Source organism: Phoenix dactylifera, chromosome 1 (genome assembly GCF_051530095.1).
Source record: "Phoenix dactylifera cultivar Ajwa chromosome 1, Ajwa_hap1_PhDact_Kaust_v1.1, whole genome shotgun sequence".
In the NCBI taxonomy this organism is placed as follows: domain Eukaryota; kingdom Viridiplantae; phylum Streptophyta; class Magnoliopsida; order Arecales; family Arecaceae; genus Phoenix; species Phoenix dactylifera.
This window is the reverse complement of record NC_143190.1, coordinates 11,156,595-11,225,731: the sequence shown is the minus strand read 5'-3', so window position 1 is coordinate 11,225,731 and position 69,137 is coordinate 11,156,595. Positions and strand designations below refer to the sequence as shown.

Below are 69,137 nucleotides of genomic sequence, written 5' to 3'. Positions count from 1 at the left end.
ATCGGATAAAGTCTGTAAATAGGCTCTCAGTCTAGTATTTAGGATAACTTAATCAATATTACTACTTGCTTCTTGAGGCAGAATTCTTTTTTTTCTTTTTTTTTTCTCTCTTCTTACAAACTTTTTTCAAGTTTTTCTTTTCATCTGGATATCTGAAGGAGTCGGTCAGGTCAACCCTCTCCAGTGATCGTGCTCGTTAGAGGAGAATCGAGCTGTGCCAGATTGTTGTACCTTTGGGATGAAACCGTTGCAAACCTATACGTAGGGGATGAATCACGTTCTTAGGGCAGTGTATATCACATGTCTCGATTCAGACAAGTTTTTTTTTCAATATTCTGATTTTATTTTAGTAAATTATTTATTTATAATACTTCTATAAAATAAAGACATAGTAGTTTCTAGTCAAAATTTTTTCAGCACCTTTTTCATTCTAATTTTTAATTTTATGGAGAGAGAATTTTGTAGAAAACTACAAAGATATAAACTGTGAGTGACCTCTCCCAAGCAATAGAGTTGGAGACCTATGAGTTGAGGGATGGGGTTGTATACTTCATGCGAAAAATGATTCACCTCCTCGCACTGATCCACCACTGGATCACCCACAACACATTTCTCAAAGCGCTCCAAACTCAATCATTCATCTACATGCATGAATCTCAAAGTAATTAGCGGTTGATCCAACAGTGGCTTCATATGAAGGTTATTCTTTTACAAGGAAGATGCAACCCCACCCCATGAGTTGAGGTCATGCGGTGGTGAGTGAAAAACAACTTGTTCTCGTTCGTGTGAAAAAATGCTTTATTTTTCGCAATGTCGACCATTAGAGCATTTCCTGCATGAATCTAAAAGCACACTGAACTCTTCCATGCTTAACAATGATTCGCCTGATGGGAAATGAATCCCTTTTTGGCGCAAAAGATATAACTTCTGTACCTATTCTCTCATTGCATGTATGCAAGAATATTACAGCATAAGTATTTGTTGTACCTTTTTCTTTGTTTCCCCTGCCCATCAAATAATCTTGTTTGCCAAGATAAAAGGACCCACCCTGCTATTTATAAAATAATATATTATTATTTAATATTTTCTCTATTCATCGTTGCAAAATAATTTTTTGATTCAATTTTTATATAAAACAATTTTTTTATTTATAAATAGTGATTTGAGCAAATGAGCCTTCTTCCAAGTACTTTTAACCTGCAAATTCTGAAGGAGGCGGGGTTTGATTCAAGATTTTACCTGTTATTTATGCAAGTCAAAGATTTTTCCGACCGGATAAGCACACAACATCAACTTCTTTTACTTTTTTTTTTTTTAACTAATGCGGATGGATCATGCCCAACGGGTACGGATACACCCAATAAAGTCAAAAAATAGAATACCTCGGAGTGCCAAAGGCAGCTCCCCATCTACAGTCCACAAAGTGCCTTCGAAATGACTAGCTACATACGCATCCACCCAATCTGCCGCACTATTGGCTTCACGGTAAATATGCTTGACCTGAAAGGCCCCTCCATCTCTCACCATAGCCCAAATGTCCCGGAGCAAGGGATGGTCGCTACCGCCACCCCTAGGTCTCCCCTGGATCCAACTAATAACGGTAGCAGAATCACCCTCCAGGATGATAGACCTAGCCTGTAACACACACCGGGCGTGGCAAAGGCCCGCCCAGACAGCTCTCAGCTCCGCACTCGGTACCGAGGTGTCAAATAACTGACTACCCCCGGCAGCCACAACCCTAGCAGACGGGTCCCGAATAATGAAACCTGCGCCTCCCCTAGTGCCACCGTCCAAGACTGACCCATCATAGTTGACCTTGAGGAAACTCGAGGATGAGGGCTCCCAGGTGAAAAACACCGTGCGGGAAGCTGCCGAAGCAGAGTGGGAGCTCCAGACCCGAGCTATCAAGGTCCCTCCAACGGGGGTGATGTGATACAGCTCTGCCGCCTGACAGCGGGCACTCTCGACCACAAATCTCGGCGACATATGTCGCTCGCCGAATGTACAAGCGTTCCTAGCCAACCAGATCTGGTAGGCAGTACAGCTCGCTCGAACCACCACCTGACTAAGCGTCGGGGACTCCGAGCCCTGACGCATGGACTGTAAGAACTGGTCCCTATAGCTCCAAACCAACTGTGGGACCCCTGCCAGGCGCCAAGTATCCCTCACCCATGTGCATCGAAACAGGACATGGTCTACCGTCTCGACCGCACCGCATACCCCACACTCCAATGGGATCCTCACTCCTCGTCCACCAAGTACAGCTCTCGTAGGGAGTCGGTCCCAAACCACCTTCCAGAGGAACAACGCGACCCTCGAGAGGAGGCCCAATCACCAAATCCAGGCGCAATCAAGACCAGGCTCATACTCCTGCCTAAGAATGCGAGAAAGATCACTAATCCGGACTCTAGGACTGGTCGAGGAACCCCACACTCATACATCTGGTCCACCACTCCGAGGTAGGGAGAGAGAACGGACCCTCTCCGCCAGATGCTCCCCGAAGAAGCGGGCCAATCGAATCTCATCCCAGCCGACCTCCCCGGGGGACATGAGATCACAGACATGTAGACCCTCCTCAGCATCGACACTAACTGTAGTTGGCCAAAGGCGCGGGGGAAGGCCATCAACCCATGGGTCACCGGTCACATCGATACTGCGCCCATCGCCTATCAACCATCAGGTATGATCCGATACCATGGGCACATACCTCGCTATCTCACGCCATAGAAAGGAACAACTCCGCCCTCCTCGGGCCCAGCCCTCCGGGCCTGCCCTTCCATAACGGGCAATCATGATCCGGCTCCAAAACCCCTGCGGCTCCAGGATGAAGCGGGGGGCATGCCGGGCGAGGAGCAGTTCTCGTCTCTCCAGGAGAGACAACACCCCTAAACCAGCTTCCCTAAGAGAGAGGCAGATACTCTCCCATGCCACCAGATGCACCCCACGGCCCCCGCCAAGCGAGCCCCATAGGAAGCCCCGAAGAAGTCACTCGATCTTCAGAAGGACTGATCTTGGCACCACCGTGTTTGCCATGAGATAAATGGGCATAGAGCCCAGTACAGATCTAATCAGCGTTACTCTACCCATCATAGATAGGGACGCTGCCCTCCAACCCTCTAGCCTACTCTGGACCCGTTGCACCATCCCGGTGCACTCGGATACACGCAGTCTCCTACCTGTGATCGGAACACCCAGATAGGTCCAGGTCCCATCCTACTCGGGCATCTCCAGAATCCTCCGAACCCCCCGTCGAATCTCGGGTGGCGTACTCGGGCTGAAGGAGATGGTGGATTTCTGGGCGTTCACTCTCTGACCAGATGCATGGCAGTAGGTGGCCAAAACCTACCTGATAGCCTGAGCATCCGCTATGCAAGCACGCGTCAGGAGGAGGCAGTCATCGGCAAAGAGTAAATGTGATATCGGCTGGGCCCCTGGAGCTGGGACGTAAGCCTCCAGCTCTCTGGCGGAGCACGCAGCCTGCAATGACCGAGATAGGACATCAGAACAGATGATGAACAGGTACGGGGATAACGGGCATCCCTGCCGAAGCCCCATAGTAGATCTAAAGAAAGGGGACGGTGAGCCGTTGACCAAGATAGAAAACCTCGGACCCCGGACACACCCCATAACCCAACCAATCCAGGTGTCATGGAAATCCAGACTCGCCAAGGCTAGCCTAAGAAAACTCCACCTGATTCTATCATACGCTCGCTCCATATCCAGTTTGATAGCCATCAGGCTCCGTCGCTTCGAGGCCCGTCGAAGATCCCACATCATCTCTTGGGCCACCATAACATTATCGGAAATACTCCTGCCTCCCACAAAAGCACCTTGCTCTTGACAGATAATGCCAGAGAGAAAGGGCATCATGCGATCCATCAGGATTTTTGCCACAACTTTATATAAAGTAGTGCACAAACTGATTCTAAAGTGACTCGGCTCGGACGTGTCCGGGCGCTTTGGTATCAGCGTGACAAATGTGGCCTTCCAATCGTCAGGCATCCCTGCCTGACTGAAGAAACATAAAACTGCTTCCACCACTGCAATCCGGACAATGCCCCAGTATCTCCAAAAAAAGGAAGGGAATCCATCTGGACCCGGGGCCCTATCCTCGCCCAGAGCCCAGATCGCCACTCGCACCTCCCCCTCCGTCACTGGTCAAACCAACAGGGCATTCTCAGCCGCACCGATTTGGAAATCAGCTCTCGGGAGCTGGCCAACGGTGGCGGGCCCACTATCCTCCGTCCAACGAGAGCAAAAGAAGTCGAGTAGGATATGGCTGATCGCCGAATCATCCTCAATCCTGTGGCCCAGCTCATCCCGCAAGGAACGAATCATGTTCCTCTGTCTTCTGATAACCGTGGATCGGTGAAAGAAACTAGTGTTCCGATCGCCCTCTCTGATCCACTGAATTCTAGATTTTTGTCTCCAGAATATCTCATGTTGCCGCAGGATCGAGTGGTGGGTGGCGAGAAGACCTCGGAGGCTCACCATATCAGCCTCAGGGAGTGCGCCCACCTGATCTTCTCGTCTTTGGAGGTCAACAATCGCGACCTCCACTTACTCCAGCTTCCTGAAAATGTTGCCCACTACCTCACGGTTCCAACGGCGTAGCCGTCGCTTAGTCAACTCCAATTTACGTGAAACCCTCTGCATGGCGTCACCGCGAACCGGCAGACCCCAAGCTCCCCGGACAATGTCCCAGGATTGAGGGAAAGACAGCCAAACCTTCTCGAAACGGAATGGGCTCTGGTGACTCGAACCCGATACCGTCGAAATCAGCAAGGGACAATGATCCGAAGCAATCCGGGGTAGATGACTAACCCTATAGGAGGGAAATCTGATGAGCCAGTCAGTGGAAGCAACAGCCCTATCCAGTCGCTCCCACACCCTAGCTTGGCCGGACTGGTTGTTATACCAAGTGAACTGCGGACCGGAAAAGCCCAGATCAACTAGGCTATTACGCGAGAGGAAATTGCGGAACTCCCTCCTATCTGCAGTATCTGTGAAGGCCCTACTTCTTTTACTTTAGAATATTGAAATTGCTCACCTACTAACATTTAAAAAAAAAAGAAATTGGCAGCCTGCAAGCAACTTGTTTTGAAGGAATAAAATTGTATAAGAAATGCCCATTATACTCTCCGGTGACCGCTGCATGAGCATGCTATTGTTTTTTCTTTTTTTTTGGTACATAATAGGAAGGGGGGACCTCACCTATGTAGCAACCCTCACTAGGCCTCCTTTTCATCAGAAAATGTTTGATGCGGGTAGAAATTTTGCACTCTACGTATGAGTACGTCATCCAAGCGCTACCTCAGTACCAGTTGAATCAGATAGCATTTCCACCGAGCATGTCCGGATGAGGGATATCTGGTTTTCAATATTTAATCGACGTCCGTGCGCTTCGAATATGAACCATATGGGTAGAAATAAAGTTCCATCTTAACTATGCTACCACCTTGCTATTGTTCCATTAATATATCAGCCAGCTGGTTAATCAATTCAATCACCAGCCCGCCGCTGGCCATTTAGTTTTTATTTAGCTTTTCTTGTTGCAGAAAAATCTGCCCACAAAGCTTCCGTGACCCTAAAGTGGTCGTATGGAAGGATTGATAGTTGACAAGGGTGCAGGCGTCCTTTTCTTCCTTTCTTTTTCAGGTGGACGAGGGTGGTTCTATATACACCCCCCCTATTGCTCAGGACACCCCCCAAAAATTAAAAAAAAATTAAATACTCTCTACACCCCCCCATTTGCTAAGGACACCCCTAAAAAATTAAAAATTCCTAAATTACCCCCACCCTCCCCACCCCCTCACCTAAATTGCTCTCTACACCCCCCAAACCCCCCCCACCCCGCTCTTCCCCTCCAAAACACCTCGCCAACGCCCAAAACCCCTCCGTTCCCCCTTCTCCCTCTCGTCGCCGGCATTCTCCCGATCTCCGACCACCTCGCCGGCTTCTCCCGGAACCACCTCGCCGGCTTCTCCCGAAATTTTTTTTTTTCACGGTTCGTGCTCCGTTCGGCACTGGATCGCCGAACAAAAGGCTTCTGTTCGGCTGAACAGTGCCGGACAGAAGCCTTCTGTTCGGCACTGTGCAGCCGAACAGATCTGTTCGGTTGAGGGTTGCCGAACAGAAGGCTTCTGTTCGGCACTGTTCAGCCGAACAGAAGCCTTTTGTTCGGCGATCCAGTGCCGAACGGAGCACGAACCGTGAAAAAAAAAAATTTCGGGAGAAGCCGGCGAGGTGGTTCCGGGAGAAGCCGGCGAGGTGGTCGGAGATCGGGAGAATGCCGGCGACGAGAGGGAGAAGGGGGAACGGGGGAGGAGGGGTTTAAGGGGGGTTTGAGGGGTGTTTTTTTTTTTCTTTTCAAAACGAAACGGAGGAGGAGGAAGGGGGGGTGTATGAGAAAATTTCAAGGGCAATATGGTAATTACACTAAAGGTTAGTTTGGGTAATTTTTTTTTGGTTTTTGGGGGGTGTCCTGAGCAATAGGGGGGGTGTATATAGAACTACCCGGTGGACGAGGGGGAAAAAACAAAAACAAACAGAAAAATAAAAACAAAAGAAAAATACAACTTAGAACTAAGAAGTAATAAGAAGAGAGCCCTAGGGATGCCATCAATTTTTAATATTTATTTATATAAATTAGCTAATTTTTGAAAATTAAATATAAATATAACATTGATGATGAAGATAATATCGACGGCGGTGGTTGACAACAATTGAAGATCATTCGTTGATGGTGGTTGTGGCGGTGGTAGATGATGGATGACGAGATAGTGATAGATGATTATTAATCTTCAAAAAAATAAAAAATAAAAATAATTATTAATTTTTAAATATTGAAAATATAAACTTAATTACCAAGTAAGATATTAATCTCAATTTTTTATATTTTAAAAATAAAAAAATGAAATTGGAAACTAGTAACTATGAGAAAGAGGATGTTAGACCCTATTAGGCAAAATTTTTAGAGAACTAGAATTGTTTTCTAGCTCTCCAAAAGTACTTTTGGATGGTACAGTGGTATTTGGTAAAAAATTTGGAAACAATTTTGGTTTTACTAAGAAAATGAAAAGATCTACTTAGAAGAAGCTCTAAAATAAAGGTTTTTTCTAAAACTCCTTGTTGGTTAAAAATTTTCATGATGACCAAAATATCCATAAACAAATATATACTTGATATGATGTTCCATTATATTATATTTGTCGGCGCTCTTTCTGTCTTGTCCGGACAAGCAAAGTTCCATCTAAATATGGCAGAGGAGAGTGGAGACAAGTTCAAAGACATAGGTCGGTGCACGCGAGCGTGCCACCGACATTGAATTGGTTGGAAAGTAATTCAAGGGAGGATATAGAGTGGCATGAATCCAGTTGCCTTAAGCTTCATTAATTTTTGCCACCATCACAACACTATTTGATAGATAAAGGGTGTAACGCTGGGTTATGATGAAAATATAAGTTATACCTACTCTCAGGATAAAAAATAGAGTAATATTAGATAAGATGAAGATGCATTAGATTGATTGTTCAATGGTCTTTCATAAAGTATAATTTTCACTTATTTATGCTAATAGATAATAACTGCGGACTCTGATGGTTGCTGTCATATCTGGGCTCCACTCCTGGTAGTTCTAGTAGCTAATACCAGTTATCCTTTACTGTATATTTTCATCAGCTCGATTGCTTGACAACTAATAGGCTTCAAATTATATTTTTTCGACTTAAGATACAATCTATATTTGAGACTATCCTTAAGATTGCTTCAGTCATCTCTGTTTATTTTTATGTATTGCAATTGACCATAGTCAAGTTCTAAACTTTCTATTTATTTTTGATCGAACTCTTTTTCTTTAGTCTATACCTCCACATCTGGTAAAATTTATCATCGTCGAACTCTCCCATTCTTGCGAGAGTCACATGATTATTATCTACTCTCTTTTTATCAAACCTGATCCATGTAGTGCATGCTCTCGACTGTCAGCTAGATGGTTGAGATAGGATATAAACAATACCCCTATATATTGTTGGCCAATGACCAAGAGGTCGATGAGATATCTGTCATCCTCCTTCGATACCTACAGAGTAGAAATCATGCAATATGATTTCGATTTGCTGATTGCGGATTGGCTTTTTATCAAAGCATTATCTCTATTTTCAATAATCTGCACGTATCTCTTCTGATTTCTTCGAGCTTTCTGCTCCTACCATATATCTTCCTTCACGGATACTCTTGCATACCAGAATGACCCACATATCATTCAAAGAATCTCTTGTACCCATCAAGATCTAATGCTAAATTTCATATTAATGAGGATGTTAGTAAGGCACGCCACTCTTCTATAAATAGGTCATGCATCTCTCTCTTTGGTGCTTATTTCTCTTCTCCTTCCTAACCAACCTCATGCCTCCTAATCTTCTTTCACTCATCATGGTGAGCAAGATTGAGTATTGGCCGATACAATCTGTTTATTTTGATTAACCGATTTTTGACTGATTTATCGAATTGAAATATTGTCACCAATCAAGCATCATTACAAATAAATTGCATTGTCAAACCAGAATACCTTTATCATAGGCTTAATGCTTAATTATAGTTTTTCTCATCTAATTCTACATCTTCATCATCTACGGGCTTATTACAACAGACCTCTTGTGTTTTTATCTCTATCAATTATATTAATTTCCTAAGTCCAAAGTTTTCTGCACTCAGTCTACAATTTGTGGCGATGAGATTATTGGTTAAAGAGAATCAATCTAATCGACCGTATATTCATACTTGTATAATTTTTTGCACGCCTCGTCCAATGACAGCTTTTCGTTATTTTAGCTTAGCCATGACATTCTTCAACGTGGAAAATCCTAGGCCACAGCTGGCTCTATTCAAAGGAGGCCTCAGCCACTCAGAACCTACCGGGCCTCCACTATTAGCAGCGCCACGAGGTCGGCGCGTTGGCTTCCAAGAAAGCGTAATACCTAAAAATAAACCCTGGGATAGAATTAGGATGGCCCTCCGGTAGGCGGCGGCGTGCTCCTATTCCATAAAGGACCGGGATATCCCGGGAGAGGCGCTATAAATTGGGCGACCCCCCCCCCATTCCTCTTCCCCCCCAATCCAAAGATCTCTCGTCCATGGCCTCCGTTTGGGAGGTTTTCTGAGAGAGATTTTCCCCTCTCTCTTCTGCACTTCTCCTTCTCTCTCCGTTTCTAACTTTTATTTTAGTTTTACCATTTTAGAGAGAGGGGGGGAGGATGGGGAAGTACGTGGAGATGTTGGACCTGGGGGTGAGGATAGCGGCGCGGTTCCACTCGCACTGCCCGCAGACGGCGCGGATGTACTACAAGCCGCCGTCGAAGGAGGAAGGCGACGGGAGCAACTCTACCCCGGGCGGTGACGGGAGCCATCGTGGGCTGATGACGGGCTGGATGGCGTTTTCTTCTTCGTCGTCGTCGGCGGGAGGGGCATGCCGTGGCAACGCCGTCCGGCCGGCCTTCGACACCACCGACATCATTCTTTATACTGTTTGAGTCCCAAAAAAAAAGTGGAAAAATATTTTTCCAGTTATTTCATGGATCTGTGAGGGATTGTTGTAAATGTCATACTGTTTGTTTTCTCTCTTGACATCAAATGAAATGGCGGAATTCTAAGAAATATATGATTTATTTACTTATTCGTTCCGTGTTGCCATTGGGATTTCGTTGCATTGGAATTGGACTCTCCTAAAGAGAAAAGGAGGTAAGCTTCAAGGTAGGTGAGGGGATCACAGCTCCTCGGGGGTAGGAGATGTCTCGTCAGATGTCTCCTCGAAATGTCGGATCGTAGGCTCGTAGCTCGATTCGCACGTTGACCGGGATTCTCCGAGTCTACCGGTGACCTTACCTCGCGGCTTGGAGTCGCATTTGGCTCGATGAAAGGGGCAAAAGTAAACAGAGATGCGGCTGTTTGGGGATGTAAAGGATTTATTCCAAGAACAGGAGATGGGTGTGCTTTATGTCGAGAACAACTTAACGCCAGCTTTCTATTGGAACGAATCCTGGTGCAGGAAAGTTTGATTAGCAAACTATTTCTTCTTCTTATTATTATTATTTTGATACCTCGGCAGCTCTTATACAATAAATATGAGTATTGACCAAAAATCAAAAAATAAAAAAAATTATAAAAAAATAAAATAGAAGTTTGGTCCATGCAAATGAAATCGTCTGAATGATGAGCTGCATAAGAAACCATCCAAAAAAAAAAAAAAAAAAGTGTGAGGCTGAGAATTAGCTGTGGGCCGATCCTTCCAAGCAACACAGGGTGGAGGAGGTCGTCGGGTCGCGAACGCGGAACACACACCTGTTTTGACCGCATATGCTCTAGAATATTATATTATTATATTATGACCCCCAAGTTTTTGCCTTGGTTGTTGGGATCTTAATTTTGGCCAGGAAAACATGCTACACGAGGAGGATTTTCTGGACCTAGCTTTCCGCGTGCCAACAACTTGTTTGAAATATGATGTTTCTATGAAATGGACTCGGCCACGGGTGTCATATTTTCCACACTTTTTGGGCACACCACATCAATTCACATGTTTCTTGTCTACAGTGCTTGGTTTTAACTTTTCCATCTACATGTTTCCTGGAACAAAGAGTCTTAACCTTAGAAGCACATGAACGTGTATTTGATAGTATGCGTCAGAAAAGATCGCCTTAAGTTGTGGAGTTTTGCGCAGGAAAACAGTGCATTGAACCGGTTATGTTTCAGCCATTTTTCAAAGTTGAGTGGCTTACTTTCTACGCAATTTCAAAGGCCAGAAACAAACACACGGTCTTGACCAACTTCTTTTGCTGCCGTTTCTAAAGTCGAGAAGTGGGGGTATGAGGCGTCGACAGTGTTTCCTTTCCAAAAAGATGTGAAAAAGAAAAAGCAAAGGCAGGTGGAAAATAAAGAATAATGATCTATTTGTCAACTAGCAACAACATGGTGATGGCTTAAAGATATTGAGCACCTAAAAGATACTAGAGCTCAAGACTAAAAAGAATGGCTGGGAAGAACTGAGGCATATGAATTAGGGTATATGTGCACGACATCCAGAATTAGATATGTCTCGGTGGTCAGACCCCTGCCTCTAAATTAGGGCCTGGGTAAGTTTGTGCAAGCAAATCTAGATCAACACAACATCTAAGCTGTTGGTATGGTTCTTCCTCATGTGGAACCCACCTCATTTAATTTTTTTAAAAAAAATAAGATGACAGTTTAAAACTGCTTGGCTTGGGGTAAGGTAATCGTGGAAATCAGAGAGTTTGGCAGTCTGCAAAAAATGGTGAAAAAAAAGAAAATAAAGAAAAAAAATGTGCTACTTTATCGGATTATTAGATGGTTGATTGTATATCGATTTGGCTAAAATTTCAGTATGTTGTTTTCGTCGTTGAGAGCTATAGATTAAATGGTTTGAATTATTGAAAAGTCTTCTCTATAATTATTTCAAACATGAACACCTAGTGAGATTCATCCTTTTTTTTGTTGTTTATTGTTAAAATCCGTCTTATTGATGAAGAATGTTCTTATTGTGGAAGCCAAGATTAAATCTTGTTGATGTTTGTGCAGGCTCTAATTGAATTAGAGAGGATCATTTGTAATCTTATTATTCTAAATAGTAGAATTTTTTCGCTCGACTAGGTTCCGTAGTTTTTTCCTTCACATTGAAGGATTTTTCATATTCAAAAAAATTGTATTGCCTCTCGTGTGTGGATTGCTTGATTATTTTGCTTGTTAATTGCTTGAGTAGATTGTAGAGATTTTTGTTGCCTGGTAAGTGATATTCCATTTAATTACACAAAGAGGAAAAAGAGGTTTGTGACATCATTATTTCTTGATTGTATTTTCTCAACAAAGTAATATCAGAGGCAAGTTGGTAGTTGCTGAATTTTTCTTGTGTTTATTAAATGGAAAAGCGTTTAGGTGACAGTATGGTTAAACTCACATTTTCTAATTATTCAATTTAGAAGCCCCGAATGAAAGATTGACTATTTTGCAAAGATTTATATGATCTCAGTAAAAGAAATAGTACCAAACCAAGTAACAAAACTCAGCAATAATGAAAGAAAATGACTAGAAACATGGTTGGATTAATCAAGCAGTGGATAGATGATAGTATTTTCCATCCTGTTGCTATGGTCTCTATGAGCGAAAAACTACATAAAATAAAGTATTCATGATCATAAAACTTGTAAATATGAAGTATAAAAAGAGGCATTTCCATCTGCCGTTTTCAAACTCGAGAAGTGTTTCCTTTCCCAAAAAGATGTAAAAAAAAAAAGAAGAAAAAGCAACGGCAAAATATTAAAGGTGGAGAATAAAGAATAATGATCCATTTGCCAACTAGCAACAAAATATTAATAACTTAAACATAGTGAGCACCTAAAAGATTCTAGAGCTCAAAATAAAGAAGAACGGCTGGGAAGAACTTAGGCATATGAATGGCAGGACATCCGGAATTAGATTTGTCTCTGTGGTCAGACCCCTGCATCTAAATTAGGCGGTGCAGAGAGATTTTTGGAGGCAATGAATATTACTAAGCTTGTGCAAGCAAATGTAGATCCCAACACGACTTCCAAACCAAAAAAAAAAAAAAAATCTTTCCAATTGTAGACAGATTATTTACTGCGAACGGGTGCAATTTTAGGCCATTGATTCTGCCATTATTAAAGGAATGAACGTCAACCTCCACCAACATATAATAGCTGACAACGTGGCAGGCATCCCCCACCTTCTTGTTTTTTTTTTTTGGTCCACGTGGGCGGCATCGCTCCAACATAAAAAAAAAAAAAAAAAAAAAAATCACGGGCGTCAGCCGCCCATATTAGACAAGACAGCGTCTAATATTCATTTTCCCAATTAACAAATTTTTTAAAATTAAAAAATGAATATAGTATTGATGTTGAAAATGATAACAACAATAGACAGCGATAATATATTAATAATATTATTTTATGTTAATTAAGAGTCCGTTTTAGAAATAGTCAAAGCCATATCAAATTTTAAAAATTTGTTATCCAAATGCTACTTTCTTAGCCCGCAAATTTTTTTTTTCTCGTTTCTCGAAACAGAGAACCCCTCTTCTCTATAGCACTGCTGAACTCCTGTTTTATATGCTGATGAGTGCTCTTTGCCACGATGAGAGTACAAAGATGGTTGTAAAGATGATGGTAAATAATTGGAAGAAAGATAGTACAAGATAGTAACTAGTTTATAAAAAAAATAAAATAAAAAAATTAATTGTCAATCTTAAAATATTTAAAATATAAACTGAATTATCAAACAACTGTTCTAACTCAGTTTTTATATTTATGAAATAAAAAAAATGGAATTAAAAACTAGCAACTATGCCAAATGGAATGTTAGTTTGGCAATATTGTTGGGGTCAGCCAAGAGCCAACAAGTTGGAATGATGATTGATGGGTAGAGGGGTACCTGGACCCCATGTTGACCAGGTACCCAGCCGTGGACCCACTTCTGGCGGCAAGGGACGGCTGGGTGGACGAATTCTACTTTTCCAGGGCAAACAAAGGCCAAGTCCGTCAAAGGTGGAGGCTGCAATATTCCGATGGATGGTCCTGCTAACTTACGATTTGTTACCTCACGCGCATGCCTATTCAACGGCTAATGGATACTAGAAGGCTCAGTTCCAAGGACCCTCCTAGAATGATAGAATTTTTAGTTAGATTAGGTCATGAGTTGCTGAGCTAATGAATCATTCCAATCAAAAAACAATATAGCTTTAGTGTTTTTTTTTTGGTTGTGTTACTTTCTTGTTAGACTTGTCCACCAGCTCAGCAGTGGATTTGGTGCAACAAATAATTCTTCCTTAAAATTGGTATTTGGAGTAATTTGGTAAATACGTATTAGTGGATCCTTCTTCATATATGTATTAAAAAAAAAAAGACCATCAGGTCTGGTAGAGTTTCTAGATGATTAAATCATGATTTATTATTATCTTGTAAAAATTATGGATAGGTTACATGAACATAGGTAGTTTGTTTTTCCTTGTTTACTCTCTCTCTCTCTCTCTCTCCCCCCAATTTTGATGGACCATTAGTTGCGGTAAAGACGGCCAAATTTTATTCTGCTAATTCCCAACAAGTAGCTGAAGTCCATCTGGTTGCAACTTTGTGGCCATGTCCAGGAACAACAGGCCGGCTAAGGGCGGGATGGTAATTTTGGCTGCCTTTCAATCGTCTTCCTCTACGACTGAGGCTGCTGAGCTGACGTTGGCTTGAATCAAGATGAGATTGGATCCTGGCCATGCGAGCGCCGGTGACTATTGCGGCGAAGGTGCCCTGCCCTGCCTCGGTTAACTCCCGCGGTGCAGCGAGGCCGCCCGCCCGATCGAAGCTGTCTTCTCTGGCTGGTGGTGAGGGGGCTGCGGAGGCTGTCGAGCCGGTGAAGTCAGGTTGCCAGCCACCAATCTAGCTCGAATGGCCTCGCCTTAAGGTGCGGTCCCCCATCTGGGAGCTGGCTTGGGTGGGGTTGTGCCGTTGTAGGCCCATGGTTTGGCGATGCACTTGGCTGCGGTGATGCTAGTGGAGGCAGCACTGGGGTTCGGGCAGTCGCATGAGGAGGCCAGCTGCAGTAAGGATAGGAGGAGTTCGGGGTGACAAGGCTAATAGTAGAAAGGTAGGTGCCATCTAGTATAAATTATATTTTGGAGAATTGGAACATCCTTATTCTCTTTAAGAATCAAATTTTTCTAATCGAACAACTAGAATGAAAGTCACTTATTTTCATTTTTATTCTACAATCTAACCCGCTTCAACCAAATATGCCCTAAACGTGGATGAGCAGTAACGAAACTGTCCAATCCCGACCAGCCCAACTGCCTACATAAAACATTTTGAACATAGGCAATAATGCCATCGTCGAGGTCTCAAAGTAGACAATCTTCGTGGGCCCAAGACCGACAATCTATCAACACCAGCCCATGTATCCTGAAGGCCCGTCGAACCCATGAAATATAGGGTTGTGAAATGATGGTGGAGTTAGTTCCAAGGTTGGACAACCTGCAGGCACGTCACACCAACCTTTTGATGCCCGTTTGTGCTGTAGAATCTATCACACTTCGTAACAGACACGTACCTACGGAACAGACCTTATAAGTCTACAAGACTCTGCTGGTTAAACCATAATAATCTAAAAATAATAATGATAATTTTGCAATCCTCGAAAAATTAATTTAATGAAGATCAAAATAAATTATTTTCATAATTAATTATGCCAAAGTACCATTGGTCAAAATATGCTGGCTAATTTTTATTATTCAAATCAAATAAAAAGTTGAACTAAACTAGCCTAGCTAGTCTAAATTAGAACTCCAATAATTATGACGATCTTCAGCAAATCTAGCGTATTTCTGTAAGTTCCGAAAAATTATGATTTAAGATTTGAAATATAGAAAAAAAAGAATAATAAACTATACTAGCCGAATGAACAATATAATACCATAAAGTAGAGTCTAAGTATGCGAAATAAATAAACAATTAAATAGCATGATATTGACTAGAAACAAATTAAATCTTAAATAATACATATTTTTTAAAAAATTACTATTATTTTTATAAACTAATTTTAGACTCAACATCAGGTTATGGCCACGTAACCTAGTGGCATGGGTCATATACAAGATGCACAAAGTGACATATAACACATACCACTATTCTAATCATTGATGTCTCGATGTCAAAACCAGTTTTTCAGATTACGAGTCAACAGACCAACGAATAATCCCCATTGGCAGGACAAGATCATAGCTTTGTTAAAAATATATATAAAATAAATTTCATAATTTACCTAATCAAATTCTCCAAATCTCATCATACAATAATATCATAATACATATTGTATTCTAAAACAATTATAAGCATAATAGTAACATACATGACTGTTTCAAATATAAAACAAAGATTACAATCAAATTTAATAAACTAATTATAATTTTACTAAAGGTCAAAAAAATATATTTTGAAACATTAAGTTACTTACCTCTTCTTACTTCAAAATTCCACTTCAGTTAGACGAATCAGGTTCGCTTACTTTAATATCATTAAAATATAATTAATTTTATCATTATCTTAGAAGCCAACTAAGGTTAAAAATTAAAATACAATTAGGGATATGGCCTCATGCCTAAATCATGATGAAGGAAAGGCAAGATCGGTCAGACGACAACGATATCCGACTGCATAGATTGGTCCAAACAAGATGAATTTAACTAGTTAAGATCATACATGATTTAAGTGACTTAATGAAGGTGAATAATGACTGGATTTTAAAAGAATTTAACAAGGGTCGAGGTAACAAATTACCGGTCTACTGCCCGAGTATCGAGGCGGTTCAGGATCTCCATATTGGGGTTAACTAGGACTCGAACAAAAGAAATGGGGCTTATACTAAGATCCCTTGGTGTGTTTAGAGAGAGAAAGAGGGGAGAGAAATAATAGAGAAAAATAAGAAGAAAGAAAGAACAAAAGAAGAGGGAAGAGAGGAAGAACCAGAAGAAGAAGAAGAAGAGAAGAAAGAGGAAGAGGGAGATGGCCACGGTTAGGTGTCCGAGGTGGTCGATAGACGGAAAACTGGCGACTAGCAGTAGGGTGATCGACGACATGGTGGCCGACAACAGAAAAAAGGGGAAGAAATGGCTAAAAGCAAAGGTTTCGAGCCTTTTCCTTTCCTTCACAATTCCCTAGCGGTGGGGCTCTAGTGACGGCCCAAAGCAGTAATGGGAACAAGTTCCCATCTTCGGTGACAAGGGCTGATAGTGGAGGAAGTTAGAAAAGGACACAATCAAGGAGTTTTTGGATCGAAAAATAGGAGATAAATGGAACTCCTTCTTTCACGGATTTTTCGGGCAAAAACTCGGCTAGCGATGAGGCTGGTGAACAAGGAAACAGAAGAGAAGAAGATCAAAGACTCATACATATGATTTCGGCAAAACTTGACTATGTTTTCTAGCAAAAATAAGAGCTTAAACCACCAACAATTGAGGGAGGAAAAAGAAGAAAACATGAGTGGAGGCTAGGTTATCCTTGCCTTCGGCGGAGTTCGTGTCTCCGGAGAATCTACGAGGGCACCATCCTTTTTCAAATCCTGACAGGCCTACCAAGGCACTGTACCAAAAAAATAAATAAATTGGAGGGCTTGGTGGGGTGGGGTGGAATATGCCCAAGGAAAAGAAGAGGATTCCTCGCAGCAGCCCTTCCGTCTGCTCGCCCAAACTGGGCCACACCAGGCCGGCCCAACTTGGGGTCTGGCCTGGGTCTCATCACAAGTACGTTGGGATTTCACACGGGGGGAGAATTTCTTTGGAGTTCAACATATCCTTCATTAAATTAGGTGAGATATTGGGCTTTTGTGATTATTTCTTGTTGTAAAAACCTGTATAATTAATGTTAAAATTGTTACATTATTCATATCTCTCGACAATGATATGATGTTTTTTTCTTAGAAAAAATAACATGAAGATGTTATTGGAATTTTAGAAAAGCTGATTTTTTTTTTATAAAAAAAAGTTACAGTGACACTTCCTCAAATTTGGGCTATTTTCGGAGAGTCATCCCTCATCTTTAAAAATTTTTCAGACTAGGTCTTCAAATTTTTAAATCATTCCAAAGTGGTCAATTTAAGTTTTTTTTTTTTTATTTTTTCTCATGGGGGAATAATTATTGGCATTCAGTCGACTTTAACAGAACTTTCCTATGCAAGATTTGTCAATTGAATCAGGAAAGTGTTGGCTCGACAACCATAGCCAACGATACAACTAAAAAAGTAGTTTATGTATCAAAGCGGAAGATGATGTGTTTAGTGAATACAAATTCAAATCTATAACGATTCAAATTGTTAAGAGGAGGCTGCAATGATTAATGATGCACGCAGCAATCTGCTTTCTTCAATGCCCATTGTAATGGCCAAGACAATGAGAAGTACAAGGCTAGTGAGAAGATGTTGGGCAGCAACTATAGCACTCCTAAAAACAAATAGTCTTGTACCTAAGAAGTTATCCAAATTATTTTTGTAAAATAAAGATTTTAAAAGATCCAAATACGCAAAATCTGTTTCCTAAAGATTGTAAACATGTTTCTTTCTGTGGGTAAATTTAGTGTCTCGACCATTTCTTTGAGTAAAAATCTGTTCTTCTTCTCCAATCATTTATTTGGCCTCTTCCATATCTTTCTTGGATAGACACTGCGCTGCCTCCTCCATCTAAAAATCTGATCCTTGGGCAATCTGAGGCTTTAAAATCTACATAAAGATGTTGGCAAATAGGCTCAGAATGGTTATTTCCCGACCGATGTACTCCTGATTCTTTTGCGACGACCGAAGAGCTCCTTTTTGATTGTGGAAGACAAAGGCTGAGACTTTCCTTTTTTAAAGTTGATATGGAGAAGGCCTATGTCGGGCTGACTGGAATTTTTCCTTAAGCAAATCTTGAGAGCTCGAGGCTCTGGGGAGCCTTGGATTGGAGAGACAGGATGCGCACAAAAGCTTATTATGTTAGTTAATGGCCGCATTTAAGTCGCATTAGATGTTATAGAGGCCTCCGACAAGGTGATCCCCTGTCGTTTTTTTTTTTGGAGCTGCGGAAGCTTTGAAAGAATGTTGATGAAGCTGAAAGAGGCATTGTAAACATCCAATATACGAATGTTACATTGTTGTTTGGCAAAATTTGTGAGAAGTATCCGGGGAGCTTGAAGCTTGTATTGTATTGTTTGGGAGGAATATCAGGAATGAAAGCAACCTACTCAGAATGTATTAGTTCATGTCAATTGTCAAAGTACAATTTTTTTTTTCACCAACAATTGTTAATGTAGACTCTTCTGTAGAGAAATACATGCTCATGATCAGTCCCATTGGCCAACTATCATTTTTCATTTCTAGTAAGATAAGAAGATCAACTATATCATTCTTCCATATCTAGTTGAAGTTTGTGGTTTTGATGGACGAGTTATAAAGTCAAGCTCGTTTGAGCTCAAATGGTGTTAGGTTGTACTATATATTAGTTGGTATAATGACAAAATTTTCCAATAGCTAAAGCACATCCTATTGAAGACGTTCATTTGGAGTTTGAAGGCTTGGAAAAGAACGTACCTTTTCGTTCTTAAAGAGGCAGCTTATTGTGAATTGGCTAAACCCCACTGGAAATATGGCATAGTTAAATTTCAGACTGCGGCTATTAATTCCAATTTCTAACTTTTAAAATCTTCAGGGTTGCTATAGATTATAAAAGCTGCAATTAATTAGACCGACAAGGGGTCAGAGTCCCGGCGAGCTGAAGGAAGAAGGTACACTTTTTGTCTTATCTAAGGCTGCACTTTGTTTGGAGTTTGGACCGGACCATTCTCAAATTAAAATATGTTCTTCGATGTTAAAACGTGCTTTTGTAAACTTATTAGATTGCCGTGAACGTCTTCCCTTCTAATTTATTCGGTTCTTGTTTCCCATTCACCACTAAACAAGAAGCAGTGTTTTTCCACCATGGAAACAGAGAATGTTTAGATTAAGGTGCGTAATATATACTATTCTACAAACGTGTTTCACCCCCTACGTGCAAGTTTATGGCGATCTCGTCTATAAGGTACAACAATCCGACTTAGTCTGATTCTCCTCCAACGAGTATGATCGTTAGAGATGTTTGACCCGACCGACTCCTTCAGATGCCCATATGAAAAGAAAAATTTGAAAGAGGTTTCGAAGAAGAGAAAGAAGGAGAAAAGAATTCTCTGTTTCGTCTAAAGAAGTAGGAAAGTAATAATTTTGATTCAACTATCCAAAACACTAGATCCAGAGCCTATTTATAGACTATGTCGAGTGACTAATATAATGCGGCATTTTCAAAGATGTGATATTTCAAAAATATCGCATCTCTATGGAAACTGGAACCAACATTTTTTTCAGAAGAGCCACAATTCTACATTTGAAAAAAGAATAAAAATTTTAAAATTTTTAAACTATCTACAATTTAAAAAATAAAACTAATATATTTATTTTTTAAAATTATTTTTTTTAAAGTTAAAACTCCAATGCATCATCAGATACCACCAACGTCAAACTAACACCACCATTCCTTGATGATGCTTTTAGGCGAGCGAAAGCTGAAATTGTGTATGATTCGAACCGGATATGGGAAGATAATATCCGATCCATTCTTAGCCGCATCAAGGTATTACAAACTAATGCTGTACGAGATGAATTTTTGAAAAAAAAAATTGGTGGAGGTGCAACCAAGTGAGTTAAAACTAGTTGGCAGGATAAGCAACAGACATGACACTTTTAACCTACCAGTCATTTACAGAAAATATTACAGTGTTTGATATGGGATGTGGAAAAAGTAAAGTATGTAACGAAAACATCTTTTATCTCCCTGACTCGTGTAAATATATGTCATTGCAAGTGCCGCATCAGTCATCTTTGCTGTCTTTTTTTTTTTTTTGGTACATATCTTGTTGTCTTCGTTATTACATCCCATCAAAGCAGTGATGCCGCCTGTTTCGACGCCATATACTGGCAGAAAGAAAGTACAAAAGTTGGCAGAGCAACGTCGTCCATGCTTTGATCTTTTACGCGTGTTGAAAATACAGCGTTGTTTGCCGAATGTGTCCCCCCACGACCATGATAAATAGTTCAGAGCCTTGTCTCCTTGCTGATATCGTCTTGCTACGATCCACCAATAAAGATGAGCAGTTGCCCTCCGTAGAGTTTTACTAATGCGACAATATAAATATTTTTATCCATACGAGGGGGTTGGTTTCTTAGTTGAAATGAATGATCTACTGAAGTATGAAAAACTTTTGAACCGGTACCTCACAGACGGCTGGTTTGGTTCATGAGGAAAAAAAAAAAAAAATAATGAGCAAATAATAAAATACTTCTTATTTGGTTGGAATTTTTTTAAAAAATAAAAATAAGAAAGTTGTATTTCCAAAAAAATAAGATTTCCATATTTCATGAAAATTTTTTTTTTGGAAAAATTACTTTTTCATGAAGTGGGAATCACTCTATTTTTATTTTTTTCCAAAAATACCCTTCAACAACCTTATTTTTATTAAGGGTATAATAGGAATTATACATAATTTTTTCAGAAAAGTGAATGATCAACCAAACATAAGCACTCTGTAAATCTGTCACTTTTCAATGTTTAACCAAACATGCTAAAAGTACATTTTCAGGCATTCTCTTCTTATAAATCTTCTTTCCAGAAATCATATTCTTAGAAGGAAAAATGCTTTCCGCGAACCAAACGAGCCCTATGTACTCTTCTTATAATTCAGTGCTCTATTTGTCACCCATTAGATATAGAAATGTTATGCTAAAGCTAGTTTGCCAATAAAGATATACCATAATGGAGCTGTATAAGCTAATGCAATTAATGAGCATTTAATTCCTATGCATGTATAAAAGAGTCAAGATGAAAATCATTGATTACCAAAAAGTTAGGAGCAAAATTATTTCCATTAGTTGGAGATATATAGGAGTAATAAGTATGTTTGCAAAGCAAATGTGTTTCAAGAAGTTAACATGAAGAGTAGATATGGTGATGATCATCCTCTCATCAGAGAGGCTCGTAGGCTGGTTCAGAAGATGGATGGCTTGCAGGCAGCACATGTGTTTCGGAAGGCAAATAGAGTAGCAGACTGGGTCGCTTTCTTCATCGTCCGGTACTTCGGAGATTTTTTTATGGACATCTACAGGAGATATTCCTTCGTCTCTGTGCTTTTTGCTTTCTCGTGATTTGGCAGGATGTATTCAAGTTAGAGCTATATAAATTGCTGCATTTATCCAAAAAAAAAAAGCTTTTTAAATGTGAAGTTGCTTGGATTTGACTGACATAGGTGTGAATTTAAATGCGAAGCTAATGTTACTATGCTTTCGCTTCCTCACGTCCAAATGAGTTTGAATGGTCAAGCGAGCAAACCCACGTTCTTGCCTCACACGTTACACCAAATTGGAAACCATAAAGGAATGCGTGATAAGCCTTCATGGTTCCGTTTCCATGTAAGAAGACTACGAGAACTAATAGAGGCCGCGAGGCCGGCTACTTGGTATCAGACCCTACCTGAGCCTCTATTATTTTCTGTCCTTCTTTTTCTGAAGATTCTGTCACCATAAACAATATTTTTATTACAACTGCAATTTGCAAGCTAGGATTCAGATTCATATCATTGAATATAAATATCAAATAGTAGGCTTTTGAAATCGTCAGTTGGTGGCCAGTATTTATACCAATACAAACTTTGGAATCATGCAAATTGAAGTGGAATGCATCACCTAAAAAAAAAAAGATGGAATATATGTGGAATATATAGGACAGCAAGACCATGTTCAACTGCCCCTTGGAGACACAAATAAGAAACAAAACCTAAGATTGTGATCATGTTGTTGAGAAAGCATCCACCTGCAGCTCACTACTTGAGACAGAAGCCCTTGATCTCTTTAATTATTGTGTAGTTCATACCGGTGGGTTTCGATCGGAACCCTAGCTTGCAGTCTAGGTGAAAGCTTATTATCTCTCAATGTTAGGTTCGAACATTCATAGATCCTCCAATAATTAATGAATTGTATCCTACCAGAAATCTGACATCCATGAGCATCTTATATGAATTCAATTATTTAGGGCGTCTTCTAGCTGTTGCCTAGCTTGGATCACTATTCACCACATATGCAACTGGTATTTCTATGTGGTCTGCATGCATTAAATATACTTGCTATTTGTGTCTGCACTCGGCATAGTTGGAGCAAGCTTGTGTTTATGATGCAACTACTAGTTTTACATAGGCAATCTTGAAAAGAAATTAAATGTTTGGGTTAGCATGACAAAATTATGACATTGTGCATCAATCCAGGATAAAGCTATCTATAGTTTGCGGACCAGAATGTGAACCCCTTTAATCACTTGAGAATACAAGCACAATGCGTCAAACTGGAGCTCAATTTAACCCAAACAAAATGATTGGATCAATCTACATCATAAAACTCTGTTTTCTAGAGAAAAAAATGTGGTAAAACTTGAGATCATATCTCTATTTATATATTTGATTGGAGACTGGGATCAGGTAGGAATAGGTAGAATTAGTGTAAATTAAATTTGGTCAGACGCTAGCAACAAAGTTTTGATATGATATGTTTGATCAGTGGTGTTGTTGAAGGTTGTTCAATAGCTTCACCTGTCGACAAAAGAACAAAGCAAAAAAAAAATAAAAAAATAAAAAATGATTAAAAATATAGAACAAACTGTGTATGTATCATGCTCTGTTAAATATGATTAAGAATTTTTTTTTGACGTTGACATATTACATGCGCTCTTTTTGTGAAAGTGTTTGGTGCCCTTAAAGCCATGCCTAGGTAGCCATCTCTCATTGCCAAGAAAAAAATATACGATGCCCATAATTAGTATAGATTATTTAGAATCCATCCTCTTTTGAGCTTTCATATGGTCAAGCCAAGAAATCTCGACCCAAAGATCAAAAACCCAGAGATCAACTTGAATTGGCTAGACACTGAGTGGACTCAAAGGTTAATTCAAGTTCTCTGCATCTTGAACAAACTGATAAACAAGCATAGGAGGATAACTATTTTCTGGTATACTAAAACTAAGAAACCACATCAAGTGTTCTCGTTTTGAGTTATAATTCTAATTACACTGATCAAACTCAGTGTCAACTCTACGAGTTAACAAAGGAACAACCGAGTTTTACTAATCAAACCCAAGAATCTATATAAACTAACTGGGAACACAATCGCCACGGTGCCAACTTGCTTATGAAACTTTTTCACAGACATTATTCATCAACCCAAATGACTTGTTCCCTGTTGCCTGTTTGATCAATTACAGGCTTTGATTGCTCATTTATTATAGTTGAATCGTTTATAATTCCAAGTCTCACCTGTCTCTTACTTTATACAACAGGCATCAAAACGATGCATCTATCAATTAGATATTGCCGTGGGGCCTGTACAAATAAATCACCTTGTTCCGAGAGGAAGAGCCAGAATTACACTCTTCGAGTTTAAAAACACCCATGCAGATATAGACAGAAGGGGCCATGTAGGCATTAAAAATTGTAGGAAAGTGTCGTAAGCAACCAGAAGACACACAAACAAGGAGTGTTTAATCAACAAACGTCACACTCAAATCCACCAAGTGGCCAAACAAGGAGTGTTTGTAAGCAGGTGTATATAATAACTGGTTAATCATCTAATCAGGCTCATTAATTAAAGCAATCTCTTTGCTTTTAATAGTAGTTGATTAGGGTGCAGAGCTTTCTAATAATTAATATATAGCCAGAAGATAACAAAACTAACGTAGGATCTAGTGCAACAAAAAGAAGACAACAATGGTAGAGCCTAATATCTACACTATTTTTTTTTAAAATTTTTAATTTAAATATCTCCTTTTTTCCTTTCTTCTTCTAATAAAACATATGGTGGTTCTTTCCACCATTTTGCTCAAAAATAATTATTGATGTAAAAAATGAGAAAGAGAAGTAGGTGGAAAATGCTTCATTTGACAGCATTTAATTTGCAAGCATGGAAAATGAGAATACTGTTCTTCTATGAAAGCGCATTTGTGTTTAGGTGTCAAGACAAGGTTTAGGTCTACCTACTGGTGGTTAGGGGATAGAGAACTCTACAAGTTGATAGGAAGGAAGTGAGAGAGACTTGGATTGGAAGAGAGGTAGCATAGAGACTAGAGATGGGGAGAAAGCCTTGCCATGGCGTTTTGAAGGGTAAGGTTTGCTTTCACGTGGTAATATAGAAATGTTGTGTTTGAAGATGATGATTTGATGAGAGAGAAAGAGAGCCGAGAATAGAAAGAAAATAATATTAAAAAAGTTATTGGTGAGAGCATGGGGAGGGAAAAAGAGGACTTAAATATTAAAAATGGATGGGTCGTCTTCTTCTATTATTTGGGGGTGGGAGGAACTTATGAGTCCGATGAATAGGGCTTGTTTTTGAGCCTCGGGATCGGTTTTGTCTCCGCCTTGGGAGGATTTCTCTCTCAGCCGATCGGCTTTGAATTCATGTTCTTCTGCTCCCCACGAGGAGCACGGCGCACCCTCTTCAGGGCTCTCGCTCTCAGGTTTTTTATTTATTTATTTATTTATGGTCTCGGTCTCTATTTCCTCCAATTCCATCAATTCCTTGTACTTCAAGAAGAGACCCTTTCAATTGTTTATATGGTATCAAAATCGCATCTTTCTTTCTTCTCCTTCGTATTCATCATCATCTTCTTCTTCTCTTTGTCGGAATCTTGTTTTAACTATTGTGTATGGTGGGTGCAACTAATTTTTCTGCCGATGATGAGCTCGAAGTTTTGGTTTTGTTTTTGTTTGGAAGCTGATCTTTGTTGGGTTTTTCATTTTTTTTTCTCTTTCCTGTTCTTTTCTTGGATTTTGGGAAGTTGTGTGTGTGTGTGTGTGTGTTTTTTTTTTTTTTTTTTTTTTTTTTTTTTTTTTTTTTGAGTGTCAACTTTTTTTTTTTTTGTTGGGGGGGGGGGGGGGGGTCTAGGCTTTGGGTTCTTGGAATTTTGGGTATCGACTGGTATAAAAGAATGGAGGTTTCAGAAAAGAGTTTTGGATTTTCCAAGTGCACATGCGGTTTTTCTCTTAATATATGTATTTGTTCAGGCAAAACTTTCTCTTTCAGAAAAGGGGCAGTGACAGTTTTTTTTTTCTTTTGCTGTGTGGTTAGGGTTTTTGGGCACTATGGGGTTTTGGAATTTTGAGAGTGATGACAAGTTGGAAGGAATGAAAGGAGTCGAATTTGCGTATTGATTTTGGGTTTTGTAGGTGCAGGTAGGAGTTTTTTCTTACCTCTCTGATTGTTCATGAAAAAAACTCCTTTTCCTTGCACATGCTAGAAGAACCGCGGCAATGAAAAAGAAACAATTGGGTGGTCACTGGATTTTCTTTTTGGCTTTCCTTGGTATTTAAAGAAAAATTGCATTCTGCTCTGGAAACACGGAACTTAAGTTACTCTACATAGTTTTCGGTGTTCTGCGAGTGGCGTCCTAAGAATAATTACTGCTCTTGAGTGTTTGTGCAGATTGATCATGAAGCAGGAACGAAGCAGTGGACTCTGATAGGTTTTGCCTCCAATTGTTGTTTAGATTATTAAATAAGGTAAAAAAGCCTCAAAACTTTGTTTTGGAAACTCTAAGATTTCCTTGTTTTCGTCTTGTTAGTATATCCAGCATTTCAACTTCTGAGCTCATTCCATGTAACATTCCAACTTTTAAGGAGCTACCTGGAGATACATATAAACAGTAGTTTGATGATAAGTTTTTTATTTTTATTTTTATTTTTATTTTTTTAGTCCTAATCAGCATCTTCTGATTTTTGCTTCTTCATGCCGCGATATCTGTTGGGGGAATTTGTAGCTTTAGGCCAACTTATGATTTAGGCCTCAACTTTTTCTTTCTATTATAATGAGATTTTTATTTTTGAAAGAACATCTGTTCTCTTATCCTCATTACGATAAACCGATGTCTTCCCTACTTACTCCATGTGATCTTACCTATGCTGTATTTTATCGTCTTCTCTCAAGTTTGTTTCGTCTCCATCTTTGTCAAACTTTTGTTTTCTGTCTTTGCTGCTAATTTTTATTTGTACTAATTTATTGCAGCCATATCATTTATACACAAAGGGTTTCTTTGTGGTGACAATCTGCTTGAGTCTCAATGACCAGAATAACCATAGAAGAATATATATGTTGTAATGATTCACCATTATAATCATCTGTTTGTACAGTTTGTAAATCTCTTATCCATCTCAAAACCAAGGAAGAGGGTAATGGCTACTTTCTACTCCAGCTCTACCAACCAAATGGATGTCATGCCAACCTTTTATACAAGGGACCCAGGACATGCATCATATCCTGAGTCCTCAACTGCAAGCAACATGATGTATCCACGCTATTCGCCTTCCGTTCCATATTCAGGCAAATTGACGGGCAATAACCAATCCCAACAAAACTGCATTGACCCTCCTGTTCCCGCCTCTATGATATCACAGGACTCATTTACAGGGGGGGCTGACTTTGCATCTCATCTTGGTGAACGCCCTTACAATGCTCTGAGGGATGGAAGGAATGAGGTGTTGTTCATGCAAACAGTTGGCAGGTCGCTGACTGGAGTCAGTGATCTGGTTCCCAGTTCAGTTGCTGATGATCCCCATATGGGTCTTCATACGCAGTTGGGCATTTTAAATGGCCAGAACTTGTCTTTGCGGCAGTCAAATATTTCGACTGCACAACGCCAGGCGTTATCTCTCAGCCTCGGCACACAGATTCCAGTTCCTCCATTTCAGTTCCAGCCTGCAAACTCAGACATCTCGATATTAAGTTCTCATCAGTCAAATTTGGGAGATGGCAGGGCATTTAGAGATGATATCTGTAGAAACAAGCTTATGCATTCAAATGCCTCTCCATATGACCTCTCGAGTTTCACAAGCACAATTCCAAACTCTAGATATCTCAAGGTGGCACAGCAGTTGCTTGATGAAGTTGTTAATGTCCAGAAGGCTTTGAAACAGAAAACAGGCAGAACTCAAAGTTTGGATAATTCTGTTGGTGCTACAGATAGCAGAGATAATGATGCAGAATCAAAGGGTGATGGGATGTCTTTAAATCCTCAAGGGTCCAATGATCAATCACCTACTGAACTCTCACCCTCCGAAAGGCAGGACCTACAGAACAAGATGATGAAGCTTCTGGCAATGTTGGATGAGGTGCAAACTCATGTACTTCTTAATTTTAGCTCTTCAACTACAATATACTATGTACTGAGTGAAACTAAGTTTTGCTGTCAGAAATAAATGTGCAAATTAAATTTTTGGATTTTCCAACACCAGTAGATTAGATCAGGATCTCTCTCTGTCATAAATATCATCTTGGCTCTAATTGATCCTCTTAGTTGTATTCAAATGGGTTATTCTTTTATTGGTTTTCTGCCTACTTCTTTAACATTGCTGTCTTATGTGTGGTTAAAGCTGAAAAAGAAATTTAGGTGCATATTCTTTAGCACATAATTATATTCAATTATGAAAACATATCTGCTGCCTTCTTCAAGCTAAAAGAAAGAAAAGTCACTTATGAACTTTGATTCCTATACATAACATGCATTGCATTACTGTCTATTACCTCTTGAGTTATCTAACTAATCATTAGAAGACAAATTATATGCTTAATAGTGCATCAAAATCCTTTTCTGCTTTCTCTCTTTTAATTCCTTTTCCTTTATCACTTGGTGGAAAGAAAGAGTTTTGTACAAACAATGTTTATGGACTTTTCTGCTTTGGAGATTAGGTAGTGACTGGTTAGGTGATCCACAATTTTGTTATACTATGCATTTGCATGTGACATTATCCATCTTGTGAATTGCAGTGGAAGTTGGAAAACTAGCATTTTGGTTTTTCTCTTATATCCATTTCTTTATCACAATCTGACTCAGTTTTAGTACATTTATCATGCTTTATATTTGTGTACATATAATATTTTGAAGGATGAGCTTGAGTAGAATGTTGGTGGAGGTTATGGATCTCTAGAGATATGCAGCTTTTCAAATGTTTTCTCCACATTATAATTGTTCATCAAGTGCTTGTTTCTTTCTGAATTTGAAAGGATTCTTTAGACTCAGTACATATGAATTCTCTTCACCAGAAAACAATGGACCCTTTAATCACTGAATTAGGCTATCTGCCTAATGCCTTCCTTTGTATATACGGTAGGCTTAACAGAGCCATGATAATCAGGGTCGTGAATATATCTATTACTGCCAAAAAGAAATGAGAGGATCTTGGCTTCCCCTTTTGAGAGAAATTTCACACTGTCATGGTTGAAGTGGTGAAATTGTTTGCTATACCTCATTTCTTCATCTTTTGGAGGTAATTTGGATAGCATCACGATAGAAGCAGTAGGTAGGTTGCTGCAGTTTGGTATATAAGCTGTCCTAATCCCTAACTATCTCCAAACTCATGTCTTCCAGACGTATAATAGTGACATATTAGAGGTAGGACATCATTTGAAACAAACAGTCAAGCATGATATAGGATAAAAAAAAGGTGCAATAGAGCTAGTAAAGTCTAGTATGCATCACAAATGCAATTATTTAGTTTTAGTATCTTGTTAGAAATATTATCCAAGTCCAGCTGAAGAGATGGAGAAATATTCATAGAGCATGGATGAGATAAAAATGGAAATAGGAGAGGTTTTAAAATCGATACAAAACGACAATTTGGATATCAAAAGCAAGAGGGAAAAAAGAACAAGGATAAGCAAGGGAAAGGCTTTACATGGTTCAATCAAATGCAAGACCAGTAAAACTGAAATTTCATGAAAGAATGCTGTGGTTGATTTATTGGTTTGACTCTATACTAAGATTTCCTAAAAAAGGAGAATTCTAGATGGAGTAATTTTTGCTGCTAACTAAATGTGAACAGGTGTGGTGTGTTTCTAATGTGGTCAGATCAATCTTATGAACCTTAGCAAGTTTATTGGAGAGGCAGCATAATAAAGGTTATAACAATTAAATGATGATCTTTGAAAACCAAATATAGTCTATGCCAAGAACTTCAATCATTGAAAGTTTATCTGATAATTGGAGTATGTGATTTATATGTTGAGGAGTGGTCCTGCGGAGTCACCACAATAATAGAAGAATACTCGGGTTGATCCATGTCACTTGGTATTATGGTTAGGAATTATTCACATTTATAAGCCAACAATGACTTGATCTTCAAAATCTATCTTAACCTAGACCATACAAATTAATTCTCAGCATGTCATTGAACTTATGATTGAAAATCAGAAAAATATCTTTTACATCCTTATTCCTTCTGCAACACTTGAGATATTGACAACTTGGTCTGTTGAATCCTTCTTCTACATTTTAATAGTCAATAATTTCAAAAGAATTTATTACAGAGATCTGAAATAGACACTAAAATCTCATGTTGTGGTTCCATTAAAGTCATGGCTGTATTGTACCTGAATATAGGAACTTCATGAAAAGCAAATTATAAATCTGATCAACCTCCTTAGAACAAATATCAGTAAAATGTGAATCTCATCAGATTTATAAGTAGTCTCAAATGTAAAGAGAACCTAAAACCTAAAAAGTTACCAGAGAAGGTTTTGTGATGTGCCCATGCAATGCTGAGGTTTATGACTTGTTATATAGGTGTGCTAGAATAGGCCTATCAATTTTCAATATAAGCTCCTAGCTACTTCTATTCTATGCAGTCAGAGTTTGTGTAACTGAGGTAGTAAATACCAAGTGCTTGTTTGCTATTCTTGGACAGATGCTGCCTTGGTTGCTTTTGCTTTTTAGTCTTTATTTTTAACATTCAATAATATCGTTTGCAACATGTTTAGTTTGAGATAAATTTTATCATAGTGCAATTGAAATGTGTGATGAGAGAGCAGTATTAATGCATCAGATTTTCTTGTTATTAAGGGTTGTAAAGAAATTTGATTTCTTTGGGAATTTTTTAGAGAACAATTTTGATACAATTTTAAAAGATAATAATCATTCGCCTAGAAACATGGTATATGATTTTGTGTTAAAAATGATTATTACAGTTTACTTATATGGGAGAATTGAAAAACATGCAGTGATCCACAATCTTTAAGACTATAAATCACTTAGTGACATCGAAGACTGATCTATTCAATGCCATGCTTGTAAGGAAAATTCTATGGAAAATCAATTGTGGATAAATAGGCCAAAGGTTAATTACTTTTTGATATAATTCTATGATGATTGCAAATTTGCAATCTTAATGATTGATGAATGATTTTCAAATGTTATTTTTATGAAGATATTGACTGATAATTCATTTACCTACAGACCTCAGCTTATTTTTGGCAGATCTTAATTTCCTTCCATCAAACTGCAGGTTGACAGGAGACATAAACAGTATTACCATCAGATGCAAATAGTAGCGTCATCTTTTGATGTAGTTGCAGGGTGTGGGGCTGCTAAACCATACACTGCACTTGCCCTTGAAACAATATCTAGACAATTTCGCTGTCTGAGGGATGCTATTAGTTGTCAGATTCGAGCTACCAAAAAGAGCCTTGGAGAGAAAGATAGTTCCAATAGTAAGGGTGGTGGAATATCTCGCTTGAAATACATAGATCAGCAACTTAAGCAACAGAGGGCAATGCAGCAGCTTGGCATGGTTCAGCACAATGCCTGGAGACCACAAAGGGGGCTACCAGAAACCTCTGTTTCAGTATTACGTGCTTGGTTGTTTGAGCACTTCCTTCATCCGTAAGTTCCATTAGACACCTTTTTTGTTTCCTTTTGATAGTTTAGTTTTGCATGCTTTTTTTTTTTTTTTGAGTGTTTTTGTGTATTATTTTCTCCAGTTACCCGAAGGATTCTGAGAAGCTAATGCTAGCAAGACAGACAGGCTTAACAAGGAGCCAGGTATGCTATTTATTTATTTATTTATATGTTTATGTTTAAAATAAGTTTAGGCACAAAAACTGAAATTACCAGAAGAAAAGGTGGAGTTTTTTCGTAAGATGAATGTCTAGCTCACGTTGCTAAATATTGCTTGTTAAACTCACAGATTTGATTTGATTTAATACCATAGATTGATTTAAAATCTTTTCAAGAGTCACTACCTGTTTCTTTCAAAGCAAGGTCTGTACACCCAACTGTACTGATAATTGGAAGTGTGTAGCCGATAACTCATAGTTGTGCACAAACAATTATGAGAGTGCTCATTTCTGATCCAGCTCAAACATAAACATTTTACTTCCAACTTATTAGTGTCCAATAAGGTTATTTGTGTCATATAATGCTCACTGCCACATATACTTTGATCGTTAAATTTATATTGCAAAGTTTGATAGGTCTGTACGCTCAACATTGGTATATGATCAGACCCTCGTAGAACTAATAATTATACTTTGGCGACTCCAGCAGGAAATACATGAAATCTATATGCATCTGCCTTGTCATACCCACAGATCTATCATCTATTGACAGCCAATATTCATGCTAATGGAATCCTGGAGTCCCAGGACAAATTATTTGACATCCGTTATTTATGGTTAATTTCTTCTCTTTTCATGCAGATCTCAAACTGGTTCATAAATGCTCGTGTTCGCCTGTGGAAGCCTATGATTGAGGAGATGTATAAAGAAGAGATTGGTGAAACCGAGATGGATTCAAACTCCTCCTTGGAGAATATACCCAAAAGTAGAGATGAGACCGGATCCTCTGAGGAGAGGGAACACTCAAAAAGTCCTGCAACTGAAGGATGCCACACGAGCCAGCTCAATGAATCTTCTAAATCTAACATCTCCAGCATGGATGCGGGCGGGACAGCTGCTGGGTTTCCAAATGAGGCAAGTGCCGATGACACATTCATGAACCTCATGTTGAAGGACCGGCAGCATGACGGAGGGGACTGCGGCCTCCTCCATGATGCTATAGCCCGAAAATCCGACGGAAGTGGGAGGCTTGTTGGTTTTCAGATGGCTAAGTTGGGGAGGTACAGGAATGGCGGCGTGTCTCTCACATTGGGTTTGCAGCACTGCGATGGCTGTCTTCCTGTATCGAACGGTCAGCAGAGCTTCCTCGGGGTGAGAGGGCAAGATGTCTACAGTGCTGCTCCTCCTCTTGAGGCTGATGCCACAGATTATGACTGTATAAATTCGATGGACCAGCGCCACAGGTTTGGGCCATCACCTCTGCTGCATGATTTTGTGGCTTGAATGCTCTTAGAAAGAAGAACTTCTGATGTGGGATTAACATGCCTAAAGAAGCTTGATGTTACTGTTGCATTGGTTAGAAACAATAGCATTTAATACAATGTAATATAAATTAGGTGGGTGGGATGAATAGGCTAGCATGTGAAGATAGAAGAAGGAACATGAAAAATTTTATTCATTTTCGTTTTATTGAAGGTAAGATATGATGTAGTTCTCTCTCTATCTCTGTCTGTGTATGGTTGGGTGGGTGCGGTGATATGTTCTCATCTTTCAAGGAGACACGGAGACATCTTCCTCAAGAAAAGGAAACGATGTGACATTGCGAGCATTTTTTTTGAAGCAAAACATTCGAAAGCAAAATGATGAATGCTGCTTTTAAGATGGAGGTAGATTCAGAATGATTGAAGTTGTTGGGTTGAAGTACTCTTCTTTTTCAGTCATTACTCGCAATGGACATCAAACTATCTCATGAGATTTTCTTTTATTATTCACAAAAGAAAAACATTGCTTAAGAAATGTGGAGGAAGATGGTAAGAAATCAGAGAACTGGAAAGCATATCTGACAGTTGCTGGACCCTAGATATTAAGCAGCCTTAGGATGACCATCTTCTAACTTTCATAATTTTAGGTTTTCGGGCCAACTTAGGTTTTCTTTTTCTTTCTTTTTCTGAACTGGTGTTAACATTTGTGATGCTAATAACTTTCAAATCATGGCTTTCATATGCCATTGCGACAGCAGCTTACTACAGTCGACGATCATTTAACTTGGATCACTCCTAGCCATGCATTCCAGGGAGAGACTTTGCTTCCAATTCCCATGCAGTTGTGCAGGGAAGAGTTTTATACTAATCCCCCATCGTTGGTGCTGATCACCCTACTGCGAACTCACAATAGCAAACACGAGAAGGCATTGGGCGGCATGACCAAAAGCAAGCTGCGTTTCGTCGCCTAGGGAACAACGACTACTGAAGTGCAACCCAAATGCAAGAAAGTCCGATCTTTTCTCTTAAAAAAGCTCAATGTATTTAGTGTCGCAGACCTGCAACACTGGCCAAGTGGCCCCATAGATTGCACATCTTTTTGACAGAACTAGAGCTGCAGTAAATAAATGGTTCCCTGAAAAAAAGCAGACGAGAGAGAGAGAGAGAGAGAGAGAGAGAGAGAGAGGGAGCGGCTAAGCCTGCTATGGAGCTGTCATTTCAGATGGGAGCTTGAATGAAATGGTAATGAAGATATTGGTGGGAAAAGAGAAGAGCGAGTATCATTAGCAGCCAGCATGTGACCACCTATCAGAATGAGAGAGCACCAGTAGGGGGAGGCTTAAAACAAAAAGAAGACAAAAGGTAGCAATCATTACCAGAGGAAACCCCAATCTGAGGTACAGTCAAATCAAATCAAAATCAGATGATTCACCAACACACATCGCAATCAAACGCAAACCCCACCTCCCCCCTTAACCAAAATCCATTTCAATGGTCATTCCTGATCCCTTTTATCATCTGTTTATCATTGAAACACCAGAGTGAAAAGGAGGAGATATTATTCCCTTATCCTCTTACACTCAGCAGAAACCAGAAAGATAGCGCCCTTTTGAACAGATTTGGATTCCTTCCCCACCTCCCCCACTTTCTAATTTTCTTTTTCCTTTTCTTTGAAATTCTGACCTGGCTCTCGCCTCTTTGCACCGCACAGCGTCCAATAAAACATGTAGAGACTCCCCCTTTAGTCTTTACATGACAGCAGAGTGGTAAAGCTGAAATTTTAATCTCTGTTTGGTCCCCCCCCCCCACCCCCCGCCCCCCAAAACCTTTATTCTGTCTCCCAAGGGGACCACCCTATCAAGCTATCTGCTTTCAGCCCCCTCCTTTTTCAATTGTTTGCTCTTCTTCCTCCTCCTTTTATCAAGTGTTTCAAAGCTGCTGATGGTTTTTGGAGGCATTAGGGGTTAGAATGGCTCTCAGGCTGCTCGGGTAGCGGAAGCGAGCCATCAAATATTCTCCCATCTTTATCAGCCAAGATCAGCATGTGATCTATGTATTCAGATCTGTAAGTTGTCAACATAACACACATGCGGATACTGTTGGATTGAGTGGCTTTTAACCAAGTTTGTTTTGGGTACTGTCTATTCTCCCGTGTGCATTCACTGTGTCCTTTTTGTTGCCTCTTCAGTCTTAAAAGAGTTGGGCGGTCTCTCAGTTTCCTACTAAGGTTTCCTGAGTCTCTTAGCTCATGGTGTTATTTTCTGGCCCTGGTGTTTCTCTTAGAGCTCTGTATTTGATGTATTGCCTTCATCGCTGCCTCTTGCGGCTGCTGGAGCAAGTTGGTTTTGTTAATATGTTATCTTCGATTTCAATGCAGCTCCCTGGTCAGGGCTTTTGATCCCCCCAACTAGGAGCATCCATGGCTTTTGGCAATCCATCTCTCGGACGCCCATGGACATGAAGGTAATCGCAATCTTGTTGTTCGTTAACTCCCTTCAAGGAACTCCTGCGTTATTGCTCTTCTTTTTTATGAAAATCACTGTGAGATTGTAATCCCTATTCATGTTCTAATTTTAAATAAAAAAGAAGTAAGACTGTTATTCTACTTCTCTTTTCAAGCTTTGCATACAGGGGAAGAGAGCTTGGACAGATATCTGTTGAAAAGAAAAACATTGTCTCTGTTGATCTGCCAGCTATCATCATAATATTTTAACCTACAAAGCTTATTTCGTTGCCTCTAGAATGCATGCTTTTCATTAGCAATCATAAAGTTTTTGTATTTTCCATGTACCACTCTTTGGTACAAGGAGGATGCTGATTGATGCATCGATGTATTGCCGCCAAATCATTTATTCTGTGATTCTGATTTATGTAGCTATGGCTTACTGCAGTGACTTCACAATGTCACCATTTGTTCTGTGACTCTGATTTATATAGCTATGGTTTCACAAGAGTTTGCAAATCGGTCAGCCTCCAGCGTTTTACGCCGATGCATTACCTCAGATATGGATGATCACCATCGAATTCATTGTGGAGATCTTGGCAGTGCATTGTATTGCGATGGAAAGGACCAGAATGACTTGATTCAACTTAGCATGCCATCTGATTTCCAGTCACCTGGGGAACAATTTTTTGGACTAACTGACATGCTTCATAATCAAAGATCGGAGGATTCTGAGTTAGGACGGAGACATTTGGTGAATTGTCAAGCTGAGAAGAGGAACAATTTCCATGGTTTTATGTATGGCTGTCAGAATAGATTATCACTAACTCTTGGTTCTCACCCCTTCTCTGATGTGTTGAGTCCAAACCAGTATAAGCAGACACAACTAAATAGCATGTCTTCAAACTACACACTTGCTAGAGAAGATTCAGCAGAGTTTCATCCCCAAAGTGCTAAACATGCAAGGGATGACTACATGTTCTGTGAATGTGAAAAAACTAGCAGTGGTGATAATACCTCAAACCCTGCTGATTGTATGTCATGTTTAACCACTGCTTTTCAAAATTCACCATACCTGAAGCCAGCCCAAGAGTTGCTTGATGAAGTTGTGTGCGTAAGCAATGCAGTGGAGCAAAGTTCAAATAAGCAATCGAGGAAACATATGGCAGCTGGAATGACTGATAGGATTAGCGGCCGATCTTTTCAAGCGCGAGAAAGGATGAACAATCATGAAGTAAACACAAGATGGACAAATCATTACTCATCAGAGAAGGAAAATGATGCTCAGGTCAGGATCACCAAGCTTGTTGCTTTGTTGGATGAGGTACTCACTCCCCTCTCTTTTTGATTTTCAAACTAGCTGTAGACCTGTGAGTTGCAGGGGATTTGGTATGCATACGTAGTTTGTGAATGTTGGTAAGTTTTGATTGAGTTACAAAAGAATAGCTTTTTTTATGGTAAATAATAAGTAGTATGACAATATTTTCATGATTTGCTAGATGGTGCATGCATCATTGACTAATGCTTGGTTGGTCACGGCATGAGCAATGGTACATAGTAAATAGCCATAGAAGGAGAGAAATTTGTAAATAATAAATATGTAGAGATATGTACATACTGTAGTGCTTGTTGGCTATGTAGATTTTGAAGAGAAAATAGAACCCTTCCCACAATTATGGCAACCTTTTTATATTCCCTTTCGTTAAACATTCTTTGTTGTCATCAATATCAAGAGTCTATTTATTACCCCCAAAAAATAGACAATCTAAGTGGTATGGAAGATAAGAAGAAAAAACTGAAGAAGATAAGCTTCTTATTAGTTTTTTAATCTATTAGCATGTGGCATTTTTTAAGAGAAGATTAACACCTACCCTTTTCTTAAGAACTTCTTGTTGAATAGATGACAGCTTATAATGTACACTTAGCAATTCTATGTGCAATCCTAGTGAGAAGATCAATTTTTATATTATATTATATAGATTTTTAGAAGCCTTTCAATTAAAGTTCTATTTATTACTCTAAATAGATATATCTTCAACTTATATTTGGAGCTTCTCAATTTTTGCGAAACACTCACATGTAGAATTTTCTAAGAGCAAATTAATAGGTGGCTTTATCTTAAGGATTATTTTGTTGAATAGATGGCAAGCTTTTAAAAATTTGATTTGGGATGTTCATATGTTAAGTTGCATATTTCAAATGGAATTTTGGATTTAGGATCTCATAAAAAATTTAACAATTATCATCACTTATGAGTCTTATATAAAACCAATCAAATGTTATTTATCACTATCTATTATCAAAATCATAACATGGTCATGCTATAGTAGGGTACCTCTCATGATAACATGGAGCCCACCATAGTAAATCTATAGGAAAATCCATCTCAAATAGAATATAACAATAGGGTCCAAGTCTATCATCTATTAAATAAATAGACAAGTGCAGGCTTCTAAATCCAAATTTAAATACCAAAACCTATAACATTAAGATTCATGAAGTCTCCAACTATAAATTCATAATTATTTAAAGAACTAAAATTTTTGCTATAAAATCCCCAAGCTTTCTAGCATGAACTCTAAGTCAGGATCATTCTTCATTCCAAATAAACCTATTCGTCTAAAAAAAAAAGAAAAAAAATATGAGCTGCACAGCCCAGTAAGTAAATATTACACTATGTTACCGAATGAAGCATAAATTTTTGCATAATCGAAACAGCATTTAGAGAAAATAACAATTATTGCAAGATAAAATATTTTATAGTACCATATAATAAAGCATGTCATAAAGCCAATCATATATATATATATATATATATATATATATATATATATATATATATATATGTATGTATGTATGTATGTATAAATTATGAATATGTATAAACATGGTTCCAAGTGAATAATATAAATAAAGTCATAAATTATTTATCATTTAACTATAGTACAATTGAAATTACTTCTCTCAGACTAAATGCTAAGGTCATTATTATACTCGTGATAGGGTTGTAATCAATAAAATACCAACTACTATTATCCGTCGGTCGAACCGTATGTTAACTGCTATTACTTGCTGGTAGGGTGTATGTCAACTACTATTACTCATTGACAGAGTCGTATGCCAACTGCTATTATCCACTGGCAGGATCGTATAGGACTAGCTCTGGATATAAATCTACCCTTCTTTTAGGGGGTCGTACATAACATCTAAGAACCTTTTGTCATATTTTTTAAATCATATTTTTTAAAAACATATTTTCTTAAACTATACATGTCTATTGAAATATAATGAGTGACTTTGTAGAATTTGAAGTCCATAAATAAATTTTTAGCTGTAGAGCAATCATGAAATCATTCTTTTTCATAACAAAAATACAACTTTTATTAATATGGAGTTCATATATCATAAATAAGTCATTAATATTAAAATATACATGGAACCATTATTTTAAGATAAATTATGAGTTTTTATAATATCATATGCTTAATCCTTAATTTTTAAAAAATGTAGAATCATTCTTTTCATGATAAAATAACTGGTAATTTGAAAACTAGGAGTGTAAAGATTACTTACCTCTTTCATGTTGAACTCTCAAAATTCAACTATGCAAATCATCGAACTTATTCAAAGCCATTAAAATTCATAATCAACAACTTTGAAACCCAAGAGAATTGAAAATAGATTAAAATTGGACAAAAAGATCCAATTTGGGTGCTGTAGTTTGTGTGGCTTCATTTTCGGACTTGGTGGAGAAAGGATAGGATCGGCAAGACGGTGGTGCCCAACTGCTCGGGTCAATCCGAATAGGGTAGACTCAATTGCTCAGAACTAGTTATGGTTTAGATGACTTAGCAGGGGTCAATGGTGACCATATTATAGAGATACCTATAAGGGTCGAGGTGATGGATTCGACATAGCACTCAGGTTCTAGGATGGTTTAGGGCCTCTTTACCGGGGTTTACTTGGGTCCATAGGAAAGAGAGATGGGGCTCTGGGGTCCGTAGATCCACTAGAGGGAGAAAGAGGGAAAAGAGAGAGAAAGAAGAGGGAAAAGAGAGAGAAATAAGAGAGAGGAGGGAGAAAAGGAAGGGAAGGCTAGGGTTGTTGGAGGCAGTAAAAAAATAATGATGATGATCGGCTGGCAAGAAAACATAGGAAAAAGGACTAAAAAAATAGAGGAACATAAATTTGTCTTCGTTTTTGATAGTTAGCCATTCACTGACGGCTATAGCTTCATCATGGAGGGTCATAGGGAGGCCAAGGAGTTTGGCCACAGGGCTAGGGTTGCTAGAGGCAAATCCGATCTAGAGTTCATGGTTGACAGTTGGAGACAGTGAAGAAATAACAACAATAATCAGTTGGCGAGAAAATAGAGGAAAAAAGCAATGCATCGGCAGTTCACCAATGGCTATGACTTCATCATGGAGGGTCATAGAGATGCCAAGGAGTTTGGCCACGGGGCTAGGGTTGCTGGAGGCAGGTCCAAGCTATAGGTCATGGTCGTCGGTTGGAGGCAATGAAAAAATAACGACGATGATTGGCTGGCGAGAAAACAAAGGAAAGCATGACTGAAAAAATAGAAGAACATGGACTTTTCTTCATTTTTGATAGTTGGCCATTTATCGGCAGTTATGGCTTTGCTGTGGAGGGTCATAGGGAGGCCAAAGAGTTTGGCCTTGGATTCGGTGTCAAGGGGCAGTGGCGCCAGTTGTCGGAACCCTAGGATGGCCATGAAATTGCATAAAGCTGAACTTTTTTATGCACTATTAGTCTTAAGAATTAATAGGAGAAAAGAAAAAAAAAAAGCATACCCTTGTCCTAGCTTCACATTGCAGTTTCTCTGCCTCCAAGGCCTAGTGCTTCTCTTCTAATTTAGAGTAAGACTAAATAAAAGAAGAAAGGCAATATTAACATTCTCTTTGAGGATTTAGAGAAAATCAGAATGTTCAAAGTGCATGAAAAAACTGTACTTCTTTTTATTTTTCTGTGCGCTCACTGCATCTGAAAATAGGGCAGTTGGCACCGTTGTCCTAGCTTCCGAAATTCCTACAGATGCTGCAGTTTTGTTCATAGTTTAGCAAAAGTTGATACCATCCCATGTAAGATAGAATAACATTTCTAGAAGCCCCACAGAAGTATAAAAAGGATATGAAGAAGCCACAAAGCTAGAATCCTCTTCATTTGTGTATATTGTATTATCAGAATGGATAGGCTTACTTGATGTGAGAGGTGTTTCCTTATAAAGCAATGCAAAAGTACAACTATCATAATGAATATACCACAGCTACGGAACAATTTTTGGTAGTTGGCCATTCATAGGCAGCTATGGCTTCACCATGGACGGTCGTAGGGAGACCAAGGAGTTTGGCCACGGGTCTAGTGTCAAAAGGCATTTGTGTCGATTGTCGAAAAAAGAAAAAAAAAGAATAAAAAAAAGGAAAGTAGGCAAAGGGCTTTCTTGATTGATTTCTTGCCAATTTGTTAGACCTTGAAATTTGACAAAGTTGATAGCCTCGATTCTCCAGTGGGCATAGTGTTGGGGAACGGCAAACTCAGAGAGAGAAAAGAGGGAGAAAGAGAGAGGATGAGGGACGTTGCTCGGTGGTGGAGTGTCATGGAGGAGAGGGGTTTCTATTTATAGAGGAGACTTAGGGTTCCAGTAGCCTAGGTCTCGGAATTCTTCTTGGAGTCTTGGGCTTCGGAAAAAAAGCAAACTCCCATCAGGAGTCTGGTCGGCCATTGATGGTTCTAGTAAGTTTGGCCAAACCGGGCCATTTCATCTATAATATTATAAATATAGCATTCATCAGTCTCATATAAAATCGATCAAATGAGATTGACAATCATTTAAGATATTACAAGAGCTGAGGAAGATCAAGAGGTTGGATATGGGATTTATCATCATTTAATAGGTGGCTTTGCTATATGCACTTAGCAATATCATATGCAGCCCCTATGTACTTTTGGCAATGTTATATACAACCCCCGGCGAAAAAGACCAACTTTTATATTATATCATATAAATGTCTTGGCCAATGGGGGCACTTTAATATAGAAGTTTGTCTTGACAACAAAATCTACTTGGAAATCTTATCCAAAGACTGTAGAATGAAATATTGTCAGATATTAAATCAGTAAGATCTATAGGTTAATCCTAATTTGTTGATTCGATACATTGTGTTATAGAAGAAGGAAGAGCAGGGGGGGGGGGGGGGGAGGAGAGAGTATAGAAATGGTCCTTGAGGAAAAGTTCCTCATCAGCACATTACTTGTCAGAGTTCCATTCCAACGGCTTCTGTTTTTGTGAAGAAAAAATACAGAGCTATCTGGATGTAAACTAGCAATAACTGCATTCTGGTTAAACAAATTCTAATGCTGCTAGGACTACGCATTTCCCTAGGATGTGAAACATATAACATAATTTTGGAAGAAAATTATAAGTGTGAGAGACGGAATTACTCGGCCCAAGTTTACACTGGATATCTTCTTCCTTTCCAGCTTGAGAGTCGATATGAGCAGTATTTCAGCCGCATGGACCAAGTGGTGTCATCATTTGAGGTCGTAGCAGGCTCAGGAGCTGCTGCATCCTACACTGCCCTCACAATCCAAGCAATGTCTCGACACTTCTCCCACCTCAGGGATTCGATAGTCGCTCAAATACATGCTTCAAGGGAATCTCAGTTTGAAGACATACCAATTTCGCGACATAAATTTTCCGAAGAGAGCACTGGACAAAAGGGAGAGACTCTACGGCACCTAGGAATGATCCAAATCCGACAAGTTTGGAGACCACTAAGAGGATTACCAGAAAACTCAGTTGCAGTCCTTCGAGCTTGGCTTTTCGAACATTTTCTTCACCCGTAAGTTTTCATCCATGCAATGCTTTCTCGAAGGAAATTTTAACCATGCAGTGCTATCTTTCTATCTTTTGATCCCGTTGTTTTCCAACAGCTACCCAGATGACAGTGAGAAGCTTATGCTGGCTTCAAAGACGGGCTTAACCAGAAACCAAGTAATATGCGACTGCAAATCTGTTCCTAGACACTGTTCTTGTAGATTTCTCTTAATTGTCGGACTAAACTTAACTGCCATTTGATGCCAGATTTCAAACTGGTTCATAAATGCGCGTGTCCGTCTGTGGAAGCCAATGATTGAAGAGATGTACAGAGAGGAGTTTGCAGAGGAATCTGGGAGTTCAAACCCATCTTCTTAAAATATGACCATAGTAAGGTTAACTTGGATTGTTGTAAGATATGATATGATATGATTTGATTAATGTTTTCTGCGTATGTTCCTATCTCTGCTGGTCCTTCTTGGAATTTGTGACACTTCTAATTTTATAGAAGCTAAGGTTATGTAGAGAGAAATCAAGCTGCTTGTTGTAGCAGTGAATTACGATGAGTCTCAATGTCTCTTAACTGTGCATGCACACATTATTTCACGACAACTTGGGTGGATATCACCAACCTGAGAAAGTATAAAAGCATTCTTATATAGGGCATACATCTCGTGCACCTTACAACACAATTTGATCCAATCTTCCTCAACAGTTCGCCCATCCCATGACCCCAAGCTCAGGTTGCAGGCCCACGCCAAAATCTCGGCAATCAATGATTCCAGGATCTTTATATATTAAGATAGATATTATATTATTGGCATACTAACAGTGTGGGATTAAATTCTGAACCGTGGTCCGATGAATTAGATTTCTGTTAAAGTTCCTTGAATCAGATGGCATTCATATGACAACACCAATCTGGTCCACTCTTCATGAATCATGTTGTCGATTCAATCCATACTCAACTGTGACACTTTTCTGAGTTGGATGGCTCATAGAGGCACAAAGAAAGAAAAAAATGCTTTAGAGAACAGGATTTTATTTTTCTTATCCTATGGTATTAGAATTCTCAAAATTCGTCTAAGAAGAACAATTGGCCCTAAATGTCCAGCTACAAAGATCAGTTTGGCAGTAAAATAGAGGTCTAATGAGGAAAAGCTCCCTCATTAAGTACTGGAGAATATCCAGAGCCATCTAACCATGCATGCTGTAAGCTGTATTTAGCTTAGCACGATGGCCACCAAATCTTCTCGCTTAGCCCTTTCGCCTCTTAGGCACCTACCTGATGGGTATTCATCTTGTTGCAGCTGTGAGCAAACAAGTTTCTTCACAAGAGGGCAAGCATGTTGTAGAAGCCCAAATAAAGTTGTGATCCATAAAGTTTTGGGCTATGGTCCATCTCAGTATTTTTCGGATATATATATATATATATATATATATATATATATATATATATATATATATATATATATATATATATATATATATATATATATATATATATATATATATATATATGGGAATGTGGTATGAAGGTGTAGGGCCTGGTTCTTGGTTATTTGGGTACCTAAATGGGAGAGCTCAACAACTGTTTTATTTATTTTGGCCCGGTCCCTTCTCCCATTCAAAACCCTACTCTGACTCAATACTATATATATAAGTTAGAGGGTTATCTGCCCCATTGAATGACATCATAAGATAAAGGAGAGGGAGAGGAAGAGCTGATCTTAGAGTTTCTCCTATACGTGAGGACTGCTATTAAAAAAAAACTGCATCGGAATGGCTGGACTAAATGGTATGTGATTAAATTTATTTTATTATGGTGTTTTAATTCCTAGCATAAGGATCCAGCAATTCTAATATCATATTCATGTGTAACTGGGCTTGATGATCATTTGGGCTTGGAACTTGATCATCTGACAACCGATAGAGCTTTTCCTATTTCTTCTGAAGCCACTGCTTTGATTATTATCAGTTTTATTACTTTTCTGCGAATCTTTCAGGAAGCTGATACCAGTCCAGGTGTTAGCAATGATCTGTTTAGAAGTCCCAAGTTTACTCATGGCTTCAGAAGTTATTGGAAATGTCTGTCATCACCCTTGTCCATTATTGTTCCAGCACATTACCTAATCATACTAATTTCACTCATGCCTTCTGGTGATGGAAGAGAAATGCAGAAAAAGGTACCATTTTGAACTATGAACACAGTCCAACCCTTGGAATCTGGGTCTCTAGTGAGACTGAATTCCATCTTGTCTCCGGTTATGTGAAATGAGTAATGATATAGGACTCCCCAAAAACAATTCTCTTGCCGTGTTCAGCTCTCCACAATACTCCTGGAAGGATATTCCGAAAAGTAAATTATCCTTATTATTTTAATCCAAAAAAGGACCTTGGCAATCGAACAATCACCTCATTTTAATTAAATAGTTTCAAAAATGCTTTTTTTTTTGTGGTAAAAGCGGCTACTCATTTATATAAGTCTAACCTGATCTAGTTAATGGGAAAGTAAAGACAACAAAGCAAAAGGAACATCTGCTTCGGACGTCCACAAAAAATCTCCGGAGTGCTGGGCGACATAGGAGGCGACCCAGTCTGCAGTCCTGTTCGCCTCTCTAAACACATGAACTGCTTGAAAGCCGCCCATAGACTGAGCCATCCTCCGTGTCTCTCGGATAAGGGGGTGACCATCACCATACCTGTCCACCCCCCGGATCCAGTCAATCACCACCGCTGAGTCCCCCTCAAGGTGCACCCGCTCCACACCAAGTACCTGCCTGGCATAGGATAACCCCTCCCAGGCAGCCCGCAGCTCTGCCCCAACAACAGTGAGCCCAGGTGTCCGGCGCCCACCTGCAGCAAGCATCCTACCACAGTGGTCTCTGATCACAAAGCTAACCCCTCCAGTCACGCCATCCGCTGACCCGCTGCCGTCGAAATTTACTTTGAGATAGCCAGGGATGGGGGTACCCAAGAAACAAGGACAAAACGGAGCACTGAAACAGCGTGAGTACCCCAAGTGTCCCTAGCCATCCCAGAAAAAATCACAATGGTAGCCGCAATAACCTCCCTCGCGTGACGCACCGCTCTGTTCACCACCATCTACGGAGGCGACCGCCTCCCCTCAAATATACCAGCATTCCTGTCCAGCCATATATGGTAGGACAGATACGCCCTAAGAATCCCATCCTCAACAGATTCTAGGACTCCTCATGGAGTCTCTCAGTAACTGCATCAGGTCCTGTGCTGAACCCACCGAGTCTAGTAGTGGGGCCGATGACCTCCGCCATATCTCACAGGCCTTGGGGCACTGCAGAAGAACATGCTCGATGTTCTCCTCAATATCACCACATGCCTCACAATAATGAGGGACCCGCATACCGCGCCGAACTAGCAAACTCCTGGTCGGAAGGCATCCCCAAGCCACCTTCTAGATGAAAGTGCCACTTGGGGATGAATCCGTAGCCTCCATATCCAGCCACCCGCAATCTGTCGGCCTGACTCCCTGCTGAACAGGGCGTGAAGATCTCTAGCCCGCACTCGCGACCGTCCCGTCGCCCTCCAATCTAACCTGTCAGACTCCCCCCCACCGTGGGGACTGGCAGAGACAAGACCAACTCCGCCAAGTGCTCCCCAAATGCCTCCCGAATCAACCCCACCCTCCAGCAGCCCCCCTCTGAGTCCAGTAGATCCCTGACCCTACACCCTGATAATCTCGCTGAGTCCACCAAGGTCGGCATGCGACAGATCGGCCACTCGGTCACCCAGCTGTCCTCCATCACATCAATAGAACGACCATCCCCAATGGCCCATCTAATCTCCGGGAGCAACACCATAGCCCTAACACACATCTCCCTCCAGACCGGGGAAAGATGAAGCCCAGCTCGCATCCCAAGTCCCAGCTCTCCATACTTGGCCCTCATCAAAGAGGACCACATACTCTCGGGCTCAAGCACAAATCTAGCTGCATGCCTCGCCGCAAGTGCCTCCCGCCTTGCCACCAAAGACTGCACCCTCAGACCTCCCGCGCTGATCGGCTGACAAACAACCTCCCACGCCAACAAATGGATACCGCCTCTACCACTGCTCCTCCCCCAGATAAACTCTCTGAAAAGCTGCTCAAGGGACCTCAGAACTGCCACCGGGATCACGGCATGGGACATTAGATAGATGGGGACTGATGTAAGAACTGAGCGAACCAGGGTAATCCTACCCATCATGGAAAGTGAATGTATCTGCCACCCCTCTAACCTGCATCTGATGCTGAGCTCAAGAGAGGTACAGTCCCTAGTCCTCAATCGTCGGCCATAGAGTGGGATCCCTAAGTATGTCATCGTACCCACCCGCTCACCCACCCCCAGGATCTCCAATATGGAGTGCTTCATCGCCACTCTAGTCTTCGGGCTAAACATAATAAACGATTTGGTCAAGTTGACCCGCTGACCCGACACAGCACAATAATCCCGAAGGACCTGACCTATCACTTGGGCCCCCTGCCTAGACGACTTGGCTAAAAGCAAGCAGTCATCAGCGAAGAGCAGGTGAGAAATCGTAGGGGCCCCCGCCACCAATCTGTAAGCCTCCAACTCCTGACTGGCTACTGCCTGCCGAAGAGATCTAGACAGTGCATCCGCACAAATAATGAACAGTAGTGGAGAAAGTGGGCATCCCTGGCGCAACCCACCTGACGACTTAAAAAAAGGGGACGGCATGCCATTCATCAGAATAGCAAAAGGAGCACTAATGCAGCCTATGACCCACCTGATTCATATCTCATGAAACCCATATCCCTGCAAAGACTGCTGCACAAAGTCCCACCTCATCCTGTCATAGGCCCTCTCCATGTCAAGCTTGATTTCCATCAAGCTTCTCCTCATCGGAGCCCTCCCGAGGTCAAACATAAACTTCTGGGCAATGAGTACCTTGTCAGATATACTCCGCCCCTCCAAGAAAGCCCCCTGCTTTGGGCTGATGAGCCTAGGAAGAACATTCCTCAACCTGACAGCAAGAATCTTAGTCGTAACCTTGTACAGAGTCGTAGAAAGGCTAATCGGACGAAAATGACTCGGCTCCGAAGCGTCCAGCCGCTTCGGTATCAAGGTGATGAAAGTCTGCTGCCACTCAGCCGCCATCACTGCTGAGCTGAAAAACTGTTGTATGGTCTCCGTCACATCACGTCCAACTATCATCCAATATCTCTGAAAGAACACCGGTGGAAATTCATCCGGCCCCAGGGCCTTGTCCCCCCCGAGGGACCACACCGCCTCCCTAATCTCTCTCTCCGAAACCAGCCTGATCAAAGCTGAAGTCTCCTCCTCTGTAACCCCGACCACTGACGGCGGAATATCTGCTAGACTCCCACCTGACGACTGCTCTGTCCACCTGGCCCTAAAGAAACTCACCAAAATCCTCTGGATCATATCCGGATCCTCCGACTGCTGCCCGTCCTCACCTCTGATAACTCCGATCCGGTTCTGATGCCTCCTAATCACTGTCGCCTGGTGAAAAAATCTGGTATTTCTATCCCCCTCCATGATCTATTGTACCCTCGTCTTCTATCTCCAGAATATCTCCTGATGTCTGAGAAGGGCATCATGCAGTGCCAATAATGATCTGAGCTCCCCTACCTCCTCATCCAAAGCCCCCCTCCTCGAACCTCCCGAGCCTGTAATCTAGCAATGGCCACCTCTGACTCCTCAATCCTACTAAAAATGTTCCTCACTTCCTCTCGGTTCCACCTCCTCAGCCGCCTCCTCGTCAACTCCAGTTTGCGGGAAACCCGATATATGGGATCACCCCTAACTGGGATGCTCCATGCCTCCCTCACCATCTCCCATGATCGCGGATAACACAGTCACAGCTTCTCGAATCTAAAGAAGGGGGTGCACTGGGGTGTATGCATCTGTACACACCAATAAAGGGCAGTGATCGGACGCAATCCTGGGCAAATGACTCACTCGATGATCCGGAAATCTCTAGACCCACCCAACTATCACACAGGCTCCGTCCAGTCTCTTCCAAACTCTAGCCTGACCCTGCTGATTGTTGCACCATGTAAATCTAGGGCCCGAAAATTCCAGATCTATCAGTCCATTAGCAGTCAGAAAATCCTAAAACTCCTTCACCTTCCTCTCATAAGAGAAAGGCTTACCCCCCATCTTCTCCTGAGGATCAACAATACAATTGAAGTCACCAGCCATCATCATAGGGAAACCCTGACAAATCAACTACGATGCTTTCTCCCATAGTCTCTTTCTCTTCCTGAAATCAGTGCTAGCATACACCGCTGCAAGGACTCAAGGGGCGCTAGTACCCTCCGAGATCACCATGATCACCTCTTGGTCACAAACATGAAAGATGTCCCATCTGCAAGATCCCTGCTTTCAAGTGACAATAATGCCACCTGACAGCCCTCGAGACTCCATTGCATAGAATCCCCACAATCTGGAATCGCTCTCCTAGCCTTTTGTAGGCTCCTCCCGTACAGGCGGGTCTCAAACAACACACATATGTCTGGACTATGCTGCTTCACAATCCGGCGAAAAGCCGAGGCAAAGGAAAGCTTCTCCGCACCACGGCAATTCCATAGGAGAACTTTTATTGATTACCCATGGAAGTATCACAACCCATTACCCCGGGGTTGCAATCATGAAACACCGCCTCATCCGTTTCCCCGCCACTAGCCAAGTCTCCTGGGCTCACCATCTTCGCTACTGCCTTCAATTGGCTCAGAATCAGGTGATGATCATCTCCACATTCAGACTGTGCCACATGGCTAGAGCTAGAGGGCTTCACATGATCATTTGCACCTCCTACCACAGTCTCCCTTTGCCCACTGCCAGCCTCCAAACCGAAGCCCCAGGCCTTCTTAGCACACCTGGCTTGCTCCTCTGAACTCTCCCCCAGCAAAGGTCTATCACTGTTCAATCGTGCCATATGCCACGGTTGTATCATAGCTCGTGCCTTGGGGTAGCCGAGAGAATCATCCCCCACTTTGCTTGTCCTGGAACCAGTGGCCGCCTCCTCTCCAGCGGGCCCTTCCTTTGCCCCCTCCTTGCCGGTCAGTCTGGCCATCGACGTCTCCCCCAAAACGGAGAGATTTGCCACCGCGGAGAGGGCTCTATCCAGTTGCTTCCCCGAGGCTGCCGCACCCCCGCATCGAAAGGGGCCTCCGACGACCCAAGACTCCTGCACCGCCCGAGCCCCCCCCCCCCCCCCCCCCCCCCCCCCGCTTCAGCTCCCTGGAAGAGTTGACTCGGTCCGACCTTGCTCACGCCCACACCGGCTGCCAAGACGTCCTTCTCCGGTGTCCTCCGTCGAGCGACCTTGGTAGGCTTTTGTCACCCCTCGGAGTCGATCGGGAAGCCTCAGCTTCCGTTCTGTGCTCGGATGATTTCTTGCCGGAGCGAGGAGAAATTGGCACCGAGTTTAGCCTTGCCCCGGACTCGATTTTCTCCTTCCCCCAAGTCTGTATCTTGGCTGCCCGTAGACTTCGAGAGTTATTTGTGACCATCCACGGTCCAAACGCCGGCATCTTCTCTGGAGCATCACCTTCCCTGTGCACCTGGTTTCAGAAATGCTTTGCGGCACCTGTTATGCACCCAAGAGGATTTCATTACACATGCTGATTTGGCTATTTCGAAATCAACCAATATTCTGCCATATATGACAACAAATCTAGCAAGTTGCCCATCTTTCTTGCCGCATGACAAGAGAACTGTTTGTGTAGGAAATGTTATCGTAAGACTCGGGCCAATTGGGCCGGGAACAAAGTCGGCAGGCCCACTGGAGAAGTTGCGGCGGCAGTTGCAACCGCCTAACGGACGGCCGGTACGGCCATTCCGGCCATTCGGCCGCCCCCATTCATTCCGGAGGGGGTTATAAAACCCCCCGACTCCACCGAGCTTCCACAACCTCTTCCTCCGCCTGCTTCCTTCTTCCTCTTCTCCTCTCCCTTTCCTTTCTTCTTTACCTCTTCTCTCTCTTTGCTTCGGTAGAGCTCACGGCTGCTCGAATTTGTGCCCGCCGAAAATCGGGGCCGTCGGACGCCACCGGAGCCAAGGTAATGCTTTGGACTGCCTTTTTGTTCCTTCTTTTTCTTCCCACGACTGGGATTCATGGCCGCCGTCCGAAAAATCGGCCGAAAATCGACCGGCAAAGAGGACCGTGTTTTTACCCCTGTTTCGGCCGATCTTTTTATCCCCTTTCCGGCCACTGGCGCTGCCGCCTCTTGGAGCCAGACCTCCGACAGAGACCATGGCCTCCCTGCTCTCCTCCACGACAGAGCCATGGCCGGAAGCCAAGGAGAGGTCCATTCTCCTGTTTTCGGGCCTTTTCCTTGGATTTCCTCGCCGACCGGCCACCGCCGTCGGCCGTCACCACCGCCACCACCACCTGGCCGGACAGTTGCAGCCACCGCCATCAGCCACCCCTCTTTTCCTTGCTGTTGCTAGGGGAGAAGAAAGAACAAAAGAAGAAAAGAAGAAGGAAGAAAAAGAAGAAAATAGGAGAGAGAGAAAGAGAGCCATTCCTCTCTCGTTTTCTCTCTCTTCTCTCATTTCGTCTCTCTTCTCTGCTTCCTCTCTTCCCTCTCCTTTCTCTACTCTCTCTTTCTACTTCATACTCTCCTCTCTTCACTTTCTCTCTCTATTTTATCTCTCTAGAATGTCAAGAAAACTATTATCGGGTTCTATCAATATGATCTACAAACACGAGCCAATATAGCTAAATATCATAAAAATAATTTATTTATTTATTTACAAAATGAACTTGAAGTTATATTTATAAAATATGAATGATTTATGTATATACCATTAGTTTTATGACTTGTTTTATTATACCGTATTATGAAATATTTATTTTGAAATATCTATTATTTTTTTTAAATGATGCATTGGAATGAAAAAATTATGCTTGATCTGGTAAGGTAGTAAAAGATTTACTTACTAAGTTGTATCGCTCATATATTCATTGATGCATTTTTCTCCCCAGACAAATAAGATCAGTAGGATCGAAGGTTGGTCCAGGCTTAAAGTTCGCACTAGCAAGTTTGGCAATATGTAGAAGAGTTTTAGTAATATATAACTAATGATGGGCTTGGCATTGATGTTGGATTTTAGATGCTCTGTACTTCCTTCTCTTTGGTTTGCAATGAAAGTTGGACAGATACTATTTTTTTATGATTTGTTATTGTGGGTTTCATGTTATTGTGGACACTAATTACCTACGATAGCATGGCTATGTCATGCTCTGGATCTAAGGCACTACAAATCATGCTCCGGATTCGGGGCACGACAAATAATGAACGGAAGGAGTATGTGAGGACCCGCGCAGGCGTGTGTTTAGTTCGCTGGATAGATCTTGGGTACTTATATAAAATCAAAGAACTCAAATAATACCTTTCGACTAGCCATTTTGGGTGAGGTCGTGGGTTGTTACAAATGGTATTAAAGTAAGCCCAACCCATAGCCTATGTAAACTAGGGATAATGCAGCACAAATTCATTGGAGTTGACCATAGGCCGATCGTGTTGTGTGATTAGATTTGAACCTTTAGTTTGACGAGGACGTCAGGGCTTGAATAGAGGAAGTATGTGAGGACTCATATGGGCATATGTTTGGTTCCACATCAGTTATTCGTTGGATAGATCTTGGATACTTATACAAGATCAAGAAACTTAAAAAATATCTTCCGGCTAACCATTTTAGTGAGGTCCTGAGTTGTTACAGTTGTAGCATAAGATTTTCAAAACTTGACATACATCTTAGCAACTCGGACAAAGATGAAGCAAGAACTCAGTTTTTCTTGGCTGGTAGAGGAAGTGGCGAAAGCTTCAAAAAGCCTAAAACTTTGGATATATCGGAATCTTGGTTCAATATGATAAATCCGAGATCACCGACCATGCTTTAGCATTGACTTCAAGCTTTCCTAGATAAGCAACCTATTTAAAGAGGTAAAAGAATGATTCAAAAGTAATGGCCATTGAATATTGTAATCGGTCGACATCTTGATATTTATTGGTTAATAACATCAGAGATAAAAGGGTCGAGATTTTTATGCATATCATATTGGATGATATCTTAGTATTTATTGCCTCATGTCATCGGAGCTAATAGAACTGATATTTATTGGATACAAAACGAGATCCCAGCGGAGACGTTGCCCAAGAAGAAAACCTTTCCATACCATTACTCAAATAGTTTCATTCCTGCTGCCAATCTAATATCCTCGTATTCCAGATTTGCAGCTTTTTTTTTCCTTTCCCCAAATGTTTTTTAAGTCTTGATGATTAATTACAGTTATAATCCATTATCCCTTAAATCTCCGGCACATCCCCATCTGATTCCGACTGTATTATTTTCCAATTTCTGTGTCATCATATCAAAATTTGCTCAAGGTACAACTGCCTTTGATTTAAGATATACCGTACCGATCCAAACCAAAAAACACGAGACATACTGTACTTTAGCAATACCTAATACAGATGGTATACCAAAACTTGGTATACTAAAAAAAATCATAAAATACTGTATGAATACTATGTTGGCGTGGCATCAATACAAAATTCAATATCTAGACGGTAAACCTTGATTCAACTTAAAAAACTAAAAATATGATAGATTAGTCGTCAGGCCTTTCCCTACGTTTACAGATCAGGTGTGTGAAAAAAGAGTAGGCCTTGTGACGAGTTCCCACTTTTGACAGCACTCCCGTGAGCGAGAAGCTTCTGCCCGATTATGAAATTTAAAAATATAAAAAACATGGATGATATTTATTTCTGGGCAAGGGAACTTAGAAGGCCAGGGATCACAATTAAACACTAGCTTCACTTAGCAGATCCAGATCACCTATACCATTCTACCTTGATTATGCCATCAACACAAGCTTACACCTGCTTCTGATTATCTCCAGCACAATCATCAGACTTGTAATGATGATTGCATACCTTTAAATTTCTTCAACTTCTAAATATCTTCTTCTGTCTGGTTCTGGAAAATCAGTTCCACTGCCGAAGCTTGATTCCTGCCACCACTTTCTCCATGACAGAATCGTGGGAAAATAATTGAAAAATGAAGTTGTCAATTCGGGATCCCTTGAAAAATGATGCCAATTTGCGAGTCAATCAGGTTTAAAACTAGAAAACTTCACGAAAATTCTCAAGAAAAGTTTTTAAGTTCTGAATTTACCAAGTGAGCTCAAGAGCACATCAGACGATGTCTTACAGGAATGTTAATTTCATGGTAAACACGCACACATACAGAGGGAGGGACGGATCTCAATAAGGACTACATACCTCACTAAAATTATGAACAACTTAGCATCAGTTGCCAAGTAATCCACACATACATATCAATGGATAAGTGTTTCCACAAGGATCAACTTTCAGACAACAGAATTGTTGATCATTAGTATTTACAAAATTTTTCCTCTAAAGTATCACTTGAACATAATGTAGTGGAGCAACACCAAGAAGAGTTGCACACTGGTTTGTCTCTGTAGCACTCCAACAGCCTGAAGAAGGAAAAACACTGTTATATTCAAGGCCATGGAAATTATACATTGTAAGAAGATTAACATTACGAAAAATAAAGTTTAAAGGGAGAGGAATGTACTGAAACCAGTCATATGTATCCGCTCATCTAAAGAAATTCAAGCCCTAACATAAATCCTGTGCATCAGTCAAATGATCACCTGTATACAAGGATTATCTATTAAAAAAAAAAATCATACCCCCATGCACAATAACTGAGAAGATAAGACAAGCATGTGCATGGTAAGAAACTAACCTTCTGTACAAGACCTTGACATCTTCACCCAAAATGGAGCTCTCTAAGAACATATCTTGACAGCTAGCAATATCAATTTCATCCAACTCAAAGTCCCGATGGTCACAATATTCACTCCACTCAAACCACATCTTTGATATTAACTCCTTCCTGAATGAAGTTTTATGATCCTCCTCTTCCGGCGAATCAGCAGCAACCAACCTATAAGTATACACTTTCTTCTCTTGGCCAGGTCGAAAGACACGCCCAATTGCTTGGCGAGTAACTGATGGGTTCAAGTGAACATCTAAGATCACAACACGTGATGCACCCACAAGAGAGATGCCCTCCCCACAAGCCTTGATTGAACCAAGGAAAACCTTGGCATCAGGGGAATTGTTAAATTGCTCCATTGACAACTCCCTCTGCTCAGGACTTGAATCACCAGTGATCATAAAAATTTCCTTTCCTGAATGCCAACCCTTCATTTTGACCAACAATCTTTCCAAGAATTTTAAAGGCAGAATGTATTGACTAAAAGCCAGGACCTTCTCTCCAACAGACTCGGAAAGAGACAAGATATTAAGGAAGAATTTAGTTTTTACCCCATCTCTCACATTTACCGAGTCTAACAAACCATCAATCTTCTCATCATTGCAGTAGACCCTATCCCCAGCAGTGCTTTCCGAGATATCCAATAGGTGAGGGTGGATATAGACAGCACTGCCTACAGAGCATTTTTTGAACTTCTCAAACTTCTCTAACGTTTGAACAATTGTTTTTTGCCTAGCACTGAGTTTCAAAAGCACAGTAAAGTCAACAACGCCAGGCAGTTCATCCAAGAAATCACCTTTATAATAATGAAGAACATCCTTGGTCATTTCCCTAAGATCTTGTATCACTCTAACTTTCCTCTTAAAATTGTCATCATTTTGGAGAGTCTCCTCAACTAAATCATAAAACCTTTCCTTGGAACTTTTAGAGAGCCTCTTACAGGAAATGTTTACCCTGCTCAGGATCCGATTGACAGCATCACGAGAAGTATCCAATCGCAGAAACTTTGGACGCACGAGGTTCAAAATAGTAAATACCTCCCTAACATGATTTTGGAATAGGGTTCCAGAGAGTACCACTTTGCGATGAGTCTGCACTTTTGCTAGTGAATCTAGTACATATGTGTTCTCATTTCTTGGAGTGTGACCTTCATCCAGTATGAGAAGGGTTGGGACCTTCAGCAATGACTCCCGACATGCAGATGCTATCTTGCTAGTGTCGTTGTCACAGATGATATTCGTAAACTGCTTATAGCCCAGAAAGAGGATGCTGTTGTTTTCTTGCCAAGAATGCAAAATCTCTAACTGCTGTGATCTGTTATCAGCCTTGGAGGAATAGAAATCATAAAGAGGTATGTCCTCAACTTGCCATCGCTGAAATTCTTTCTTCCATATAGGCAGAATTCCCTTGGGAAGCACAACCAAGGGCCTGGCAAATGGATACTTGGCCAAAAAGCTCTGGACAAAACTAATGAGCATAAAAGTTTTACCAGATCCTGGGGCGTGAGCCAGAATGCAACCCCCCGGTTTATCATTTACTAAATTTCTAACCAAGAAATTAAAGCCTTCTAACTGATGTGGCTTCATTTGCTTCAAATGCCTTGGATGGATAGAAACGTCAGCTGCTATAAAATGTTCCAAAAATTTAGGTCCGGAATATTGTAATGTTTCATCTACATCATTGGTGTTTCTTGATCTGGACATGAGAGTCCTTGCTGCCCGTGGGGCCTGAAAATACAAATAAAACCGAATGGCTTATGAAAGAACACCTTAAAAATTAAGCAATAGGAAAAAGACAACATAGACTTATTCTGAAATAACTTTTTCAGTGGTCAAGAATATATACTGGTGAACACAATATATGAACCAAATAAGATCAGATGCTGAAACAAGCAAACGTAATATAATAAAGAAGCAACCTATAAATGGGAAGGTAAATACTAAACATGAGGTCAAGGAGTCACATACATGGTGCAATTGATAATGAAAAACAACAGGAGATTCCAAGAAATGGCATCAAATAAACAATAATGGTATCAACAACTGCCACTCACACCTCTCCCTTTACATGCTCAAAGATGTAAATAATCAGGCTATACTACGTCTACTTGCCTGACTTTGACTAAACCTATCAATTATCATCAGTCAGATCTTGGTTCTCCAAGTGAAGACCTGACCTGCTGGACTTTGTAGGCCCATCTTCCAAATTACAAGAATGAGCAGTTTGGTTCCACAACCCAACAACAGCAAAAAATTTGTTCATGCATGGATCAAAGTGGAGGACGATCAGATTAGAACCTCCTACACTCCTTAACAAGGAACAATTGTACTCCTTACAGTTTTTTCCCTCTACTTTCATTTTTTTTTACCTTTGCCTGCTTGTATGGAGCAAACTCTAAAGCTTCATTCGCATCATCATTTTCTTATTATTTTTGTCTAAGATTAACATCTTTTTTCATTTTTTTTTCATGTATAGTAGAAAAGAAATCCAATTAAAATACAATAGCATAAGCAAAAAAATCTTTTAGAAATTTCATTGTGACCAAAATATTTTGGACTTGCAAGTAATTGCGAGCAACAGTGCACTTACTCTATGAGAGGTCCAAGTAACAGTAGAACTAAGGATGTTCTGATGTCAATGAACAAGATAAATTTCCATATAAACATAAACCAAAATATTGACATGTACGGAGTAACTGTAAAATGCATGCAGAAAAACAGAGCAGTTCAGTACCTTTGCCCATTGGTATTCAAATATTGTGTCTATACTTCTTTGAATAACTCCACAGATACGACAAACAATGCCTAGATCATCCTGAAGTACGGGGGAGTGCTTGCATTCTTCTTCTTCTTCTTCTTGTACAGCAGCTGGTTCATCATATTTAGGACTCTGGATTTGGCAAAAAAATGGCATCATTGGATTTTTTTTTTATTTAAAGTGGAAGTGAAAAAAATCATATATTGATGGAAATTACACAAAGCCCAAAAATATAGATACTAAAAATATGTTCGTATTGAACTCATGATTCTGCAAATTTTATGATTCATTTAAATAATATATATATATATATATATATATATATATATATATATATAGAGAGAGAGAGAGAGAGAGAGAGAGAGAAAGAGTTGGATTTGGTTACACTCGAGTGGATCAGATGGTATAGATCCCATTTGGATGATCCAAGCAGTTGAATGCGATCTACTATCTTGCTGCTTATACACCAAAAATCTAATGATTTGGAGACCCTAACACATCAAGTGGTCAAAAATTGGACAATTCAAATAACACAAAACAATACAAGTTTTTTTGACCATTTGATGCACAGGCTAGAGGCCTCTAAATTGCATGCTTTTGATGTGCAAGCAATTCAAAGGTAGTAGATTATATCTAATGACTTAGATCGTCGATGCGGGACCCCGATCATTCAAATTAAACTTGATTGAAACTGAGTGGAGATCCATTTGAGTGCAGCCAAGTTTATGCCTCTCTCTCCGTTTGTGTGTTGTATATATATATATATTTCAAGGACCCTACAATTTTCAGGATCTAGGATGAAATTACCAGCAATAGGGTAGCATTCAACATATATTTGAGCCCTTAGAAACATCAAATCAACAAGTTATGACCTTGGGTCCCTATTTTTTGCGTCACGGTTGAATCAACCAATATTGCATAATGTATATTCTATGCTTAAAACTTCTAAGTCTTAGGCCTTCTAAGTTATAGTTAACATACCCAGATTACCATCCAATGGTTCACAGCCATAGTGCAGGGATGGTGCTTTCCCATAGAGTCGCAACCAAATAATGCGGAGATTGGGACAGTCCAAAGATCCCTAAACCCGAGTGTGAACAGATAACATAAATAAACTCCGAAATAGATTAAATTTTCTCTAAAATCCAAGGTAAAATAATTGGCAACAAATTCTGCTCCTCCAAATTTCTCCTTTTACAGCACCTTGACTCCCAGAACTTTTCCAAGGCCTGCACATACTATCCGTTGACTAGGTATTTGGGCATTCAGACAGACCTTACAATTCTCCAAGCCTTGCAATTAGCACCAATCAATTGAGGAATGAAAATTTAGCTGTATAAACCTAGATCAACATTCAACACATGCCAATTAACAAATCCAACTAGACTTGACTTAATTAGATCCTATTGTTAGTTATTAATCAATCGAGCACAAAATCTCGTGTCTGTAAGTCCAAGTTTTGAATTAAATTGAATTTGAGCTAGTTTTGACTTATTTAACTACATCAGCCATACTTTTTGTTCATAACCCCCATGGGACCAGCAAGTTCCTAAACTGAGCTTGACTACTAAGTTCCTTACCGGATGAAAGCTTTATGCCTTTAAAATGGAATCCTAATTACCACATTGCTATCCCTCTAGATCAACTCTTCTCACTATACTTTTCATGCTCCATTATAGCTATAACCCCTGTTAAGCCCAGAAATGTGCAAGTTCAAAGATAAATTTCAAATACACTATTTTGCAATTTTTTGCTTTTATGTATGCAATGAATGTTGTTATTTAATTAGAGGTTCCATGACCTCAGGAGAAATTAAAAGAAAATATCAATCCCATCGGAAGTCAAGGACCTAAAAAACAGGCCTATCCTGCATGAATTTTTTTTTTAAAAAAAATCTGCTTCCTATAAATCTTTATCCTGCTTCTGGATGTTCTAACTATATGGGAGAGGTAGTTTGTATTCCTTGTGCAAGAGAAATTTTGGATTTGATTATATTCTACAATTATTTTGGATGCTGCATGAATCATTTGAAAAACCATCATATGTGGATGAGCATTGCTCACCCATGATGACTAGATTAAGGCATGTTCACATCATATAAATGCAACTAGGAAAAAAAGATTAGGCAGAATAACTGTATTGACCAGCTATAATATGAATGTAGGTTTTTGTTTTACAAAAAAAAAGATAAATAGTAAATATTCTAAAAAAATGAGGTGACAAAGGGTTCTATTTAAGATGCAGAATAAACAGCACATATAGTACAAAAAAATGGTAGGGACACAATGAAAAGCTAATTAAATATGGTATAAAATGCAGTTTAAGACGGATACTTACCTTTGAGCACTCCATAGCTAATGACATTTCTTTCCAAAGATCATCTAGCTGATGCTCATCATTTTCTAAGTTTTCTGCCTCCTCTTGTTGGCAGATTCCCATGACCGATGAATGCTCTTGCACAGCCGCATATGAACCAAGCATGGAGTTTACATCAGTTTTTTCCTCCATAGTCATTTCAAAAGCAAGAGCTTTTCCACCTTGTCTTTCACCTCTCTTCTCTGCATAGTCTTGGTTCTAAACATGGAAAGAGCAATAATTATTTCCTCAAAACCACATGTTCTCATCTTTTAATCCAATGTGATTTCTAGTATGAAGCATATGAACTAGCTCGATACAAGAATAATCACTTATACTTTAAATATAAGTTCAGATGGGGATGTCAGAAGAGATATTCTAAAAAGATAGGCATTGCTACAGTGAAGCCAGAAACATATACAACAGTTGCTGAGAAAGAGCCATTTTTTAATACATTATCATGTCTTCAGAAAGTTACATGCATGAAGAACACCTCCGATGGGAAAAGCATGGGAAATACTATAAGATAAAAATTTCACGATTTTTGTTCTTTCTGAAGGCATCGGATGTCCTATTATTAATGCCTCACATGAGGCAGGATTTTTGTTGAAATCTAAAGGTAGAATATGCTCAACCAAGCTCTGGTCCGGACTCCAGTAAGACTTGTCACCCAACGCTGATGCAAACTCCAGAAAATTCATCACCCAACATGATTAAATTTCATCCCTGATGGTCCTACATAGATTCTGTAGGGTTCATGTCAAATTTAAAATTTTAAATGGATCCTATTTCATTAAAGCAGGTCAAGCCACATACACCATATAGTATCTCCCTTCAATTAGTCAGATTGGATAAATTCTGTTAAACCAGGCCAAGAAAAATTGGAATCCAACAAGTCCAAACAAAGTCATGATCTGATCAATGTATGCCATGGTCCGATATGGACTGCACCATCATTAGAGGCTCAAATAATATCTTGACATAACCAATACAAAACTATATGTGAAGTACATAAAATTTAGAGTCCAACTTATGGACATGCAATAGAACAACCAAGACATTTACATAATACCACATTAGTGAACTAATTACAGACCAATTCTTGTTTACAGAGAAAAAAGAAGACGAAGCAAATGTTTGGTCTTTGCACAAAGACACGCACACACACAAACACACACACGCAGAGAGAGAGAGAGAGTTTTGATCGCGCCACAACCCACAAGATCCAAACTTGCTCCAATCATAAAACTGACAAAAACGATGCTATAACGACCCGCTGCAGAGCCCTAAAATGAAATCCTGCCATATATGGGCCCCAAACAAACTTGAAAAGCCAAAAGGAGGAAAAGAACCTATACATAACCATATCATGAATAGGTGATATTTTGTCATAACATGCCAAATATACTTCATGCACTCCCTCCTTTTTTTCTTCATGTCATCTCAAAGGGCAAATCAGTTAGTTAGAAAATGTGACAAGCATGACCACGATGTCGGATTTATAAATTACATGCCATGGGACAACAAGTATCTCCGAAATACCTCCTACATCAAGTATTTGATACTAGGTGCATCCACTATTGAGTTATCTTAAGAAAACAGATGCACCTAGACCCATGGATCAGTAGAGACAGAGGAATTGACATGAGTTTAAAAGAAGTACTTCAGTGAGTGTCTAAATTTGGGGAAAATGCTAGAGACAATCGAACTTAGACAATGCACCTAAGAATTTTGGCCATGGGTTGTTCTCACAGGATTTTGATTTTGATTTTTATTCACGTGCCTAAATTGAAAATTATAGGGAATTTCAATATTATGATTATATTCAGTATATCAATGAGACAAGAACGCTAAAATGCTATATGTTCATCCATTTTATTGGAGCTTTTTGGATGAGAACAACTTTGCGTTGGATTTGGGATATCTTAGTTTCTAAATTATCTAAACATTTGAAGTTTTAAGGATTGTTCAAATTAGGGTACTAAGTAACATTCAAGCTAAAAAATCCCCACTTTCATATTTCAGCCAATGTTATTCAGCTTTGGTCGATTTTGGCCAAAATTGTGAAATTCCCTTTAGGCCTAGACAAGATTTGTTAATATTCTCTATTACCCTATTTAAAAATGGCAGGGATCATCACCTTGGATAGTGCACTATACATTTTGGCATAAGGCGCAACCAAGGTTTTTGCACCGATCTCGACCTCCTAGTGTGCGGGCGTGTGTTTAGTCCCACATCGGTTATTCGCTGGATAGATCTTGGGTACTTATTCAGAATCAAGGAACCCAAACAATAACTTCCGGCTAGCCATTTTGGGTGAGATCCTGGGTTGTTACAAATGGTATCAGAGCGGACCCGGCCCATAACTTATGTGGACTAGGAGACACTGCAGCACAGATCCATTGAGGTTGACCACGGACCGATCGTGGTATTTGTGATTAGATTTGAATGGATTTGAACCCTTAGCCTGACGAGGACGTCAGGGCTTGAACGGGGGGAGTATGTGAGGACCTGTGCGGGCGTGTGTTTAGTCCCACATCGGTTATTCGCTGGGTAGATCTTGGGTACTTATACAGGATCAAGGAACCCAAATAATAACTTCCGGCTAGCCATTTTGGGTGAGGTCCTGGATATTGTACTAACTGAACAAGGACCGGGATGGTACAAGAGCTTGAAGTATAGCTAATGTCTGGCCTCCAGCAGCGTACTATGTGTTAGTATGGATACATATTGTATCAACCCAACCTGTACCAGTATAAGGACGGGCACCCAAATAGAAAACCTTGGGCACAATTGAGTTATGCCCTAGGAACATTAAAACCATTTGGCCCCCAGCACCAACATGTATGCATATATATATATATATATATATATATATATATATATATATATATATATATATATATATATATAGACACACACACACACACCCCTATAAATGCATATATGTTTGAATACAAGTGTATATGTGTGCATGAACCGGGTCATAACTTGACTTAAATAAGGCCCTACTCAATAAGATTAGGTCAGAACCAAGCCCATAAAGAATCTGAATCTAAACTTACCCATGCATGTACCACCTTATCAACACTGCACCTTTGCCACCTCAATTCCTCAACCTAGCACATAGTTGATTCACGATCCACCTTAAGGGCTACATATCCTCTAGCATCAAAATTGCTTGTCAACTCTGCACTAGGGCCACCCCTCATAGTCATGTTCAAATTTTGCCAGTTTTACCATCCTAGGATTCTTCCATCCTTGTATTTATAAATCAACTACTCATATGTGGGTCATCTCATGGTAAATTTTTGGTGGATGGTCTCCTTGAATTCCACAGATGGGCACCCCAGATAGCAGCATCCTAGCCTAATCATGTTATTGTAGCATACGTATGTATAATATGCTATTCATTGGTATGTTCCTTTTTCATAGGAGCTTACAAATGGTTGACAATATAGTGTTATGTGCGCTGATTTTGTTCTAGCATGTTTATTATGTAACTTCTATCTATGTCTCACTGGGTATTCCCTTAATGATATCATGAATTCAATCTCACACTTGCTTCTCAAGCTTCAATAATCTCAGCTATCAAGATGAACTACATTAAAACTCGAGAGATATTTGAGCATTCAATTTCAAACATGTCACTTTTCCTCAGCCATGATCAGCTAAAGTAAGATCCATTTCACTAATAAAGGGAGTTTTTATTTTCAAACACATACATAAGTGTTATCAGTCAAATATGCCCCCAAGCCAGTTCAAACTCATCCATCTCTGACTTCATAACACAGTAGGCTTCTATTACTTCTGATAGACAAATGTAGCTTATGAATTCTTATATATTATTTTCAATATATAATCACCTTTGTGGAAGAGCATATAAGCAACAATTCTATCACAGACCATAAGTTTCAGATATTGATGTTACTGCACCTTAAGATTTGAAACTTTAAGCAACATAATAGCTCCTTTCTCAAAACGGAAAAAGCAAAAAGAAAGATGAAACACTTACCACAAGATCCTGAAATCGCTGCTTCTCAGGAACTTTCTGTAGGACAACTTTTTGATATTGAACAGATGGTTGCCAGTTTGCTCTAAATGCAACACTACCATCTAACTTATTACTTCCATAGTCATAGGGAATTATCTGATTTAAATGATTTTCTTGCGTTATCATGGCTTGTCTTTGGAGGCTCTCAATTCGAGTTCCTATCAGTGTTCGTAAATCAGAATATTTCCTTCCAGAATGGGAAGCATGTTGACTTCCTGTTTGATGGATTGCATCTTCATCATCTGAATCAAGAATTATGACAGATGTGTTGTCTTTCCCTTCTTTGTATTTTGGGCAAGAATCTGAAGGACCATTTGCAACATCTGGCATTTTCCTATGCACCTCACCACAATATAAAATATTCTGAACACTGGACTCAGGTGTTTTTTCTGCAGACATTCTCATGGATGTATTGGCAGCAGCACCAATGGAGTCAGCCTCCAAATCAATTATATCTGAAGATATTGAACTATCAACGCGTTGATCTGAATTCTGATTCCCTCTGGTTGATAAGTCTGACCAAGTATTTATCCCACAATGAGAGCTGGATAATAGACTTGGATAGGAATTTGCAAGAGATGGCTGTAATGTGGACAAGAATTTGATGACCTGCATCCTCTGAGCATGAAGAGTTTCATACTCTTTGGTTACACTTCCATATATTCCATCATCCAAGCTCTCCAGAAGATTCGACAAAGCAAGTGGATTTGAATAATCTCTAACTTTGGAGGTAGACTTTTCTTTGGTTTTCTCAAAACTAGAACATAAAGCTGTCACCTCAGATTTGTAGCGATAGTTATTATCCTCATTGTCTAACTTTGTTCTTTTATGTCTCTGACGATACATATCTGCAATTACAGTATAATAGTGAGCGAACAATAAGAGAAAATATATCAAAGAACTACATAAGTAAAGACGTAAGACAAAATCAGTAAAGTTTTGCCTCACTATTTCCAAATCAATAGAGCAACAAAAATATTGCACACAAACTAACATGCATATAATGTTAAAGTTCCAACGAACCATGGTAGATATGCAAGTGTGAAGACATACGCCAACACCACACACACACTCAGCCACAGACATACACCCACATGTGCACATAATGTAATGGACTATTCTTTCAAGTAGCTCATGAGCAAATTCAACGTATGACCTTCTAACCGGACAGGGCACTGGAACATGAGAAGTTTTTAGGATTTCCAAGTTCAAAGAATTCAAGTCAATAAACAAAAGGACACAGAGAATACTACAAGTACGAAAAGAGAAAAAGAAGAGGCAGCCCCGTACATGAGTGCACAGCTCTCATCATTGCAGGGTATGGAGAGGGACAAATGTAAGTAGCCTTACCCCGACATATGGAGAGGCTATTTCAGGAAACTTAGGGCCCTGGCATTGCCTTAGTTTTTCAAAATCTGAAAACTTAGGGCCCTGGCATTGCCTTAGTTTTTCAAAATCTGCATTAACTCCAATAAAAGGGTGCTTTGATGCCATTGAAACAACTCGCTGCCTATGTCGAGGTTGGAAAAACTAGCGAGTATTGGAGTTAATGCAGATTTTGAAGCTACTTCCTTGATGCAACATGAAGTGGGATCCCTGTTGTTGGCGGATGCTTATGGAGTTCTTTTTATCAGAGAATAGTTAACCCCACTTTTCTTTTATTTTTTTAGTACAAAACCCCACTTTTCTTTTGTTGTTTCATCTGTTGGGAAAACTTTCCCCCTCATTGACCAAAATAAAAAAATAAAAAATAAAAAGCTCTCACCTTAAGCCCGTTGGACAACTGACCAACAGAAAGAAATCTACGGCAATCTCTGAAAACTTAGGGCCCTGGCATTGCCTTAGTTTTCCATTTTTGTTTCTGAAAACTCAAGAAGAAAAATTAACTAGACTGAACAACATGTCTGATGAAACATTTTTTTGTTTTCTTAATTGTTTCTAAAATCTTTAGAGCTTTCGGTAGCAAAGATTTAGTGCTTTCGAAAAGAGTGAAAATAAAAGCAAGGAACAGCAGAAGTTCTGCGCAAAAGCTATCTTCGACATCAATATCCATGAAGTCTTTCACCAGTTTGCAGAGAAACAAAAACACAAAATCAACAACAATACCAAACAAGCCCTTAACCAAGCAAGCAATCTTCTTAAATAAGAAACAACAAATCAATGAAAACCACAATGCCAATCAAACATCCCTCCAAGAAACCAAGATCGAAACCACCGACATTGTCGACAATCAGGCATCATTCTACCACCAAGATAAAATCCCAAGAAAATGATGACCAGGTGAAAGCGCTGAAAGGAGAAAGAAAAAAGAAGAGACTAAGCGAATAGCCGTAAAACCCTAGAAAAATTGGTGAGACGAAACAATACCCCGCTTCAAGATTTCCGACGAGCTGTGCTTCTTGGGGGTTTCCATCAAGAACCGTTCTGGGAGGAAGAAACGAGCCACCAATTTCTCATACGGGATTTTCCTACGCAGTCCCTCTGGGGAGATCAAAGGGTTCTTTCTCCCATCCTCTCCTCTGCCCCCCCCCCCCTGCCCCGGCGCCCATGGAACGAAAAAAGAGGAGTTGGAGCCGGAGAGAGGGGTGAGAGTGACACCTCGCCCCCCAAAATTCTCTTTTTTAGTTTTCCGGAGTGTAGGTTACCTGTGACATCAAAAGGGGCTATAAAGAAAGTAGGAATAAAGAGGACGTTGTAAATAACTCCGGCAGGTTGCGCTTCCGTTTCCATTCCCAAGGCGGACGGGATTGAATCTTGCGCCCGAAAGAAGTTTCTCACGAATCCGCCGTTGGATCATCCATCGCACATATCGCAAAGCATTCCTTACTCTCACTCATCCTCTGCACATTTCTCAAAGCGATCGTGGATGATCCATAAAGACGGTGGATTCGTGACCTTTTTTTAGGCTAGGTTACTTTAATATTAAATGGACTGTAATTTGGCATGTGTAATGTACGTAATTTAGTGGATGAACGTGTGGCGAAAAAAAAAAAGAGAGATGAAAGGATAAATTTTTGCATTATTTTGGTATTATTTATGTTATTACTGTTTCTCGATTCTTTCTTCGAAGTTGGTATTTTCCTTTTTCTGGAACGGTCTTATTTACCATTCTTTCTCAATTTGCAAGATTGCCCCAGAGAGTGACCGAAATATCAGCTTTGCACCATCAAGGTGGTAGCACGGGAAACGAAGCTTTGATTTTACGAAAATGGATCAGGATCGTAACTCACAGGCATCGATTAAATATGGAAACCGAATACCTTCCGCCTGATTTGCTCGATGAAGTTGCTACCTAGTCTATCGTTATTTAGATGGTGCTAGTGTGACGTACTCACATAAAAATAGAGCTGCCACGCTAGTGGAGCTCTGCCACAAATGGAGAGAATATGAGTAAAAAATGTTTTACCCGCATCGAATATTCTTTAATAGGAAGAAAATTCAGTGCCCCCCCCCCCCCCCCCCCCCCCCCCCCCCTCTTTTTCTTTTTTTTTTATATCAAGTTTATGATCTCAGCCTACTGATTTGGAGATTGCTTTTGTTCATGTTTTTTTTTTTTTTTTGCCCTTTCTGAAGTCTTTGTGAGATGTACGTCATATGAAATGGTTAAACCCTCCAGTCAATTGTCGTGACAGTCAATTTTTTCTAAATTTATTTTTTATAATCTTTTCTTGGATTCTTCTTTCAAAGCGATGTTTTTTTTCTTTTCTCCATTTTTTCTGTTTCTATAAGCGTCAAGGCGTTAATTTGGGACCAAAATGTCAAATGTGCCCTTGGTGATTCTTAAAATATTATGGCTCTTTTAACTTTTTAGTGGCCTGCTCCGGGACCCACAATTTTCCCTCCAATTTCTTAACTCATGTATGTGATCTCAGCCTTTTGAGGTGTGAGACTATTAATTTATATTTTTTATTTTATACTTTTTCCTTCTCAAGTCTCATCTTTGTGTCATGCCTGTTATATGGGATAGTCGATCCTAATAACATTATTAATATATAAAGGAGGTAGGATGGATGAAGAAAGACGTGAATGGGTCGTCCATCTTTCTATGTGTTTGGTGAAACATAAAAAGTATGGAGATAAATAATTTCTTTCTCTGATTGGTATAAGAAGAACAAAAAAAATGATGGATGATATTTATATGATATTTTAATTAATTATCTTTCGATATGGATAATAAGAAATAATTTTATCAATATAAAAATCTATCTTTCACATATTTTATCTATCTTTCTTTGTATTCTCCAAAATTGGAAGGATGCAAATTGGTGGGCTAGAATGAGTGAGCAATTACTTTTTTTCAACCATCCTTTTAAAAAAAATTTAAACTAAATAATGGATGGGGCCCTATCAAACTTAGGGTCAAAGTCATGCTCCTTTTATTTTTCTCAATTCAGTGTTTCTACATTTCTCCAAGAACGGCCCCAATCAGTGTTTCTTATCAAGTGTTAGGTTCTCAGCCTTTTGATGTTAGAGACCACTTGAGCTTGATGGTTGAACCTTCGTGTGGAGGCAACAAATAGCCAGTGGGGACTGGGGAGCTGCTGGTAGTTGAATTTTTCTAAATTTATATTCAGTATTTTTTTTCTATGGATTGTTCTTTGAAACTATATTCATTGTTTATCTGAAATCTTCTTTCAGCAGTCTCGTTTCCTTTCTTTTTTTCTCATTGTTATACAACATTTCCTCGAAAGCACGCTTGAAAAGTATCTATACAAGGTTTTTGATACAATTCATAAGGATTATGTGTTAATTTGGGGCCAAAATATCAACTCTGCCCTTAGTGGTTCTTTAATCTTTAAAACTTTATAGTATAAAATCTTTTTAGAGATCTTCTAGGGGCACATAGCATTTTCCTCTCAATTTCTCTTCTTATTCTTATAATCTCTGCTTTCTCACTCCAGAGATTGTTTTTCTATATGCTTTCCATCTTATGAATGGTTTCTATATATGACATCAATTATTGAGACTATTGAACCTCCACCAGTAGGTGATGGATGGTCAGTTGATGATTTGTTTTGCATATGGCTTGGATCTTGATGCAATGCATATGAGAGTAATCACAAAAAAACTATAATTTTCAAAAACAAAAAAAAAAACACTATGATTTTCTAGGCCGTTTTGCTTGATTAAAATTTGAAACCGAAGCAAATTATTTTTTTTAAAAAAAATTGTATTCATTGCAAGTAAAATTCTCACTTTGAGATGAGCAATAACATACAAATCCTCATCTAATTTCCTTTCCCACATATATGGTTGAATGTCAACTTTGGGTGGGTGATGAACTCTTTCCAGAATTTGTTTTACCAATTAGTACAGGCAGAGGCGAGAGCCACCCGTTACTCAAAGACATTAGGGCTATAGTATGGGGTGGTTAGCCGTTCAGGCTAAGCATGTGTACCGAAGGGCCAACGGGCAGCCGACTGAGTAGCCTCATATGTGGCTAACCATTTTGGTGAGACCCTATGGCTGGAAGCGGAGGACCTACCCGGAGCACTTCGGGCTCTGTTATCTTTTAACTTTTTTAGATGTATTCGTACAGGCCAGGTATGATGCACCCGCTCCAGCAATATATATATATATATATATATATATATATATATATATATATATATATCATCTAGTTTCATATCTATATAAAGTAATTTGTTTTCTCAAATTGACAATTGGACTTCAATTCACTGGTTGGAACTCCTTAATCCCTTCTCTAAGTGTAGAGAGAGAGGGAGAGATTCTTGTGAACCTAGATGATGGGTTTCCCACTATAGTGTTGAAAAAATAAAATATTCTAATTAAAAAAAATCCTAGCTCTTTTATTATTTACCATAGTTAAGAAACATCATAGCACTTGCCAGATGTTGGTTTTGTTGGCTAATAAGCAAAAATAGCAATAAAAACTTTATACAACACCTGTCAACACTTTTTAAGTATTTTATATTTAAAATTTGAGCTTTATCTTGGGTTGTGTTCACACGGTGTGGGTGAGCTGCCGATACCAAAAAAAATTTAAATTTTATTTTTATTTTTTATTTTAATATGACATGTGCCTGCTGGGTAGGTTCGTGGCTGGCACACCTATTGGCATGAATGCTTGAATTCTTGCTCATAATTTTTTCACAAGTTAACAATATAA

At 39.9% G+C, this 69,137-nt stretch overlaps 3 protein-coding genes and 1 long non-coding RNA gene across 21 annotated transcripts; 3 read left to right on the top strand and 1 right to left on the bottom strand.

The window, feature by feature from the left end:
• The first annotated feature begins 24,338 nt into the window (after positions 1-24,338).
• LOC103710171 (BEL1-like homeodomain protein 7) lies at positions 24,339-32,980 on the top strand. 8 transcript variants are annotated; one of them, XM_008795795.5, is made up of 6 exons: positions 24,339-25,114; positions 26,080-26,156; positions 26,784-27,761; positions 30,930-31,306; positions 31,405-31,465; positions 32,122-32,980. In XM_008795795.5, the coding sequence occupies exons 3-6, from the start codon at positions 26,826-26,828 to the stop codon at positions 32,761-32,763; spliced, it is 2,016 nt and encodes a 671-aa protein (XP_008794017.2). In that variant the 5' UTR covers positions 24,339-25,114; positions 26,080-26,156; positions 26,784-26,825; the 3' UTR covers positions 32,764-32,980. The 8 variants fall into 8 exon arrangements, with proteins under 8 accessions (XP_008794017.2, XP_008794018.2, XP_038990488.1 ...); XM_008795796.5 differs by having other exon boundaries at positions 24,625-24,761; XM_039134560.2 differs by having other exon boundaries at positions 24,625-24,761; positions 26,659-27,761.
• Positions 32,981-34,600: 1,620 nt separating this feature from the next.
• LOC103710173 (BEL1-like homeodomain protein 10) lies at positions 34,601-42,585 on the top strand. 8 transcript variants are annotated; one of them, XM_039134564.2, is made up of 7 exons: positions 34,636-34,806; positions 34,930-34,992; positions 35,119-35,204; positions 35,633-36,508; positions 41,683-42,044; positions 42,136-42,196; positions 42,287-42,585. In XM_039134564.2, exons 4-7 carry the CDS (start codon positions 35,681-35,683, stop codon positions 42,395-42,397), a joined length of 1,362 nt encoding a protein of 453 aa, XP_038990492.1. In that variant the 5' UTR covers positions 34,636-34,806; positions 34,930-34,992; positions 35,119-35,204; positions 35,633-35,680; the 3' UTR covers positions 42,398-42,585. The 8 variants fall into 8 exon arrangements, with proteins under 8 accessions (XP_017699042.1, XP_038990492.1, XP_008794022.1 ...); XM_017843551.4 differs by having other exon boundaries at positions 34,689-34,806; positions 34,930-35,011; XM_088720866.1 differs by having other exon boundaries at positions 34,689-34,806; positions 34,930-35,011; positions 35,617-36,508.
• A 7,389-nt stretch (positions 42,586-49,974) lies between these two features.
• LOC148715050 (uncharacterized) lies at positions 49,975-51,201 on the top strand. Its single transcript, XR_015978226.1, has 2 exons — positions 49,975-50,084; positions 51,014-51,201. It is a non-coding gene; the product is annotated as an uncharacterized LOC148715050 (long non-coding RNA).
• Positions 51,202-53,175: 1,974 nt separating this feature from the next.
• Positions 53,176-65,729, bottom strand: DRD1 (SNF2 domain-containing protein / helicase domain-containing protein). 4 transcript variants are annotated; one of them, XM_039114228.2, is made up of 7 exons: positions 65,375-65,729; positions 62,969-63,855; positions 58,936-59,172; positions 56,575-56,730; positions 53,809-55,568; positions 53,635-53,730; positions 53,176-53,533 (listed from the first exon to the last, which is right to left on the bottom strand). In XM_039114228.2, exons 1-6 carry the CDS (start codon positions 65,418-65,420, stop codon positions 53,727-53,729), a joined length of 3,090 nt encoding a protein of 1,029 aa, XP_038970156.1. In that variant the 5' UTR covers positions 65,421-65,729; the 3' UTR covers positions 53,176-53,533; positions 53,635-53,726. The 4 variants fall into 4 exon arrangements, with proteins under 4 accessions (XP_038970156.1, XP_038970155.1, XP_038970157.1 ...); XM_039114227.2 differs by having other exon boundaries at positions 53,635-53,713; XM_039114229.2 differs by having other exon boundaries at positions 53,641-53,713.
• Between the last annotated feature and the right edge of the window lie 3,408 nt (positions 65,730-69,137).

Coding starts and splice junctions, on each gene's coding strand:
- LOC103710171 (XM_039134560.2), top strand. CDS start 26,751: ATGATTCACCATTATAATCATCTGTTTGTACAGTTTGTAAATCTCTTA. Junction 31,307..31,404: donor TTTGAGCACTTCCTTCATCC/GTAAGTTCCATT, acceptor TATTTTCTCCAG/TTACCCGAAGGATTCTGAGA. Junction 31,466..32,121: donor CAGGCTTAACAAGGAGCCAG/GTATGCTATTTA, acceptor CTTTTCATGCAG/ATCTCAAACTGGTTCATAAA.
- LOC103710173 (XM_017843553.4), top strand. CDS start 35,681: ATGGTTTCACAAGAGTTTGCAAATCGGTCAGCCTCCAGCGTTTTACGC. Junction 36,509..41,682: donor TTGTTGCTTTGTTGGATGAG/GTACTCACTCCC, acceptor CTTCCTTTCCAG/CTTGAGAGTCGATATGAGCA. Junction 42,197..42,286: donor CGGGCTTAACCAGAAACCAA/GTAATATGCGAC, acceptor ATTTGATGCCAG/ATTTCAAACTGGTTCATAAA.
- DRD1 (XM_039114228.2), bottom strand. CDS start 65,420: ATGGAAACCCCCAAGAAGCACAGCTCGTCGGAAATCTTGAAGCGGG. Junction 59,173..62,968: donor AGCGATTTCAGGATCTTGTG/GTAAGTGTTTCA, acceptor TTCCATGTTTAG/AACCAAGACTATGCAGAGAA. Junction 55,569..56,574: donor TTGAATACCAATGGGCAAAG/GTACTGAACTGC, acceptor TTGTATTTTCAG/GCCCCACGGGCAGCAAGGAC.